This window comes from Meriones unguiculatus, chromosome 2 (genome assembly GCF_030254825.1).
Source record: "Meriones unguiculatus strain TT.TT164.6M chromosome 2, Bangor_MerUng_6.1, whole genome shotgun sequence".
Lineage (NCBI taxonomy): Eukaryota > Metazoa > Chordata > Mammalia > Rodentia > Muridae > Meriones > Meriones unguiculatus.
In genome coordinates, this window is record NC_083350.1 from 167,547,267 (window position 1) to 167,619,355 (window position 72,089).

The following is a 72,089-nucleotide window of genomic DNA, read 5'->3' on the forward strand; positions in this document are numbered from 1 at the left end:
AGGATGATATTCTCTAGTTCCATCCATCTGCCTGCAAATTTCATAATTTCCTTGTTTTTAATTGCTGAATAGTATTCCATTGTGTAAATGCACGACAATTTCTATATCCATTCATCTGTTGAGGGACATCTTGGTTGTTTCCAGATTTTGGCTATTGCAAATAAAGCTGCTACAAACATAGTTGTGCAAATGCCCTTGTTGTATAGTTGAGCATATTTTGGATATATGCCTAGGAGTGGTATAACTGGATCTTGAGGAGGCATTATTCCTAGTTGTCTGAGAAGGCACCAGATTGATTTCCAAAGTGATTGTACAAGTTTACATTCCCACCAGCAGTGGAGGAGGGTTCACTTTCTCCACATCCTCTCCAGCATCCTCTTGTCTCTTGAGTTTTTGATCTTAGCCATTCTGATGGGTATGAGGTGAAATCTCAGGGTCGTTTTTTATTTGCATTACCTGATGACTAAGGAAGATCACCAGAAGTGGAAGAAGACAGGGAACAGGACAGGAGCCCACCACAGAGGGCCTTTAAAAAGACTCTATTCATCAGGGTATCCAAGCAGATGCTGAGACTCATAGCCAAACTTTTGACAGTGCAGGGAATCTTATGGAAGAAGGGGGAAATAGAAAGACCTGGAGAGGACAGGAGCCCAACAAGGAGACCAACAGAGCCAAAAATATCTGGTCCCAGGGGCCCCTGAAGAGACTGATAGCCCAACCAAGGACCATGAATGGACAGGACCTAGACCTGCTGCTCAGAGGAAGTCCTTAGGCTGTTCACTCTTCAACTGGGTACCCTAGTAAGGGGAACAGGGGCTGTCTCTGACATGAACTCAGTGGCTAGCTTTTCGTCACCTCACCAAGAGGTAGAGCCTTGTCAGGCCACAGAGGAAGATGATGCAGCCAGCCCTGATGAGACCTGATAGGCTAGGGTCAGATAGAAGAGGAGGAGGTCCTCCCCTATCTGTGGACTAGGAGAGAGGTATAGGAGGAGAAGAGGGAGAGAGAGTGGGACTGGGAGGAGATGAGGGAGGGGGCTACAGCTGGGATACAAAGTGAATAAATTGTAATAAATAATAAATAAATGAAAGTTTGGAAAAAGAAAAATAAAACTTTAGCCTGATGATGCTCTGGAGGTATTGTCAAATTGTGTGTATGTGTGTGTGTGTGTGTGTGTGTGTGTGTGTGTGTGTGTGTGCTTGTGTGTGTGTGTTGTGTGTGTCTAGCTAAAAGAGAAATACTTTTCAAATTTTCACATCATTTCTTTAAATATATTAGCCTTAATACCCAAAGTTTCTCACAGATTAGGTTGGTGCTCTACAGTGAGCTATATTCACCCCAGCCCAACATCTATAAAACATCTGATATAAATGTGTGGGTTCATACAACAAATCATCTGTTAATTATCTGAGAAAGCAAACTTCGTGCTGTATGTAGTTTGACCTCGGGATTCACAAATCAACCTCTCATTTTAACAATTGCAAGCTGTGAATCCCCGGATTCCTTACACTGCTACAGACTTGGCTATATACCAAGGCTCCTAAGGTCCACTTCTCAGGCTGAGCAACTTGCTGTCGCCACTCACAAGACAAAAGGAAAGGCTTTACTTACTGCTGTCAGTTTTCTATGTTGATCCAAGTTGAACAGAGCAAAAGGAAGATAGGCATAGGTATGTGGAACAGACTTGTCTGCTGTGTGGGGAAACAGGGCATGGAACACCCCTACCTTCCCTAAATACGCTGCTCTCCTGCTCAGCATCCCATGTCTCAGCCAACCACGGAGTTCTCTAACTAATTTAAGTTCTCTAATTTAAGGTTTATAAGGCAGTCCCCTTGCAGTGCCATGAATTAAATCATAAGCCTTTGGTCATTGCTTCTTTCTTAGCTTTGTCTCAGTTTGTCTGCTATGACCAGAATGAAGGGCATATGGTGAGTTTCAACCCTTTAATCTCATGCGTGCTTCTTCTACATGCAAGTCTCATCCTTCAAGACTCATTGGCATAAACTCTGTTGTAGCTGAAAGGGATGAGTTATGAATTATAGACCATGTCCCTCCTGACATAGCATCGGGGTGGGGGGGGGGTTCAAATCTTCTGTGCCAGGAACTGAAGTCAGAAAGTAAACATATATTTACTACATCACCCTGGTATATAGACCCCATAAAAAATGTAGTGTCTGTTTTCTTATTGTTAATAAATCAGGGTTTCAAAATGCAAATTCATTATATGATAAACTGACCCTCAATTGTGTTGACCATCATACTGAAGCTGTAACAGCCTCTGAAATTCAGGATATGCTTATATTTGGACATAGAACATTTAAAGAGATGATAGTAAAATGAGTCTATTAGAGCACTCTTTGATCACATCTCACTGAATTTTCATAGAGGAAATTTAGCACCAGAGAGCCACCAGTAATGTACACACATAAAGGAAAGACTTACTGGGAACACAAGAAAACCAGGTGTCTTTCTTAGTTACTTTTCCCTTGTTTGAAAGAGACACCATGACCAAGACAACAGATAGAAGAAAGCATTTAATTGAAGGTTGAAAGCATTTAATCAGAGGGTTGATCCATGACCATCATGACAAGGAGAATGGTGGCAGACCACCATGTTTGGCACTGAGAGCTTACATCTTATCTACAAATTGAAAGTCCAAACCTAGTATCACACCTTCTCTAGCAAGGCTACCCCTCCTCCAACAAGGCCACACCTCCTAATCCTTCCAAAACAGTCTATTAACTGGGGACTAAGCATGCAAATATATTAAGCCTATACATCTCATTCAAACATTAGAGCACTGCAAGGCCAGGAGAAAGGATTCAGAGAAACCAGACTTGTGGATGCCTGCATCTTGCATTGCAGTCTCCCGAACTATAAGGAAAAATGAAGCTTTGGAGTTTAATACCTTGTCTGGTATTGTTATGACAGTACTGACAAAACTAAAAGAAAATATAAGTACAGTTATCCACATAGTGGTACTGACATTAATTTAACATCCTTAAACATTCCATTATCAAGGAACTCTAATATATAAGTTAATGAAAACAAATCCTCACCCCCCCAAGAACCCTTCTAAGTGACAAAATAACAAATGGGGTGCCTTTTACAGATCATAAATAAAGTATATATGGAACAGAGACAAATGAAAGTTGGCAGTGGATGAATTTATTTGTCAATTGTTCCTTCAGTGCCCAGCACAGGTAACACAAATTTAGTGCTTTTTCTACCCTTAAAGGACTCAAAGACAAACCATACATCATGTATTTCATAAAAATATTCATAGATGCCCAGAGTGGGGATGAGTTATGAGTTTTCTCATTTCCTGGAGGGCTGAGGAAATATAAACTGAAGAGTCTTCAAAAGCTGTTCTAGAAAGACACTGATCCCGTGAACCACTTCCTCCATCTAGAGATTTCTGAAAATGACTTAGCAAGCCAACACTTGCTAAAAGCTAGAGGATCTTTGCATGTCACGCGTGCCTCTGCTCTCGCAACTTCCAATTTTCTTTGAAAGAACATTCATTTTGCTCAGATTTACTCTGACCTCCTTGTCTGAGCCCTGCCATGTCCATTCCAGACAGCTTTGGCCTTCTGTCTCTTTCCTCTGTAATCCATCATTTTATTTTTATTTTTTATTTTTTTTAAATAAAAAACAGAACAGTAAAGTGATAACTTTTATTTATAAAACAGATTGTATCATTTGTGTGTTTAAAACACTTTATAGAGATCCTATTTTGAATAAAGAATACCTGTTTGGATCTCAAGGTCAGGCTCCTTGACTCCCCCCCCAGGGGAGGAGCAATCCTGTTAGGTCACAGAGGAGAACTCTACAGCCAGCCCTGAAGATATCTGATAAAACAGGGTCAAATGAAAGGGGAGGAGGTCCTTCCCTATCAGTGGACTTGGAAAGGGGCAGGGAGGAGACCAGGGAGGGAGTGTGGGGTTGGGGAGGGAATGAGGGAGCGGGATACAGTGGGGACACAGAGTTAACAAAATGTAACTTAAAAGAAAAATAAAATTAAAAAAATAAAAAAATAAAAAAACTACCTGTTTCTTTCCCCATTGCTGGCAGGATCTCGGTGACTAGCTCTCCACCACCATCTGTAATAACCATTTTCAGGACTGCTTTATACATAGGCAAAGAAGGCTTCTCCCCATTTTAGGCTGCTTTGCATCAGACAAGATCTTTCTGCAATACTCTTATCCTTTATATAGGTATATATATATATATACCTGCCTCTGTTGCAATTGCATTTCAGCTTCAACATAATCTCCTTGAAGACACCTCTTCTGAATACGCATACACTATCTAGTTTATCTGCCAGGCATTTTGTTTTCAGTCTGGTTCTTCTATTTAGCTGCTGTTTCCTATGGGTTTCTTCTCTTCCCACACCCAGACCCTCACAGAATGAAATCTCTCTGGAAGTCATGACTTTAATACAAATGAATGCTTAGGTGAAGAGACCCAAACTCAGCCTTAAGAAGAGAAGCCTGGAGTTCCCCAGGCACTGGTGACAATCATGGGGAAGTAAGCCTCACTTGGTTCATAAAATCTTCCAACCTGGTAGATTTCTATGTTGATATTAACTAGACAAAAATCTAAACATTTTGGAAACTATTCACACTTCAGGAATTTAATAGACTTGTCATGGAAGACTAACCCACTCTTTCAATGACACAACTTTGAGTTCACTATTGTCATAAATTCATTCTAATGAGTGAGGTCATTTAAAACAAATTTTCAAAATTCATATTAATTGGATAGCTGTCCCTTATAGTCTTAGAGGTTAAAAATGGCAATAAGCATAAATGACAATATCCCACAAATGTTATTTTCTAGATTCACATGTTTATAAAAAATTTTGTAATTTTCTACCATTTTTTTGTCTTTTGCTTTTAGACTATACCATACCTAAACTGTGCAGCTATCAAAGATCCTACAACAAATGTGACACTAACAATACAATAGTCCTTTTCATTAACTAATTAATTTGTTTTACATCTGATCATAACTCCAGTCCTTCCTCTCCTCCTACTCCCTCCCTCGCAACTCCTCCCTGCCTACCCCCTCACTTTCCCTCAGAGAAGGGGAGGCCTCCCGTGGATAGCAATCCACTTAAGGCCTGTCAAGTTGCAGTGATACTAGGAACATCTTCAACTGAGGCTCCATAAGGCAGCCCAGTTAGGGAAAAGGGATCCAAAGGCAGGCAACAGAGTCAGACACAGCCCTTCCTCCAGTTGTTAGAGGACACACATTTAGACCAAGCTACACATCTCTCACATGTGGGTAGAGGCCGTAGGTCCATCCCACACATGCTCTTTGGTTTGTTGTTCAGTCTCTATGAGCCCCAGCGGGCTCAGGTTAGTTTATTCTGGAGGTTTACTTGTGGTGTCCTTGGCCTCTCTGGCTCCTTCAATCCTCCCTCCCACTCTTCCACAAGACTCCCTGAGCTCTGTCTAAAGTTTGGCTGTTGAGTCTCTCCATCTGTTTCCATCAGCTGCTGGATGATGCCTTTCAGAGGACAGTTATGCTAGGCTCCTGTTTACAACCATAGCAGAGTATTGTTAACAGTCAGGGGTTGCCTTTCTCCCATGAGTTGGGCCAGTCATTGGTTGGCTATTCCCTCAATTTCTGGTCCATCTTTATCCCTGCATTTCTTGTAGGCAAGACAAATTTTGTGCTGAAGGTTTTGCGAAGATTTTGTGCTCTGATTCCTTTATTGAAAGGCTCACCCTGGTTGCAGGAGGTAGCCATTTCAGGTTCTGGATCCCCTATTGCTAGTGTCACCCTCATAGATTTGTGAGTGCTTCTCATGTCCTAGGTTTCTGGCTCAACCCAAAGATGTTCCCCCACAAATTTCCTTTCTCTCTCACAGTTCTCCTTCCATCCTCTCCACAACTGATCCCTCAAGTACTCCTCTCCATCCCATCTTCTACCCAGTTCCCTCCCTTCATCTACTTCTGAGGTCTATTCCATTTCTCCTTCTTAGTGAGGTTCAAGCATCTTCCCATGGGCCCTCCTTGTTACTGAGCTTCTTTGGGTCTATGGACCTTAGCACGGTTATTCTATACTTTTGGCTAATATCCATTTATAAGGGAGTACATACCATGAGTGTATTTCTGGGCCTGGGTTACCTTACTAAGGATGATATTTTCTAGTTTCATAGGTTTGTCTACAAATTTCATAATGCCCTTGTTTTTAATAGCTAAGTAGTATTCCATTATGTAAATAAACCACATTTTCTTTATTCATTCTTCCATTGAGGGACAGCTAGGCTGTTTCCAGTTTCTGGCCATTATGCATAAAGTTGCTATGAATATAGTTGAGCAAGTGCCCTTGTGGTATGGTGGAGCATCTTTTGGGTATATGCCCAAGAATGGTATAGGTGGGTCTTGAGGTAGTTATTACCAGTTTTAAGAGAAAACACCAGATTGATTTCCAAAGCGACTGTACAAGTTTGCACTCCCACCAGCAATAGAGGAGTGTTCCCCTTGCTCTACATCCTTGCCAGGACCTGCTGTCACTTGAGTTTCTTATTTTAGCCATTCTGATGGGTGTAAGATGAAATCTCAGGGTTGTTTTGATTTTATTTCCCTAATAACTAAGAACATTATGGATTTCATTGAGTGCTTCTTGGCCATCTGAAATTCCTCTGTTTAAAATTCTCTGTTTATCTCTGTACCCCATTTTTTAAATTAGTTCATTTGGTTTGTTGATGTCTATTTTCTTGAGTTCATTATGTATTTTGGATATTAACGCTGTTAGATATAGAGTTGGTGAAGATCTTTTCCCATTCTGTTGGCTACCATTTTGTCCTACTGACAGTCTCCCTTGCTTTACAGCTTTTTAGTTGCATGAGGTCTCATTTATTAATTTTTGATCTTAGTGCCTGAATTGTTAGTGTCCTCTTAAGGAAGTTGTCACCTTAATGGAGTTTTCCTTTGATAGATATGAAGTGTCCAATCTCTTTTGATTAATTTTGGTTGAAAGTCTATCTTATTATATATTAGAATGGCTATTCCAGCTTACCTATTGGGTCTGTTTGCTAGGAAAATAATTTCTGCCCTTTACTCTGAGGTAATGTCTACCTTTGTTACTGAGGTGTGTTTCTTGTATGCAGCAGAAGGATGCATCCTGTTTTTGCATCCATTCTGTTAAACTGTCTTTTTTATTGGGGAATTTGTTCCTTTGATATTGAGAGATATTAATGACCAATGATTGTTTATTCCTTTTACTTTGATGTTTTTGTTGTTGTTGTTGTTGGTGGTGGTGGTGGGTGGTGGTGGTGGGTGGTGGTGGTGGGTGGTGGTAGTGCTGTGTGTGTGTGTGTCAGGGCTGGGGTGCTTCCCTTTTTGGTTTTGCTGATGTAGAGTTATTTATTTCCTATGTTTTCTTGGGTGTAGTTAATGTGCTTGGGTTCGAGTTTTCTTGCTAGTTTCTTCTGTAGGGCTTAACTTGTGCATAGATAGATTTATTTTTAAATTTACTTGTGTCATAGAATATCTTGTTTTCACTATCTAAGTTTTGTTGGCTGACATCTGTGATCTCTCAGGGTCTGCAAGACATCTGCCCAGGCCCTTCTGGCTTTTAGAATCTGTTGAGAAGTTGGGTGTAGTTCTGATGGATCTGCCATTGTAAGTTACTTGGCCTTTTTCCCTTGCTGCTTTTAATATTCTTTCTTTGTTCTGCACATTGCATTTTGATTATTATGTAATGGGAGGAATTTTGTTTCTGGTCTAGTCTATGCGGTGTTCTGTAAGCTTCTTACATGTTTACAGGCATCTCTTTCTTTAGGTTGGGAAAATTTCTTTTATAATTTTGTTTAAAATATTTTCTGGACCTTGGAGCTATGAATCTTTTTCTTCTATCCCCATTATTTTTAGGTTTGGTCTTCTTAGAGTGTTCCAGATTTCTTAGATGTTTTGGGTCAGGAACTCTTTAGATTTAACATTTTCTTTGACCAGTGTATTGATTTCTTCAATTGTATCTTTTATACCTAAGATTCTCTCTTCTATGTCTTGTATTCTGTTGGTGACACTTGTGTCTGTAGTTCCTGTTCTTTTCATTAGGTTCCCCATCTCCAGGATTGCCTCACTTTGTGTTTTCTTTATTGCTTCTATTTCCATTTTCAGGTCTTGAACTGTTTTATATACTTCTTTCACTTGTTTGAATTTATTTTCCTGTATTTCTCTAAGGAATTTATTCACTTGCTCTTTAAAAGCCTCTATTATCTTTTGAAGATTGTATTTAAAGTCAGTTTCTTGTGCTTTGGCTGTGTTAGAATATCTGGGGCTTGTTGTGGTAGGATATCTGGGCTCTAGTGGTGCCATATTGTCCTGGCTCTTGTTGAATGTGTTTTCATGCTGGCTTTTAGTCATCTGGTTGTTCCTGGTGCTGGCTGGATCCTCCTTGAACCACCAGAACTTCTTGTGTATGCAGGCAGAGCCATGGGCTGGACAATGGAGCTCAGGAGACAGAGTGCAGCTGACTTCTGGCTGTGCCTCAGGTGGACCTGGCTGGGTGGGGTCTAACCTGGATATGCCCAGTAAGCCTCCTAGAGAAATATATGGAGTCTTAATTTAACATGCCTGCGTGAGTTACCATTAATCAATCTCTTCAATTACCTGAGCCTTTTGACTAAATAATTTTTAAACTTTTTTTGTTGGTTTGTCAAATATTTGCTTTGAATCCACTGTGCACATGACTTTATGCCACCCCTTAATTTACTCATTCACTAATTCACCCATAACCTCTTTAGACTCTTCTTTATTACAATCACATTTCTGGATATTAGAGATTGATGAATAAGGTGTGGCTGCCTTTAAGCCACAAGAAATGTTAAACAAAACATTTTCTTCTCTCCATTGTCTAGTTTTTTATTCCTTTGTTCAATGGAGAATTAGCATGAGATTTTAAAAGCATGATTTGTAGTTATATTTGTGATACTGAAGATTTTTTGGGTTTTAAGCCTGACTTTTTTATTTTCGTTCACCACCACACAGACACTTAAATATGGAAGTTCTAATATTATTAACACTGCTATTTATATATTGCTGTACCAAAATTCATTTTTGTTTTCGAACTAAGAATAGTTCTTTTCTGTGCATGACTACAGGCAATCCAAATTTATGAGAACTGTATTTTCAGAGCTGTTTAAGTCAGATCAGATTTCCCTGTGGGCGCTGCTGCATGCATTTGTTTGGCTCTTGTGCCACTTCCAAAGCCTGCTTAGCCCATAAGAAAGTTAAAATGTCTTAGCAAAAGCACAGGTATAAACCCTACATCCTAGAAGTGTGAAGCCTTTTGGTGCAGAAAGAGAATGTTGTGGCACCCCTAGCCCAGTCTACAGAGCCTGCACTTAGTGCTACTTTGAAATAAAAAATATGTTTTTCAAAGGAAGATTTCTCAAGTTTCAGTTAGTATAGAAGTCATCTGGGGGTTTTGTTAAAGTGCAGCTTCTGCTTCATTAGGCTTAAGATGCAGCCTCCAGCTGCAGTTTTAGTAAGCTCCCAGGAAAAGCCATGTGCTGGTCCTCAGACTGCAGTTTGCAGGGGAGATTAACTACTCATACAGTTTCAGTCCCCTATTCCCTAAATTTGCCATAATAACCTGTCTCTCCCCCTTTCATTTTAGTTTCCCATGCTCCAACTAATCATAAAGCCCATAGCTCTCCCCACTAAAGTTGTTTCCAGCTAGTTTAGTGGGAAAAAAGTGGTAACCTATTATTTCACCTTCATGTGAATAATCTCATATTACCCTTAAAAATTCTGTATTATTTTTTTTAATAGTTCTAAGGATCAAAACCAAATCTTCCTGCATGCTTGGCTAACACTCTACTGCTGGGGCTTTTTGGTGTGAAAAAGGCGTGCCTTAGTTAAATGGACTCTCCAGGGAAATCTGGAATGTTGTAAAAAAAATAAAGCCCAGCTCTGGCAGTGTGTGCCTGTGGTCCTGGCAACTTGGGAAGCTGAGGCAAGATCACTGGAGCTTAGGAATTCCAGGGAAACTGAGCGACACAGTGGCAGTGTACACGGAGTTCCTAGCCAGGGATGCTTTTGAGACAGTGTCTGCAACACTGTTGGAGGTGCATCAAGGAGCATCTTTCCAGTGATCCCCTATCCCCACTCCTGGACAAACAACATCTTTGGCATTGACAGAATTTGACTATTTTCTCTTGGCCAAATTGTGCCCTGAAACAACTTGTGTTCATCAGGAAACTGCTTTGCACAGACACTGTGATTAAGTTGATAGAGGCACAGAAACAAGCCTGAGCTCATGGCTGGAGTTCATGGCTTGATATGGATGTGTTTTTGCCAAATTCTTTCCTGGGAGTAAACTATATTTCACATGTGCTTTCACTTAATATATTTCAGAAAGCTGGCTGGGAGCTAGGGAAATTGCTTTTGGGGGAGCTTTTGTTTTGAACTCTGCATTAGTATTCCAGCTGAAAGCCTTGGGTCATCACTCTCACTTTTACCTGATCACTTCTGTCCCTCCACTTACCCATTCTGAGTTCCGTGAACCTTACCCAACAACATACCTCCTGCTTAATTATGAGATTTGCTGTGTGCTAAAATAGAGCTGTTATATAATATAAACTTATTACACTTCATGAAAAAAAAACTGCTGGCTTAATGTGGTCAACAGATCTGAATTATAACATTTAACTGGTTTGATTTATATAGTGTAACAATAAGAATGAAGAAAGCAGCTGCCACAGACCTCACTACTGTTACAGTTGTAGACCCTATACCTGCTGGATAAATTCATGAAGACCACACCCAGGACAGGATCCTGGAAGCCTGTTTTCTCCTCACTAATTGCTTCTAAGCTATGGAGCTGGTGAGTTTGTTTTTCCCTGTTCTTCTGCCATTGCCATTTGGCCTGCCACCAGCGGCCCAAAGCAACAGTTCTATCCATCTTTAACCCCAAAAAGTGCAAGAGAAATTCAACTTCCTCTCTTTGTAAATTAATTCATCTGATGGATTTAGCTGTTGTACTGGACTTCAGAAGAGCACAGACAGCAAGCAGAAGAGACACAGGTGAAAAGATAGATAAAGAGATTTCTTTGAAGGAGGCGGCTCACATGATGACAGAGCTGTCAAGTGTCACAGCTGTAGGTGCGCCAGCAGTCTAAACACAAGGGAATACCCGAGGCTGTAGCTAAAGCCTGGAGGTTATGTCTTGGTAGAACTCCTTCCTCGTAAGGAGGTCAGTTCTTTTCGGGCTTCCAACTGATTGCATGGGATCCAGTCACATAAGAAAAGGCAATTTTTCTTACTCTTCACATTTAAGCTTAGTGGTCAAAATGTTCATCTCATCAAAACTGTCCTCACAGAAGTATCAAAAGTAATGTCTATCTACTTATCTCATGACAAGCTAGGCAAGTTAACATACAAATTAACCACCGGCATGAAAGCAGGTGTCCACAAAGATCACATTGTATTTCAAAATAATATGGAACAGTACCTCATGCATGAGAATTATCTTTTTTTGCAAATAGACTTTATTTATTGTTAAAAAAAATAACTACATGCTCTAAGAACAGTTATGAAACAATCGGGAAAGCCATATATAAAAGTTACATTCAAAATGTTTAGCTCACACCCTTTGGCAGAAGGAGGGATAGAATGACTACCGTGGGGAGACAACACTAAACATAAGCAGTATATAAATAATGAGCACAAGAAATTCAAGATGGACACCAAAGTGCATTATACCCCGTGGTAGCGTGCTCTCTTAAACTATGACCCTCCTATCCTTTTATGTGTATGGGTGTTCTTCTAAATGTGTATCTGTGTGCCACATGTGTGCTTGGACCAGAAGATGATGTAAGATCCCCTGGAAATGGAGTTACAGACAGTTGAGAGCTGTCATACGGGTGCTAGGGATTGAACCCAGGTCCCCTAGAAAGTCAGCCAGTGTTCCCAATTACCGATCCATCTTTCTAGATTAGCCTGCCTATTCTAGTCCAACTTCTTGATAAATATTGACTATTTCTGGAGTGCAAGCACGGCTGCTGGGCCCCTATCGTTTATTCACCGACAGCTCCTCTGCCATTGACAGAGAGCAGATGAGTCAGCAGCACCTCAAACCAGGCTCCTCAGAAGGTGATCCGCAAGGATGCTGTGAGAGCTGATCCCTGAACCACTGCAAAATAGAAATTATACGAAAGTCCAGTAAATAAGATAAATTAGTTTATACTAACATTACATATAAAATGTAACTTAGAAGTGTTATTCAGTGAATATCATTCATTGTGTGGTATCAAACGTTTGTGGGTCTGTGAACTGTCTAGGCACCTATGGTTGCCTTTGGCAGCACACAAAAATTGGGTCTTTCTAGTTCACGTCTTCCAGTGATAGAAGCATGGTTCTCTTTGTCTGTCCTAAACTGTCTGAAAAGAAATCGACAAAAATTGAAGAATGGTGGACTAAGGGCTGGAGCTGCAAATCAGGGGTGTAGGGCTTGATTCCCCCACAGATTAACCCGGGGCTCATGTGTTAGAGCAGAGAAACTATTGCAAACTATTTGCAACTACAGAAATGAGATTGCTTCATACACACTAAAAGCTGATATTTTTTGTTCTTCTAGACAGAGTTTCACGTCAATATTTCAAAACAAGAATAATTCATATGTAACTTCATTATGTGAATATTTTTAAATATATTTAATTATAATCTCGAGGACTCCAAGAAGGCAGCACACAGAATACAATCTAGCCAAAGATCTGAGACTGTAGATTTGAAGCAGATTCTAAAACATCAACTTCTGTATTTCCCTGACAAGAGGAGGCATCCTGAGAGTTAGGGATGAACAGTTTCAGGCTCTCCTTTGACAGCTCCAGGGTCCAAAGTATACAAACAGTCCTAGGCTCCTGGCACCCAGTGCCACCAGTCTGTGATTCCATTCATCTCCTTATGAAGACAGGCCAGACAACAGGAGCATACAAGGCCCCATTCTAGATGGTTGCACCCAGTGGAGTCTGAGTACAAGAAGCACAGTGACAGTACAGTGAGAAATTTGTTGCTGCTGACTCTGAAACTGTCGTGTCTATTCATGTTTCTCCAGAGAGAGGAGAGGATCCCAGCAGCCAAACATGTGTGGTACCACTCTCAGACCTTCTGGCTACTACTGCCATACTGAGGACTACTCCAGAATCCAGAGACATGCAGAACATCTTAGAACCTTCAGGAATAAAGTGAAGTGGAAGTTCTGGTTTCTTTGGAAATTCAGTTGTGTCATGAGAATATGTTTTTTGTTTCGGTCCCAAGTGTGGCATGTTGGAACGTCCCATCCTACCCCCCAAAGAAAAGCAGCTCCCGTGAAAAGGCAGGTATTATTTGTCAGCTGACAATCACCTCCTGTGAGGAGTGTGGTTTTAAGAGCTGGAAAGCATCCTTGTGTGGGCTCTGAGAGGGGATAAATAGAAGCCTACTGACCATGAGACAAGACTTTTGCATTGGTATACTTTGTGGCTGTTTGGATCCTTCTCTGGTCGCTGCAGAATCACTCCAGAGCACTGCTCTTGCTGCGTTGGTGGAGTTTTGCCACTCAGGCAACTCCTGCCATTTGGGCCGTCTAGCAGCTTCTCTTAAAACATTCTGATTCTGCTGAGAAGTGAGCTGCTAGGCTGTTTCACTAAACTGCTGATATCCTCACGACTGAGTTTGGGAATCCCCAAAAGAACCCATTGACCCTTATCAGCAGAAAGTAGCTCAAAGAGATCTACAGCCCCTTTCCCTACTAATCTCCTACCTAAGGTGGGGGGGAGGGGTAGTGAGGAGGTAAATAAAGTAGAGATTTGAAAAATCTAAGCCGACAGTAGAGCTAATTGTACAAGCCTTGAATGCCAAAGTCTGGTCCATTGCAGTGATGAGAAACATAGTAACCAACTTTGCTGTTTTCAACTCACAGATCAAACTATAGCGGTAGGTCCACTAAGGCCTTTTTTGAGTAGTCTTCTTTGTGTCAAGGTTTCTGTGGCGAGCAAACTCAGTGAAGAGAAAGCTGAGCCAATCCCAGCCAACCTTTTGGTAACAGCCTCTGTGCTAACATTGATGCCCACTGGCCAGGAGGCAGTGCCAGCTTCCCTAGGTGCTTTGGCTATGTACTCAGGGAGCTTGTATATGGACTGTCTTGCTACTTGTAGAGAAAGGAAGCAGCTGAAGATGCAGTTTATGCTAGAGGGTGCGCTGTAGTTTGGGTGTAGTCTTAGTGTCCTCAGAGGTCAGAAACTTGGTTCTCAATTTAATGATGGAACTTTGAAAAAGTGGAAAGGCCTACTGAGAGCCAGTTGGCAGAGATTAGGGTAGTTGTGCGGCCTTCGTTAGTTGCTGCAATAATAAGATGCTTTGGGGTCTTTATTTTAAAGTATAGAACCGCCTCTGGCGGGAAGGAACAATTCCCTTTACCACGTTGTCTGTCTTTGTGGGCGTACGTGCGTGCGTGCGTGCGTGCGTGCGTGCGTGCGTGCGTGCGTGCGTGTGGGGGCGGGCGGGTCTTGATATGGCAGGGAAAGAATGTGGTCATTACCGACACTGCTGTTGGCATTGCTAAGAGCTTCTTCCCCAGAGCTGGTTCTCTGTGCCTGAGGTGCCTCTGGAGCTGGCTGCAGTTCATGTGTTCAAAAAAAAAAAAAAAAAAAAGCAACTTCCTCCTAGTTTTTGAAATCCAGAGGTCACTGCCAAAGCAACCACAGCGTGGGCTGCGTAGGAAAAAGGGAGCGCTTGGCAGTGAATTCCGGAGGAATTGGTCAGTGTGGCTTCCAGGCTTGGTAGTTCCTCTGTGCCCTTCCAGGCTCTCACACCAAGGAAACCACTTTCTTCTGGATCCCTTGTCCACTGTGAGTGTGTCAGCCCCGGGGAAACCGACAACAGAGAAAAAAAATCCAAAGAGTGGATAATGCAGCAAATAAAAGTCCTCATTTGTTTTATGAGGTACCAACTACCAGGAAACCTTGATTATTTTCCCAAATCACTCACAGATTGTGCAAACCTGTGCTGATACACACAGAATCCCGTGCAGCCTACAGGCTTTGAGGATAATGGGTGGAATCACTCTTCGGATGTCTGATACTCACATCATGTCAGAATGTGAAAGTGAGGGAATATTCACACGTCTGCGCCCAGCTAGGCTGCTTGCTTATGAGAAGGCAGGCTGGATCTCACTCAGCATTACTGGTGAGAAAGTGGCATTAGTACAGTGCCTGGCACACAAACTCTTTCTCTGTGGGAGCAACAGAAAGAAGCCTGGGAAAAGACTGTGCGTAATTATTGTAGAGTGTCCATTCAGACTGGAAACAAACTGCTTGCCACACCAGTCCCTTCTGAGTCTGTTCCCACTGAATAAAGTGTGAGAACTTCAAATACGGGTATCATTGTGCCTTCCTTAAAGCCCTCATCAGAAGGAACAGTAATTAATCAAATCTCAAAAGCAAAGAGGTAGAAGTTATAACTGACTTTATGCTGGTAACACATGCCTTCAAAGCGTCTTTCCTTCCTCAACTCTTCTTCCTCAAATAGACATCAGGTGCATTACATAAAAGCAGCCTGTATTAAAATGAGTGTGTTTTTATCTTCTGATAGATTTAAGTATTCTAATTTTTGCATAAATAAAGAAATAAAAAATAATTCGTGATGCCAGGGATTGAATCCAGGACATGCTAGGCAAGCACTCCATTAATTAGCTATGTCCTGAGCCCCAAAATATTTTTCATCCAGAATTTTGCCTGTCAGAAAGTACTTTTGTGCAACAATACTCGTTCCCTTCCATAATATTAGCTATAATTCCAAAGTCAATTATAACTTTCATTTTATAAGCAAAGCCTTTGTTCAAGAAAGCTATGAAGGAATGAAGGAGACTATCATGTTAAATTTAAAGTAAGGTCATATATATATATATATATATATATATATAACAGAACTTATCACATTCACTTTCAACAATAACACTTGTAAATTTAAAGTATGTATTTATGTACACATATATGAGAGTTTTGCCATTCAATGATAAGAATATATTAGGTTTTTGCTTGGTATTGTTCAGAGAATTAGTTTTATTTTGATTCTTTGAATCATTTTCTATTAATTATATTACTTTTAATTTACAAATTGCACTACTGTTGATATCTTAAGCTCAAAATTTTTAAATATATGATGTAAACATGGCAACTAATTTTTAAAATCTAATGCCTCACAGTTTTATATCTTAGCTGTTTCTTTTTAAAGACAGAGAATTAACTTTATAAGAGAAAGCCAGAGAAGTGAATTTCTGATTATTTAATTTTTCAAGACTTGTTATGCTCTGCTATGCTGAGATGATGGGTCCACAGTTTCATTTATTAGTTAAAAGTGGAAAATTAATTACATATAATTATAACTGCTTCAAGATAGAACCTTCATAGTATTCAGAGTACTGCTATGTAGCTAATTTTGCCAATGACATTCCAAGAAAGGTTTTGTGCTAATGTTTCTGATGATATTAACCTACTTCGACAAATTTGCCAACCAAAGTATCCAGATATTTAACTTAAAATAAATACTTCTATGGCTTTTTGTTTTTGTTTTGTTGTTGGTTGGAAAATATATGTGAGCTGGCTGGTGTCATGCTGACTTGTCACAAGCTAGACTCAGTTGAGAAGAGGAAATCTAAATTGGGAAATCGCCTCCACAAGATCAGGCTGTAGGTCAGCCTGTAGGGGATTCTCATAATTAGTTTTTTTATGGCAGAGGGCCCGGCCCATTGTGGGTGGTACCATTCCAGACATAGTGGTCCTCGGTTTTATACGAAAGCGGGCTGAATAAGCCATGAGAAACAAGCCAGTAAGTAGCACCCCTCCATGGCCTCTGCACCACTTCCTGCCTTCAGGATCTCGTCGTATTTGATTTCTTACCTTAACTGCCTTTGATAATTATGGTGGCTGTTCTTGTTTGTCGACTTGGCTACATCTGTAATGAACTACAATCCAGAAATGGAGGGCACACTGTGAGAGATTAGTTTTGCTTGGTTTGAAGTGGGTGAATCTGCTTCTAGTCTGGACTTTTGAGATAGGAATGACCTTGATAACATACGCAAAATTTCTCTTGCCTTTCTCCATTCCTTTCCCAAAGAGACCTACAGCCTTTTACAAGGGTAACTATACAGTGGGAAAAGGGAAACAGTCAGACATTCCAGGTGCCTAATAGATAATCATTCTGAATTGATGCCATGTAAGTGCTCATCAAAAGGTGACTTCATCTGAGGAGGAGTTCAGTAGCCAGGTAGATAGGAGATGCATTCTATTGATAGCCCATCTCCTTCCACAGCCACTGCTGTCATTGCCCAATGGACCTGTATACAAAGTGGCCATGGTGGCAGAGATGGGGGTTATGCATGGTCTCAACAACATGAACTTCCACTCACCAAGACTTACCTAGCTCTAACTGAAGCTGAGTGCCTGATCTGCCAAGAGCAGAAACCAACATTGTGTGCCAGATATGGCACCATCCCCCAGGGTGACCAGCCATCAAGCTGGCAGTAGGTTGACTACAATGGATCAGTTCCTCCTTGGAAAGGATAACACTTTGCCCTTACTGGAGGAGGTACTTACTTTGGTTTTGGATTTGCCTTTCCTACCCATAATGCTTCTGTCAAAAAACCCACCATCTCTGTACTTAAAGAATATCTTATCTATCCACCATCATGGTGCTCCACACAGAGTTGCTTCTGACCAAGGAACTCACTTCACAGGCAGAGAAGTACAACAGTGGGCCGATGATCATGGAATCCAAGGTCTTACCAAGTTCCCTACCTTCCTGAAGCAGCTGTCCTGATAGAAAGATGGAATGGCCTTTTGAAAATGAAACACCCAGATGGCGAGTCCTCAAATGACCAACAGGCTTTGAGTCCGATGTAAAACACAGGAGAGTCCTTTATTACAAACTCGAGCTGGGTGGCTGCCCTTTACAAGAACAAAGGGGCAAGCGACCCACAACTCTGGGGGAACAGGGTTTTTAAGGGGTCAAAACACAAGCAGGGAAGTGTAGGTCGTGGCGTTACAGGATTGGGTGAAAGGGTTTCTAGGGAAGCTGACCTTTAAAATGATTGATTTGTTTTTAGGCGCCAAAACTGCAAACGGTTACGTCTGGCTACCTGGAAGACACCTGACACCCCCACCCCACCCCCGTGGGTGCAGTTTAGGCTATAGCAAGGGGGAGGGGGAGTTAACACATTCCATGGGCTTTCTTAGGGCCTATGTGACCCTAGTCACACTCTAAGGTTAATCTGGGTAGGGGACTCCTGCTGGACCTCTGCTCTGAAAGGACTGTGATTTTGCCCCAGTACCAGGAATTAACTCTAAGTTTTTGAACCCCTCAAAAACACAATTATAACACCAATTAGGTGGCAGCAGTCTGAAGGGCTGGGCCAGGGTTCTCCAAAATACAGTACAGGCTTTGAATTGACATTCAATATATTTTATGGGTTTCCCATAGTCAGGATTCATGGGTCAAAGGGTCAAGGGATAGAAAGGGAATGGGTCACCCATAGTGACCCACTAGGAAACTTTTTGCTTCCTGTTTTCAAGACCTTAAGTTCTGCCGGCCTAGAAGTTTTGGTTCCAGAGAGCAGAGCACTCCTGCCAGGAGCCACAACAAACATCCTATTAACTGGAAACTCAGACTTCCCCTGGCCACTTTGAGTTTCTGTTGTCCTTAAGCCAATAGGCTGAGAAAGGAATGACAGTATGAGGAGGGTGATTTACCCAGACTACCATGGGACATTTTGATTGCTTCTCCACAATGGAGATAAGAAAGATCATATCTGCAGTGCAGGAGATCCTTTAGGGCAACTCTTGGTGCTACCATATCCTGTGATTAAAGTCAATGGGAAACTACAACAGCCTAATCCAGGAAGGATGAAGAAGGACATAGAAACGACAGGAATGAAGGTATGGGTCACTCCTCCAGGAAGAGAGCCAAGACCTGCTGAGGTTTTTGCTGAGAGAGGAAGAAATACAGAATAGGTATTAGAGAAAGATAGTTATGAATAGCAGCTTTAAGGCCACATGACCAGTTATGAAAACAAGGATTATAGTTGAAATGAGTATTTGTCCAATTCTTTCCCTATCTCCTGCCACTATTCTCTTCAATGCCACATGTTATCTCTTTAAAATAATAATAATATTAAACCACAAAGTCCACTTAGTACTGCCAATATGTGTATGAATATAGAGCATCTTCCAATAATTACTTTTCTCCCCCAGTAGGTACATGGCACCGTGAAACTTAGCCAATAGACAGTAATCTCTCAGATCAGTACCAGTTTGGTTTTTCTGTGTTATATGACTAAAGAATGTAATATCTTCAGCAATAGAGCCTTACCATCAAGTTCTAGAAAGTAACCAAGAGCAATGACATTTCAGGTCCTCTCTGAGCCAAAGTGTGTCTGAGCAGTCAATGTTGTAATGTAGCTACAACTTCACTTTTGACCCACTTGATTTTATTAGCAAGCTACTTTTCTATGTTACCAGTTCTACCAAATGAATATGAAATTTTATGTTTAATAAGACAACTTTGCAAACTAAGGTCAACCCAATACCTTTTCAACAAATACTTCAAGCATAAAAAGGCAAGAATCTTTAAAAATATATACAGACACCACAAATTAATACCTTCCCATAACATTAAACAAACTAGATTCTTAAAAGTAACTTTTAACAGTATTCCTTTTAATTATACTCATTGGCCACTACAGAGAAAATTAACATGTGTCTGTTTCTCTTTTTTATGCATCATTGCAACATTGTATTCCTGATAATTTAAGTATAACAAACTAGGAGTAAATGAATGATACATACCTAGAAAGTATCATAATTTGAACTATAGGTGGCCACTGGATTTGAGACTATAGTCTAAGAGCTTGACCTAGATTTTTACGTAGACCTAGACTGTGATCTTTATTGTGGTTTGGATCTAGGTGATTCTCTTTTCCTTGATTCCTTTTCATATCTTGAGCCAGACTCATAACATGTATTGGAGGTTCCTCTAGCTTTGGTATGAGATACAGACCTAGAACAAGATTTAGCCGTCATTTCTTTCGTGGGCTTGGACTTGGACCATGATCTTGAATTGAAATTAGATGTTGAAGATCAATTTTAGTATTTGAATCTATCATTGGCAGAATGACTTTGGCTATGCCATGGTCTTCCAGTTGGTCTATTTCTAAGACAATAGGATTTGAAAGCCTATCATTGTAATCAAAAGAACAACTCCTTGATCTCTTCCTGTCATAACTTTGGCTCTAAGAATATGTATACCAGTCATAATCATCATATTGTGAAGAGCTATATACATCCCTCTCTTTTTTGGCTTTCATTGACTTGGTGTCTTCAAATCCCCTTGTGTGAACTGTATTTCAGTTTGATACTCAAAAATTCATTTTCTGAGCAAATTATATAAAGCATCTTCAGTATGACAGTGGCAGGAGTCTGGGCCAGCACACTAATGGGTTCAGGAAACCTCTTACATCCAGTCCTAAACAGATACATTTTTAAAAGAAAAAATACAAATAACGAAAATATTTTTGAAAGTTGTTTTTTGTTGTTGTTGTTGTTATTGTTGTTGTTGTTTTATGTTTAACATCCCAGCACTCAAGAAGCAGCAATTTCATGTTTGTAAAAGCATTTAAGAGACACCACCATTTTGCAGAGGCTTTCTTACTGTGTGCTTAGAATCATAGAAATTATCACTATGGGCTTCTGGGGCACACAGTAAGACTATTCCAAGACTACACAACCACATTCAAAAGTTCTTGTGGGAAATTCATGAGTTAAGAACAGACAACCAGAAACACATTTTCTTCACTGAAACAAAGCAGTAGGGCAGCAAAGCCCTACCACTCCCAGTCTCGACACTCCTAAGTGTGCTCAGACCTTGGTGTTCCCACACTGGGTGCAGCCAATCGTTGTACTTGAGAGTGCTCTCTGCTCCCTCCTTCTTTTTGCTGCCTTCGTTTCTAGGTTTCTGAGTTTATTTTTGTACCCATTCCCATACTACCCTCATGGGATTTTTTGGCCTTGACTCTATGCTAATGACTTACAGGTTTCTCTTTCTTTGGATCAGATGTTTACATGTAAGTTATCTTCTTCCCCACCTGTCTACCTAAATCTAACCAGATTGAACTGACATATGAATATAACTCTGAACAGATCTGCAGGGAGATGGGGAGTGGGGTGACACGTGTGAAGAGTGTCAGACACTTAAGTCTGTCTACGGGGCAGTTAGGGAAGAGAGGGGTAAGATATGGTTGGAGGGTAATGGGGCCACATAATTTCAGGGCTGGTAAGCCATAGACTTTATTAGATTTTATGCTCACTATGGTGTTTGTTGAGTGTTGAAGCCATGGGCATGACAAGCATTTTTAAATAACCACTCTGGTGACTGAAAGGCAAGGAAAAGAAGGAAGAAGAGCTCTGGTGGAGAGAACAGTAGGCTGCCCTTCAGGCAGGTTAGGAGTGGACACTGCCACCTAACACCCACCCAAACTATAATATGACTGAAATGCTCTCCTTAAAATGAGGAAGAAGGAAATGTTATACTATAGAAATCACTAAATAAAAAAGAAAGACAATAACACTTGATATGGTTTCTCCTTGATCCTTAGCCTTTGTGTTGCTTTGAAACTTATCTTGCTTTCTTGCACAAGTTGGCCTTGAATTGCAGGACTCTGGTGATCCTCCCGCCTCATCCTCTAGGGAAGCTGAGGCTACAAGCATGTACAGCCACTTTTGGCTGTCTATCCACTGTCTTCATGCTGATATTTGAAGGAAAGCTGGTTTTTCTTAAAGAGATATTTAGAGTTAGGCAGAGATTTTTTAAAAAGTAGCTAGTGAGAACTTTTTAAGAGTTTAGAAACAAACCAGACCATTCCCTATTTTGTATTTAGCCTTGCTCCAAAGCTTATCATTCAAGATTAACATGATTTACCCTGTAGATTACAAAGTAAAAGAAACATGAGAAAAAAAAATAAGGGAACTTTTCTTTTGAGATGAGAAAGAAAGACTTGGGGTAAAAATGAGGAAAAATGGAAGTAAGTGGGATAATGAGTCCTAAAGCAAATATCAGCTAAAATGAAATTAATGAACTGAGCTAAGAAAGATGGTTTTTAAAAAATGGTAGATGCACTGGACAGATGGCTCAGTCAGTAGAATGCTTGCTTTATAAGCAGGAAGAGAGAAGTTCAGTCCCCACCAACACCATAGAAAAAATGCTGATAAGAACAGAGATGGGAGAGTACATGTGCTGGTCAGACAGTCCAACTGAATCTCTCACAGGAGAGCCTGTCTCCAACGTAAGTGAAATGCAGAAGAGGAAAACACCCAGTGTCAACCTCTAGCCTCCACATTCACAGGAATATGCATGACTTACATACACACCCACACATACATGCGTGCACACACACACACCAAAAATAATGGAAGGCTACAACTTATGCATGACCATCCTGGAGAGTGGTAGGAATCTTGTCATAAGCAAGTCATGTGAGAGGAGGGAACCTCAGCTGGGAAAATACCTCCACAAGACTGGTCTGTAGGAAGGCCTGTAGGGCATTTTCTTAATGATTGATGGGCAAAAGCCCGGCCCACTGTGGGTGGGGCCACCTCAGGCTGATTATCTTGAGTTCTCTAAAGGAAAACAGGCTGAGCAAACCCAAGGGAGCAACCAGGAAGCAGCCCTCCTTTATGGCATCAGTTCCTGCACTGTTTTGAGTTCCTGATCTGACTTCCTTTGAAGATGGACAGCGACATGGAAGAATAAGACAAATAAATGCTTCCCTCCCTAACTTGCTTTCGGTGCTTTATCACAGCAATAGTAACCCTAACTAAGACCTTGCAACTTAATCAGAAGAAAAAAAACTGCATTAAAAAGAAAAAGGATTAATAATTATGTGGTGAAGAATGTTTCTCAGCCTTGGAGAAGATGTCTGGAAAACTACTCCACTGAAGAAAACAAATGATGAGTGAGAATATAAGTTACTTATATCTGAATTAACTCATTCCCAAATAGTTCCTTTTTTGTCTGGTGACTGGAAAGTACTAAAAGTTCCTATGATTGTTTAAGGATCAAAATCACTAACATACCTTACAGCATTCAAATGGATTCGATAAATTTTCCACTGCAGAATGTATTGGGATAGTAAGAACAGGCATTTTAACGAAGAATGGTGACTTGAGATCCAATGGGAAAACAGGCTCATGCTTTATTCTGTGAATGGTTTCAATCTTTATGAAATGGGAAATGGGGAGACATACAATTCCTACTTCCATGTTCACTGCATATTTCTATTACTATTGAACATATCACAAGATGGTACATATGTGGATATGTGCAGAATGGAGTGGATGGGTTACATCGTTCTGGATAATGGTATTATAACGTGAGCAAGCACCGTTCATGATTTCACAAAAATTGCACTGAAGCACTCTATATATAAAACAGAGAATGACAAGCTCAGATATATTGAGTCAAGACAATATTAAAATATCATATAACACTTAAAATGTTACTACTTCATATTCTTTTCAACTTAATTCTTTCGAAACAAAGAGGAAAATGTCTGCTAACCACAACAGCATCTACAGCAGTAAGAAAGTTCATAAGTTTTAAAAATAATTGCCAAGAAAACTGTCTTATATTTATATCTTTTCTGGCCAGAGAAATTATGCTAACAGCAGGTTAGCAAGAATCATCCCTAATTCTCATGAACATGATTCTAACTGCAGTGTAGGCAGGGCCTTAAATACATTTCTCACTACTGTGTCTATTTTTAATTTCTAATTCAACATGGAATTCTTAACTCACTGGCTCTGACTTGGAGGCTCTTTGCAAAGTCTTAGGTGAAACACTGAGCCTTTACTGAGTGCTTCAGTTTCAGCATTTCCCAAGCAATGACAACAACAACAAAGTAGATTTCTTAAAAACCTTCTGAGTATTCCTCAATATTCGAAATAAGTTAACAGACCAGCAATGGCAGTGCTCTTTTAGCCCAGTGAGCATCAATGAGGTATGGTCTAAACAAAAGCATGCAGTCGGTTAACTGCATGAGAAGGTGAGAAGGTGCCATGAAGTAGAACCATTTCAAAACAGCAAACATTTCTTAATAGTAGGTAGGTGGGTTTGTTGTTGTTGTTCTAAGACAAATAATGCTTTGGTCCTGGTAAGATTTCATGTCAGAGTATGAGATATGCTCTTGTTATAAAGTAAAGGCATTGTCACTTGGAATTGTGCAGGCCAGTTCTAGGCTTATTTTTACTCGGCATAATTTTGAACAATGAATAAAGTCTACATGTAAGGTTCAAATACACAAGCAAGGCAGACATTCTTCTAAAGTTCCTAACCTGTGCATTTAAATAACTATTGCTATAGACAGATATGAGTATGGAGTCTTAATCAACTCCATTGCTTCCTCATATACTCAGCACACAAAGCCACATTCTATAACAGAGAAATTACTCACAAATGTTCTTACATAAACCTGATAAACCTGATGACAGGACCATTCTCAATCTGGAGAAGCCAAAAAGCAAAAAATAAATTATTTGAGAGATTTTATTTATTTATTTATTGAAACAGGGTTACACTATTCATTCTTGGCTGACCTTGAACTTATAGTGTACTCCAGGCTGGCTTTGTTCAAGATCTTCCTCTCTTGACCTCCCAAGTGATTACAGGCATAAGCCAGCACATTAAGCACACTCAGCTATGTCTTTCCTCCTGGAAGTACCCATGAAAAAAACTTCAATTTGGTGCTAAAAGCATACAGTTACTTTTGGGTTTCAGGTGGCTTTTTTCAGGTTGGAAGAGTCCCCGGGGAGCTATCTACTGTGTCCCATTGCAGTAGTTCATAGCTCCACCACGTGAATGTTTCTTCTAGCTGTAAGCCTACATTTAGTTCCTTCTAATATTAATACGCTACAGATTTCAAGCCAGTATGTATACTTACATGCATAGCAGAGCATGTATTTATATATGTGTGAAAATATATGCAACAGAATTAACGTAGATCTAGTATCCCAGTTTGCTTTCTATTGCTACAGTAAAGATCATGACTAAAAGCAACTTGGAGAGTAAAGAGTTTATCTCATCTTACAGTCCCAGTCACAACCAATCACTGAGGGAAGCCAAGGCAGAAACCCAAGCAGAGAAGGAACCTGAAAACAGGAACTGAAGCAGAGACCACGGAAGAATGGAGTTTACTAGTTTGCTTTCTGTGACTTACTTAGCTTGCTATTTTCACATAACTCAGAACTACCTGCTACCTTCCCACATCAATGCCAATGCCCACCAGACTTGCCTTCATGCCAATATTATGGAGAAATTTTCTTAGTTGAAGTTTCCTCCTCCCAGATGACCCAAACTTATATCAAACTCACAAAATAAATAAGCATATCTAGCAATCTCACTTCTGGTATGTGTCTGAAAAAATTCAAATCAGCATGCCCATACCTCTATGTTCATTTCATTATTACTCATAGTTTTCAATAGATCTAATCATCTGACAACAGAGGAATAACTGAATAAAGAAACTATACACCTAGCAGACTGTTATAGAGACTTTCAAAAGGTTATTTAATTTGTGACAATATGGATTCAACAGTAAGTAAATTAAGTCAGATGGAGAAGGAAAAACACTATGATACTACTTTTATGTGGAATCTGAAAGACTTGATCTCACAGATTCAAGGCAAAATATAGGTCATCATAGACTGAAGTGGGAAAAGAGAGAGGAATATTGAACTGGGGACCAGCATATTCTGTGTCAGACACTGTCCTTGTTGCTATGGCTATCTGACAAGAAGCAATTGAAGGGAGGGATAGATTAATTGGATCATATTTGAAGCATGCAGTGATCTGAATAAAAATTACCCCTATAGGCTCATATATATTAATTCTTAGTCACCAGAAAGTGGCACTATTTGAGAAGGGTTAGAAGGTATGGCATTGTTGGAGCAGGTGTGGCCTTGTTGAAGGAAGTGTGTCACTGAGGATGGGCTTTAAAGTTTCAAAAGCCCATGCTAGGCCCAGTCTGTCTCTCATGTTCTCTGCCTCTCTTCCTCCACCTCCCTGCCCCTGCCTGTCTTTTTCTCTGTCTCTATTTCTCTTTTTTTTTCTGCTGACGATCAGGATGTAGATTTCAACTACTTTGCCAGCCTCATGCTTGCTTGCATACCCCAATGTTCACTGCCATAATGATCATACACTAAGCCTCAGACAAAGCAAGCCCCAATTAAATGATTTCTCTTGTAAGAGTCGCCTTGGTTATGGCAACTCTTCAGATGCTTTGGTCATAGTTCTCTTCATAGCAATAGAATAGAGATGGAAAAAAAAAGAGGGGGAGGACATCCTCCATCATGGTGGGGAAGCATAGCAGTATGAACTGAGGCAGCTGGTCCCATTGCATTCTCAAACAGGAAGCAGAGATAGCCGAGTGCTGGTTCTTAGCTTGTCTTCTCCCTTTTTAAAGTCTGGGATTTCAGATCACAGGAAAGTTCTTCCCACATTCAGGTTAGATCTTCATTTTTCATTTAAAACTTCCTGGATAGACCCTCACAGACACATTCTGACATGTGTATCCATGGTGGTTCTACATCCAATCAAATTGACAAAGGTTCAGAGTTTCAGTTAGGGACATAGGTTAAAATGATCTGTTCTATGGCATCAGTAATTAATAAGCACTGCATGCTTCAAAACTGCTAGAATAAATGTTTAAAGCTCTTTCCATAATCTCACTGGTAATTTGAAGTGACCAACGTGTTAATAAGCTTGATGCAATCTTTTTCTAGTATATGTTCATACATGAAACCCTTACATTGCACAGATACGTACATAAATAGTGTATATCAATAAAAAAATGTTTTCCCTTTGAAACATTAGCCAAAAAATAAGCTTTTTTGGTGGGGAGGGTTTGAGACAGGGTTTCTCTGTATGGCCTTGGCTGTCCTGGAACTTGCTATGTTGGATAGGCTGGCCTCAGACTTGTAGAGATCTGAATGCCTCTGCCTCCCAAGTACTGGGGCTAAAGGCTTGTGCTACCACTACCCTGCCAAGAGAAGCTATTGTTAATGAAAATACAATAAGAATTATAGGGAGATAGTGTTGCAATTCTATATGTGCTTGAGGGATAGAGTAATTGCTTAATGTATTTGAGGCCTGAGATTTGACTCACCATCCTGAAAACCAAAAGTCAATTCTTATTTAATATTAACAAATAACATCTGGCTAAAAGTCAGTGTTATATTTTTACAGAAATTTATGAGCCAAACATAAAGCAATTTCTACTCAAGTGATTTCTCTCTCTCTCTCTCTCTCTCTCTCTCTCTCTCTCTCTTTCCTTCAGATTTCATTTGGATAAGAGTTAGACATGTGAGCTGCATGGCCTCATCTCCCACACTGCCCACCCCGGAGTCAACCTCTCCTTTCCACACTCGCTCTTTGGTAACAGGAAAATCACTCTGTTCCCCATGTTGGGAGCAGCCATGAGTCTGTTCCTAAAAATGACAGACTTGGAGTTGAACCTAGAACAATCTGCTATATTGTTCGTGTGTGTTCGTGAAGAGCACCAGGAGCTATGAGCAACTGTCAGGTACCATGAATCCTTAGGCATAGTCAATATAACATCTTGGATTGGGAAGTTTTGTTTTCAGTGCAGAAAACAGAATAGGCACCATGGTGAGAAAAGTAAATGAATGAACCTATGAGGAAGCTTTAGAACTCCCTGAGAAAAGAATCATCTTAAACCCTCTTTAATTATTTCTAGCTTAAAAACCTTGTTTGCCTCCTGTTTTGTTTACCGATACCATTCTTTTTACCATGTGTAATTTGTGCTGGAGGCACAGAGGTCCTTGTGCTCACAGATAAGCACCAGAGAAACCAAGAATGTTAAACACACAGAGTTACTCTTCAAAGAAAGGGATGTATAAGCTGTTTTCCACTCCGAAGGCTGGGAATTGAGATGACTAATAGCCTAGGTGACTTCTGTACTGTCTTTAGAGCCAGGCCACACCTGCCTCCTGCTCCCTTACTAATAAGACCGGAGGTGGTTAATAGCCTAGTGACCTTTGTTCTATCTGTATGACTGAGACAATAACAGACTCTCCCTCAGGCCCTTAAGATAATGCATGTAGTATATTTACAGAACCCATTTTCTTGGAATAAATGGCATGTACGTTGAAAAGATTTTTGATACAGTTATGCCTTCAGCTTTATTGTGCACCAGGAAACTTTTTTTTTCAAAATTGTAAAGTACTTAAATATACCCAAAAGTAAACTTTAGTGTCAGACTCTAGATGTTTGAACCAACATCAGTTACTGAGTCCTGTTGAACTGGACTTCCTTCTTGCCTCTGGGGGATCATTACCTCTGCTGGCCATGATGTGGTTTGCAGAGACAACCCCCCCCCCATACACACATATGTTTGGGCATCTTTTCATCTATGAGAAGTGTTGAGCATTTTTCATGAATTTAAAGAACTTTACCCCATATAAAAATGAATTTTGCAATCTGAGAAAGGTAGCTCATACCTATAAGGCCAGTACTTGAGAGGCTGAAGCAAGAGAAATGCCAGGAGTTCAAGACCACCTTATAAAAAAAAAATAGAGAACTTGTCTCAAAAGGGGGAAAAAAATCAAAACAAGCAAACCTACGAAAAAGCATTTTGTCTCAACTTCTCATCTGAAGAAGTTCAGAAACAAAGCCCTTGTTCACTTGTTTGGGGCAGAGTTTACTCTGTAGCTGAGTCTGACCTAGTTTCCTCTGTAGCCCAGGTTATCCACCCAAGAATGCATTCTTTAAAGGAAAACAAAGCTCTATGTATCTTGAATACTCATGACCCCAGGAAGTGAACACTGGTCTAGATCCTCACAAATGGAACAAGGCTGGCCACGCAACCCTGGAGAAGGCCCAGCCAATGGGTGGAGGTGTGCTTACCTCGCCACACAGCTCAGAGGATCAGCTGTAACTTACTACACAGTTGGTAGTAACTGCCAACCCAAAACCTTCACATGTGGTCGGTGATTCTAGCTTCATGTGCAGATTGTGACTGACTGAGCCTTAGCACAAACCTTTTGTTGGTAGGCTGGGCTGTAGCAGGCAGCTTGTGAGGTTAACCATCTTTTACTGCTTTTAGTCTTCCCTCTGAAAGAATGAGGTTTTGTTAATCACTACTTGCCTGGTGAAAAATAAAGGGGAAAAGGCCATCTTTTTGATAATTCTCTGGAGGAATCTAGGCCCAATAGTTTTATCTAATGCATCTGTTTCTTATAGGTCTGTCTCTGGAGAGTTCTTATCAGTTAAGTAATTGATCCTCTTCCTATCCTCCTCAGGGAGAAACTGGTAAGAGAAAAAAACAATAAAAAAAAAAGGTAAGTTGAAGAAGTTCCATAGTAATGACTTCATTATAACGTGATCAATAATTTACTGATCTGTAATACTTTGTGGATACACATAGGCATGAACTGCATTTTGAAAGAATATACCAACCTGCCATTTTAGCTGCTTTCGTCCTCAAATTATGGTTGAAAAATACTCTCTAAATTGAGTACAAAGGTTAAAATATGCATTTTTCAATGTTCTGCTGAACCTATTTCTGTGTAACAAATTACTTTTAGAACCAAGAAGCTTAAAACAATAAAAATGAATTACGTTGAATAGGGCCCAGAATTCAGGATGGCTTAGAGGAACAGTTCAGCTCAATTTCCCATAGGGTTTCTATGTGATGTGGCTCTGATAACAGTCACCTGAAGTCTGCTAACATGGTGGCAAATTAATGCTGCCTGAGGTTGGGGCTCAATTCTTTCAGTATGGACCCACAGAGTTTCCTAAGTGTCCTCAGGATGCAACGACACAACAGTTGCTTTCCCCTAAGGAAAATAATGCGACAGAAAACAGAAGGAAACTTTTGAGTGTTGGTCTGTCATGTGCACAGGATCCTGTTGACTGTAGACCTCCGTCCGTGATATGCAGTGTGACAGCTCACCAATGAATGACAAGGGTCGAGTCAGAGAATCACACCAGGAGCCCGAGCACCACCACATTCCCATGTCTCTAATTATCCAGAACAGTCAGCTCACAGCCTCATCATAGAAGTCAGGGGCATGTGCCAATGAGGCTCTATCAGTGTAATTCCTTGGGTATGGCTCTTCAACCATTAGCCTTCCCCATCTAAAGGCCTAGAGTTAAGCTCCATGCCCAGGCTCCACTAGCATATCCACTCGTCACACAATGGTAGTGCATGATACACAGGGCAACTGTAGAAGGATTTAAATCCAGCAACATGGCTGCTCTGGCAAGGGATCACATCCAAAAAACCTTCTCAGTCTATGTAATATGACTGGAATGCAGACACGTCCTGGATTACAGCATTATCTGGTGGGAATACCGACTTGCCCTTAGTACACACCTTTAATTCCAAACAAGAAAGTAAGATTAGTTAATAAAAGTAAGCATGCATGCTTGAAAGTAATGTCTAATTGAGGGGCAGCAAAGTCAATCAGAGAAAGATTTGACTGAATAGAATATGCCAACTCTCAAGAGGATTGCACAGGAAAGAGAAGCTATTTAAGAGATGTGAGGTAACTATTTAAGGACTGGGCGTGGTGGTGCACACCTTTAGTCTCACCACTCAGGAGGCAGAGGCAGGAGGGTCTCTGTGACTTCAAGGCCATCCTGGTCTACAGAGTGAGTTCCAGGACAACAGAGGCTACACAGCACAGAGAAACCCTATCTCAGAAAGAGAGAGGCACAGAGAGAGAGGTGAGGCAGTTCCGTGGAATTCAGTTCAGTCAGTAGTGGGGAGTCAGTTGAAGAACAGTGCAGTAGAGTTGAGTCCATGGCAGTTCAGTTCATGGAATTCAAATGCAATTTATACTAGGGCAGTTTTACTGTGACAGGTTGTAGGGAGAACAAGCTAGACACAGGTGAAGACAGAACTGTCACAGAATAAGAATGAGCCAGGAGATTAGAACAAATTGCCAATGCTAGTTTTAGGCCAAGCACAACAATTCAGTAAGAAGCCAAGGGAAGCCAGATCAAATCAGTGAGTGAAGAATTTAAGTTAGCCTGGGTATAGTTTGCCTAAGTAAAGAGCCATCTTGACTGGGAGCTGAATTCAGGTACCAGGAAATATCACAGAATGTAAGCTTGGCAGAGAACAAAGTTAACTTTCCTAGCAACAGCCTTCAGGAAATAATACAGAATAAATGCTTTATAGAAATAGAGACAAACTCCCTGGCAATAATCAATGGGACTTGATTGGAAATCAGGTGGGAAAATTCTCCCCAATGTTTCAGATGTAGTTTAGAAAAATAGCCATTGTGATTATCTGCCTGAGCCATTGTGATTGTGTGTCTCAGAAAAGGTAACCTTGCCCTGCTAAACTTCACCCAATTCTTGTGCCCCCTTCTTGCTGCCATGGAAACCCCCCTGCTCATAGACTTTCCCTTTAAAAATCCTGTTCACTCAGAGCTTGGGGTCCCTCTTCTCTCCTGCTGTGTCAGTGAGACTTGGGTCCTGAGTTCGATCGCTCTCATAATAAAGCTCTCTTGCTATTGTATCGAGTAGCCTCCTGGTGGTCTCTGAGGGTTCCGTGAATCTGGCATTATATGAGCATGGAGAAGAGTTTGAGCCAGAACAGCTGAATTGAACCATCCATCCAGAGTTCAGAAAGAACTAGAGGGGCGAGTTGATTCAGCAATAAGCCTCTGAGATGACAATTAAATGAGATGGCTAAAAGTTGCATTTACAATTAACTCTTATGGATATTCTCATGAACCTAAGACACAAGGTGGTCACATCTACAGTACTTCTGAAAACCCTCCAGGCAAAGGCAAATGTTGACACTGTAAATTCCAACATACACTGATTTTCAAATGAAGTCATACTTTATTATGTCCACAATGTGCTGTTGCCACAGAGGCTAGATCTATTCAGTGTATAGTGTTAGGGATCATACCTGCCCATGGAAAAGCATGAGAATCTATTTGACTATTAGAGTGTTTCCATTTCCAATGCTTTATATTTTATGTTAGTTATAGATTGAAAATAGGTAAAATAGCGCTATTTATACAGCACAGCATCTGTTAAAGATATTAACAGAAGGCAAACCAAAGGTATGAGGTTCATTTAGCAGCAAAGTCTTCAGGTGTCAGACATTTTGTAGGGACTTGCAGTTCTGCTTTCTACCTGTTGGTGAGGCACCTTCTTCCAGATCAAAGACAGAATGAAGGTTTGGTTTTTTGTTTTGTTTTTGTTTTAATTCATATTAGTCATCCAAGGTGGTTCCCTGCATAAGTTTTGGCATTGGAACTCCTTCAGTGGAAGTCAAAAACTTACTCTTTACTAAGTAGTGTGGCCCTGGGTGGTTATTTTCTCATCCTCTTCTTCTTCTAATGGAGACACTGAAAAGATTAATTGTGATAATGGATGTGAAACATCAGTACACTCAGCCCAGAGTAAGATCTACAATTATTATCATTATCTAAAATTATGGGAATTATCTGATCATTTCAGTATTCTTTACAGAAAGTTTTCCCATCTGCAAGATTAGAGGCTGCTCTTGATTTCTCAGGTTCCATACAGATCGTTAAACCTACAGTTTTCCAGCCGAGTTGCTTCCTTTTCACAGTAATCATTGCATTTGCCCAGCACTTTTTCCTTCAAAATATATTCACAGCTATTATCTCTTTAGGTTCTTCTTGTCTTTCTGTAAAGCGAGACAAACAATATCATCTTCATTTGACTAATAGGGAAATAAGATGATGAACAGTTGTAATTTGCCCGAAGGAGCTGATTGCAAAGTTAAAACTAGAGGAATGTGACTCTTAGAGGGAATACACACATACCACAGACTCAGACTCACAAACACACACACACACACCAGCTCCTTCCTCCAGGCAACAAGTGCTTTGCTTACTATTCAATCAACTTTTGTTTTTAAGCTCAGAAAATATAAGAAGTAATCTTAAAAAGTTTCCAGGAAAGGTTAAAGACATTAGTTATAAATAAAGTTTTGACCAGGATCAAATGGCAGACAGGAAGTAGAGTCTATCTCACCTGTCTACACCCAGCTGAAAAGGAACATCCACCTTGACCTTGCCATGACACACTCTGACGTCATATCTATTGGTACTTTGCTGCTCTGTCCCTGAGCTGTGCCTTCCTTTTCCACAGCAGGATGTGAGTAAGTGTTTACTTCATCAGTTTCTCCCTTGGCTGTTGTTTCCAGTTTTAGCCAAGAGCGTGCCTGGGTTATTTCCTCTCACTCCATAGTCCTGTGTAGAAATCAATGACTAGAAAACCTGTCTGGAGAAAATTCAGGGTGTGTTTGCTGAGATCAGGTTAGTCACTAAGGTGTGGAAGCCAGGACAAAGAGGCTCAGAATATGCCTGCAGCTCCATTCTATAGTTCTCCTCCCATGAATGACACTCCTGCTTTGCTAAGAGCACAGTGCCAAAACGTTGGTCACATATTGACTTTTCATTGGTAGCAATTATCTGTCCTCATCCTAGTTCAGCATGACACAAATTTTCTAAAATAAGTGGCACCAACTCAATTCCCCTTTGTTTAGCCAAGGCACTTGCTGTTATTTTAGTTCCCGAGGATGATGGCTGTCCCTTCCCTGCTTTCAGTGTTTACTGGGAAAGGTCTGTGCTTATTGAATTCTTGTGGATGATGAAACAGCTTTCTTTCTCATTTTAAAAATATGGTAAAGACCATGTCATCTGGAAAATCCTGCTGTCTGGAAGAAGGTGTGCCAGACTCTAAATGACAGTGTAAAAGCTCAACTATGCCTTTACCAAGTCATGTGCTCTTGTGTTTTCATCTTGGTCTAAAAAAATTTTACTTATTTATAGAACATTGCAGGCATGCTCTTTGAAAATTATAGATGCTATATGTATTTAAGTAATAACTGTTGACTGTAGAATAATGTTCTTTTTGAGGATCTTATGTCAGGAAATGATATGTTGAGAGATAAGACATTTTTAAAACTTTTATTGAAGTGTCTTGATTTAAAATGTATTTCAGAGTCTGTGGACTGTAGTGTGATTTTCCTTTACTTAACAGATAGTATCCATTTAAAATGAGTACATGTCATGTATGTCTTTCTGTGTCTGTGTTGCCTCACTCAGGATAATTTTTTTCTACTTCCATCCATTTGCATGCAAATTTCATGTTGTCATTTTTTTTCTAGTTGTATTTTATTTTAATTATTTTATTCTTCTCTCATATATTATATCCTGACCACAGTTGACCCTCCCTCCTCTCTTCCTAGTCCATCCTCCCATTTCCTCTTCCTCTAGATCCATTCCTCCTCTATTTTCCTAAAAGAAAAAAAGAAAAAGAAAAAGAAAAAGAACAGACGCTATGTAATACACCACATTTTCTTTCTTCAATTGAGAGATATCTAGGTTGTTTCTAGTTTCTGGCTATTATGAATAAAGTAGCTATGACCCACAGATGCAGAGAGTAGGTAATAAGGAGGAAGATGCATGGATTATTCTGAGAAAGGGAAATAGAGTAGAATCTGAGGGTGGACTGGAGACAGACAGGTAAGGACATGGACATAGGGAATCAGGTGGGAAAGGAGGAACGAGTATGGAAAGAGATGACTGAAATCGCATTTGCGGAGCGATGTGGAAACCTACTACAGAGGAAACTTCCTGAAACCTATGAGGGTGGCCTTCATAAAGGCCCCTAATAATGGAGATTATGAAGCCTGATCAGCAGTCTTCTGCAACCAGAAAGACTTTAGTGGTGGAACTGGGACACTCACTCAGCCACAAAACCTTCAACCCACAACTTGTTCTGCCTGTAACGATGTGCTGGGGCAAAGGTGGCTCAGACTTTGTGGGAGCAGCCAACCAACAACTGGTCTAAGTTGAGGCCCAAGCCATGAGAAGGTGCCTGTGTCAGACACTACCTAGATAGCCAGGAACTGGAAGCTGAATGGCCCAGAGACCTAGAGTAGAACCAAACACAACTGTAAAAAAAAAAAAAAAAAAAAAAAAGTCAATTAGATGATTTCTAATGATGTTCTGTTATATTCCTAACAGGTGCCTAGACCTGTCGTTACCCTCTGGGAGTTTGTGGAAGCAGATGCAGAGACCCACAGTAAAACATTCGGCAGAGCTAGAGAGGGGGAAGGATTGTAGAAGCCTGAGGACATCAGGAGAACACAGCCCACAGAACCAACTAAGCAGGGCTTACGGGGCTCCTATGGAACCTGCATGGCTCTGTCCTAGCTCCTCTGCAGACATGTTGCGGTTATTTAGTTTGTATTTTTTTGTGGGACTCTAAAGAGTGGGATTGGAGGTGTCTCTGACCTTTTGCCTGCTCTTGGGACCCTTTCCTCCTACTGGGTTTCTTCATCCAGCCTTGAAATAACGTTTTGTGACTAGTCTTACTGAAACTTGATCTGCCTTGTTTGGTTGATGACTCTGGGAAGCCTGTTCTTGGCTGAAATGAAATGCAGGAGGAATGCATCTGGGGCAAGGGTTCAGTGGAGAGAGGAAAGGCTCCACTGCATTTAAAAAATACATTTAAAAGTATATTTCAGGTAATACATGTTCTTTTTTATTTCAATAATATTAAAATGCTATTTTTACAAAGTTAGGTTCAGATAAAAACAACTCTCAAACACTATCTACTTTTAAAAATCTTAAATCAGTATACCTTAGGCACAGCATACACAGTAAATTCATATTGAGGGTAAAGTTTTATTTCCTGAGGAAATGTTTGTACTATTTCATTATTTATAAAAATTCTACTGTTAGAAACAAACAAACAAACATGTGAGTGGCGAGTTTTCTTTCACCTTGATTGCTGGTGATTTTCAACCTTTTCCACAGATCTCTATATCCATGTCAGTGAGAGTGTTGTGTAGAGAAAGGCTGGGCAATATTCTGCCACACTGATAAAGAACAAGGAGGCACATCAGCATAAAGACTTCTCAAAAGCGTTGGATGCGTGTGCCAATATTCATCATGAGAAGATAAAGAGGTAATGCTTCTTTTGCAAGAACATTTACATTTCACACTGAGTTCTCTGCCTCATCTATGAGCTGAATAAGCTGCTAATTCATATTGTTCTTTACTCTTCTTATACAATTCCTATTACATGGTCTTAAAGGCCATAGAATTGCAGTGGTGTATGTTTATAAACATAAATTACCTCACTAGGATGAGAAAACACTGAAAGAGACAGAGGGAAGATAGAAAAAAGGGAGGGATGGAGGAAGGGAGGGAGAGAGGGAGAGAAGGAAAGAGATAGAGAGAGAGAGAGAGTGTGTGCATGCTAGCTCTCCATTAGACTCCATAGAGTCTAATCTTATCTGGAAGACCTCAGCTCAGGCCCACCCTCACCACCCTGTGGCATCACTGGTTAAATTCTGTAATCACCAAGCTGTTAGACATCTGATGGTTCAGAGTCTGATTACAGTTCTGTTTAGGCTCGAGGTTTCCCGTGTTGGAAGCAGCACTGACGTCTCTTCAGCACGCATTCTGTCCCACGTGGAACTTTCTGCTGTTACATGACAGCAGAGATGTCTGTACTATAAGAGCTTCAGAGAGCTAATGGTCCCAACTAAATAAAATTATGATGACTTTTTGTTTCTATTTTTGTACTTGAGCAGCAATATATTACATATAGGTTCCTTTTGATTAGCTTCTTACATACTTTTCAGAGTGTCTTCCCGTAAAAGAGTTTTAAAGGTTATTTAAATGACTAGTCTCTGTTTCAAAAATAACTGTGGCTTCTCCAGAGGGCATGAAATTTGAGACAATTATTCTCACAAACGTCCATCACCTTTTTATATGTAAATGACTCTGTATCTCCCATTTTAGGCACATCTTGCAGTAACCTTCAGAAATGTATTTACCTGCAGCCAGTCAGCAAATATGTCTGGAATGACTACATATATACCATTACCTACCAAGTAAATGACGAGGACATTTTCACGCTATTGTCTACAAACGATGAGGTCTGTGCTGGCAATAAAATAAAATACGTTGGGGCTGCTTTATGAAGCTCAAGCACAAGGGACTTTAAATATTGCTGTTGCTAGTAAGAAGCACACATTTCCAGTACAGCAAAAAATAAAACAATAAAACATCAGTATGAGAAAGAATATAAATGTGCATTGCTCTACCTGTGTTCACTGGTCTCCCCCACAGTGGTTTGAAGAAAAACATTATGGGAACTTTTACATCCCTCTCTGTGGAGACTTGACTTCTCAGAAACTTGAGGTGTACTCATATCAGGTTTATTTTCTGAGACCTTCAATTGGCAATTTCTTATTTTGTTTTCATTTGTTGTTGTTGTTCTTGCTCTATGTTATGTAGGTACGTATTTTAAACATATTTTCAAATAAATATATATTAAAAGAAAATATATTCATTTTAAATATGAATCCTCTAAATGAGGTAGCTAGAGAAAATCAATAAGAGGCAATTACAAACACATATTAAATGCACTCACAGTCCTTTAAAAGATGGTGTTTGTTGATGTCTTTTAAAAATATCACCTTATAACCATTGCATTTTAAACATTTTGAAATAGGGTCCATTTACACCTATCTTCAGGTCTTGCTTCTGTATTCCTTTTAATGGGCAACACGAACTCATGAAATGTTAAGCAGTAAGTGTTTTTGAAGCATGTCTAGTGTCTGTATCTGTAGCAATATTGCTTTAGAAAGGCAAGAATGGGGATATGAAGAGTTATAATAGCAATGTAAGGCCCTATCCTAGAGTGATGGATAGATGGGCTCTGCGTCTAGTTCCAACCTACCTTATTCTTCACAGTTCCTCCTAAGAATGTCTACTTTCAGCACTTACCATAAGATGTCTGACAGGACACTGGGGCCCTTAGGCGTGTGGGGATATTATAGGCTCAGGAACTTTATAATTAGCCCAGCTACCTGACATCTTTGATGACTGCCTAATAAAGTGGGAAGCTGACTCAGAAAAACTGGTTTGATGAATCCATTCTGGCTGTAAAGAGATGTATCTACCAGAACTCTAATTTATGAATTTAGAATGGGACAGAATGCTACAAGTGCATCTAAGTAACATCCCTGGACAAAGGTGTCTGCTGTCCTCTCCCTCTCTACTGCTGGCAATCACTGGTCATCACTACACCACAGAATTGCTAGAAAGTGGTGCCAACCAGCTGGTCTCCAGCTTTGTTATTGGTCTCAGACTCTGTTTTTCCTAGTTTAAGGGTTCTCTTCTGCTAGTGGCATCATTATTGCACAGCAACCATTGCTTGTCCAGAGGAAATTTTGATCAACAGCTCTTTGCATGTTTACATTCTTATTTGCTGTTTATTGTGATACAGCTTCTTGTGGTGGAGGACTGGATCGTATATGGAAAGCTTCGTGGATTTTACCTGTGTGCACACTTACGTAAGCATATACATGTCCAACACTTAGAAGTTCTGTTTCCCGTGCTTCTTCTAGGCAATCAATACAGTGTCTGAAAGAGAACCTCTTCTAAACTCCATCTCCCTAGATGACTTGATTATACTTTAGCCTGCTCATCCTAATCTTATTAAAAATGGCCTTTAATCTCATTTTATTAAACATCATGGTATAATAATAATAATAATAATATACATCCTTGTATAATGCATCTGTGAAAATGTGCATTCAACATACACCAGAAAACTGATATTTGTTGGGCATAGTAGCTTCAGCCTATCATCTTAGCCTGGGAAAGAAAGGCAGAAGGGTTACGAGTCCAAGGCCAAGTTATTGATATCAGCACTCCACAAGCAGAGGCAGACAGATCTGTGAGTATGGGACCAGCCTGGTCTACAGATGACTACCAGAACAGTGGAGGCTACACAGAAAAACTCTTTTCTCAAAAAACAAGCAAATCAAACAAACAAACAAACAAACAAACAAACAAAAATGTCCAAAGCCAGGCCACTCTGGGCTACATAGTCAGGCCCCAAACAAACAAACCAAATGAAATACATTAAGATTGCCCACTGTGCTCCTCACAGGCTAGGTCCTGGGACTCTGACTAAGCATTGCATGGGGAAAAATAACCACAGACACATTATACAGAAAAGCTGAGGACTGTTAGAGTGGCCCCTACTACTGCTTCAATGGGGAACCTCAAGCATTTTTACTATGTACAGCATAGGGGAAAGGCCTAGCTAGTCTCAATAGTCTCAGTAGGCCTGTAAGTGAGCAGCTGTAGGCTGGAAGGATGCTGCAGCAGCAAGATTTGGAGACTAGTCACTCACTTGCACCAAGCACCCCGCCCCCCAAAAAAAATTGTCATCCGTCTGAGCATCATCCAGGAAAGACTTTGCTAGTCCTATGGGGCTGAGGGCATTGGTGTCCTCGACATGGCAATAGCCACGCCCATGTCAACAATACATACTCACAATACCTACTCATTCTCTGCTCCCTACGGTTACCCTAAGGCTTTGTCTTGCTCCTTCTAATCTCAGCGGCAATCACCTGCTGTCTTCTTACCTTATACCCATTGTCTCACACGGATGGTATTAAAATAAAATGTCAAGGGAAAAGAATTGTGGTTTATGACAAGAGAGGGCAAATGTAGGAAGGGCTGAAAATCAAGGAGGGCTGAAGAGTACATGGAAAGAATGTCTACAGGCAATCAGCATGTTCTTACAGGTTAACTAGGGAGGGAGAGAAGTTGAAGGCCCCTTGTACTGGACGACCATCAGTGAAAAGGAGGAGCACCGTGGGAAAACATGAGTTAGGAGAAAGGTCACTCATTGGACCTCACCCTTTCAAACAAACAAACAACAAACATGGTTGCTGAGGTCCTTTCAGTACCAGCGTCTGGAGTGGGAGCTGAGGTGTGCATTGGTGCAGAGAACCCTAAACAAGTTCTCTTTTCCAACCTGGCTTTCTGCACCAGTGGTCTCTCCAAGCTCGTCCTATCAGCTTAGAGCCTGCTGCCAGCAAGCACTATAGACACTATGCTGGGACAGAAACCATCAGTGCCAGGAACTATCCTGAAACCCTGTGGACCAAGGCCTCCTAACAAGGAGTGCTTTTTTTCTTCTAAACAAACACAAGCAACAGGATGTCCAGCATTCCACGGAAGACTTTACATTATTTCCAGATTGTTTACTTATGAAATAGAATATTTCATGAGGCTATCGACGTCCTTCTGCAATCATTAAAGAGGAATAGGTTTTATAAATAAATCCCCTAAGTATATTTTTGGTTCTTTTCTCCCCTGTGTGTTGTTGATTTCTTGTAGCATAATATTTCTGCTAAGCTCCAATTTTTAGTAGAGAATTTAATCCCTAAATTAAAACAAAATTAGTAAAAAAAAAAAAAAAAAAGATTCTTTTTCACTATTTAACACTTGGCCCCCCAAACTTTAGACCTTATTCTTGCAATGTTCTAGCAATACTGCAGGTAAAACTGATAATAGAGAGTAGTTGTAATATCTAAAAGCGGAGTTTAAAATAAGCCATAAGTCTCCCAAGGCAATTTTTTACATTTGCTTATTTTTACGTGTATGTGTGTGTCTGAGTATGTTTATGTATCATGTGCATGAACAAAGATAATTAAAATATCTGTCTCTATATTATGTGTGTGACTGTCTAGCCAACATGCATACATGTGCACCAGGTACATTCCTTTATGCACAGAGACCAAGAGAGAGTATCAGACCCCCTAGAACTAGTTATAGATGGTTCTGTGTTGTCATGTGAGTGCTCGTTACCAAACCCAGATCCTCATCAAGGACAGAAAGTGACCTTAATTAATGAGATACTTACAAAGCCAGACAATTTTGTTTTTTGAGACAGGGTCTCATGGAACCCAAACCTCAAATCTGTGACGTGGTCAAGGATGACCTTGAATTTCTGATCTTCCTATCTCAAGCCCCTGAATATTGAGATTACAGATACGTGTCACATCTGCTTTATCCCATGTGGGATATCAAAGTTAAGGCTTCATTTCATGATAGACAAGCACCCTAACAAATGAGCTATATCCCTAGCCTCAAAATGCAATTTTAAGACTAAGAGATTATAAGAAAACCAGCATGGTAATTTCCCATTTTAAAATGTCAGTGCCCAAGAACAATCTTGAAAAAAAGAAAAATGTCACAAAAATTTCACAAGGCCATTTTGAGAAACCTGTAAGGGAAAGAAATTAATCAATGTGTTTTACTTGTAATTAATATCACCAAGCTCCACTGAGCTACTTCTCTCTCAGAGACAAGTTTTGTTAAATATTTACTGCCCAGCAGTTTACCTAACAGCTCACAAAGTAACCATAACTCCAGTTCTAGGAGGTCTGATACCTTCTCCTGGCCTCTCTGAGTACCAGAAATACACATGGTGCTTATGTATTCATGTAGGCAAGACACTGATACACATAGAACAAAGATAAGTGTTTTATTTGCCTCCGTTCATGTACATGGTATGTATGTATACACTCAGACATACATGCATACACATAAAATAAACAAGTGTATAAAAAAGTAAATAAGAAAATTCTCACATTCTATCTCCCATAGCAAGAAGTAAAAGGTATGTCATATGCAAAAAAGGAGATCATTTGGAAGTTTACAGATACCCCGGGGAGAGCAGGAGAGTAGGCCCTGCACCTCGCCTGGGTCACACAATAGAGCTGGCCCTGGCGGAGGGGACACAGATGAGCCACCCGAAGGCGAGAGCTGGTGAGAGCTGGCTTGGAGGGCATGAGAGTGGGAGAGCTAATCCTGCCTCCTCATTGGCAGTAGCAGGAGCTGACCCTGCACCTTCTTTGGGAAACAGCAGTGGAGCTGGCCCTGATGGTGAAGGCCAGAGGTGAAGGCCAGAGGGAGGACAAGGGCATGTACATGGGAGAGCCCTTAGCAGGCCGCAGCACGTGGGAGAGTGGCTCCCACACCTTGGGTGTGCAGCAGAGCTGCCACTGGAGGCGCAGACGTGGGTGGGTCAGCCCCAAGGGCATGACAGCCAGAGCTGACCCTGCTCCCTGCCAATGGCAGCATTTGAGTGGCCTACCCAAATCAGGGCTGGAGGGCTCGCACTGGCCGTGTGGATAAAGAAGAGCCAGCACACTGAGTAGCTCAGCTACTACCCAGGTGCAGATAGGGGCTCTGTGTTGGCCTACCCCAAAATTTATATCATCTACGAACAGTTGAGGCTCGTGAAAGAACCAGTCCTGTTGATCCAAAGCTGCAGTATCTCCATGACACAGGGCAACAACAGGATAACTGGGAGGGTTCCCGATGAGGATCCGATATTGATGGCGTCACAGAGGAATGACTCATTGCAATGAACATATAAGTGAAGATGTGTGGACAGAGGGATAGACTGTTGGTGGTTTTTGTTTTGTTTTGATTTGGGTTTTGTTTGTGTGTGTATCTTATTTTGAGTGGAAGGTTGCAAGGGAGACAGGTGGACATAGGAGGGAATGAGCGGGCCTGGGGTGCATGATGTAAAACTCACAAAGAATCAATAAAAAGTTTTGTTTTGTTTTGTTTTTTTTTTTTAAAGGAAGTTTCCAGATACAAGAAATATACTCTAAGGCGTATTTTTTTTCAAGGATCAGATCCTAAAGCAAAAAAGAAACAAAAATAAATTAATTAGAAAAGAGATATCTTTGAAAAGACCTCTGTGGCCTTAACGCCTAATTGTAAATGCCAGTCACGGTGGGATATGAGGAGACATGGTGAATGGAAGCCATTGTTCCAGTTTCCTCTCACCAAGCATGCCGCCTTTGCTGAGGCAGCACGTAACCCTTGAGCACCTCCAGTACTCCTCTGAAGGCTCTTGAACCTCCTCTCTGTAAAGGCTACATTTCCATCTGGGGCCAGAACAATCCCCTTGTCCTTGAAGTTGCAGGAGGGGAGTGCTGATGGTTGAAAGTGAGCAGGTTATCACAGTTTTGGATACCGTTTGATTCCTGTCATACTTCCTAAGAATGTTGCCCAAGGACACAGTGGCAATGACTCGTTAAAGGAAGCTGCTGTAAAGAAGCAGGGTGAGACTGTCCTGCCCATTACTCTGGCACAAAGCTCAGGGAGCTAGACAAACCAAAGGTTAGGGAAAGATGATTTGGCATGACTCAGGTGGAAGGAAGCTGACAGAAAGGAAATCCCCTAGCTTGTTTGGCTAGGTCAGCAGTCTAGATCTAGGCTGGAAGCAAGAAAGAGTGCAATGGGTTGGGGTAACCCTCCTCTGACTCAGTCTTTTATCACCCCCTCAGCATTTTCTTGAATCTCCCCTTGAGCAAATAAAAGAGTTTTGCAATGACACTATATTTAAATTTTATGTTTCTACTGATCAAATTCTCTCCTTATCTGTTTTTTGTTTTCTTTCCATTCTTGAAATGCCTCTAGTCACAATACAAAATGCCAGGATGTAAAACAAAGGAACAACTGCTGCAGTCTATCCCTCTTTAAATCCCAGGTATTCATCCATGTGAGACAGCTTCTAAGTGATTAGCTACTTAGGAAAGTTGGATGAAGGGGAACAGACAAAGCTTTCCAAAGCATGAGGAACCTGAAAATCATTGTCATCAATTCCTCACATTTATAGATTCGTAGATGACAATGAAGGCCTAAAGAGGAATCATTATTTGCAAGAGGAGGGTTGTAATTAGATTTTAGTGGTCTGATTGCTAATCTTAGTGTTTAAATTTTTTTTAATCTAATCTCGAAGATGCTACAGAAATTGTGGGGCACAGACTTTTCCAACTGTTCACATTGTGATGCAAAAGCTCATATTTTTGGAATTCAAACCAGTTAAAATGTATCTGTCCCCGAGTTTAAATGGAAGAAAAAGACCATGCCATTCACCTCAGGTTGAAACTACAACATTTAGCCTCGTGTTTCTTCCTCAGAGTCTCATGGAGCTTTGCTCTAAAACAATTTACAAGCCACCGATGTTTCCTGGTGTTCTCATTTAATTAATGAGAATGCTGGGGCCCATTGAGGTGAAGTGAGGGTCTACTCTTGAGGACACAGGAAATTAGAAGCCAGATAAGTCACTCCATGTGCCTTGATAATTTAAAACTTCAGAACCAAGAGGAGTTCTGTATTCAAAGCCTGGAGCTCAAAGAAATGGGGGAGGGGCAGGGGCTATGATTTGTGTGTTTCCTCAAGGAGAAGCATACAGACAGCACCTTAGGGGAGGTAGCAGGACACAGTATCCCAGGGCTCTAAGTGCTAAACTCAAACTCAAAGTCCTCAGATCAGATTTCTCACAGAGTGTGCATGCAGTTGAAGCATGAACCTCTGAGCTGGGGCTATAGACACCGCCCCACCCCACCCCCCTTTTACGTCATTTTATGAGTTTTAAATTGTATACTGTAAAGGCCATGAAATACATATGAGCTCTAAGTAGTTCATCATTCGAAAATGGCCAGACTTCATTTATAGAACCTGGAGACTGTGTTTGTGATGATCTGGTTTTCATTATATGCATATCTGAAATTCACTTTCCAGGTTATTGGAGAGGGCAGCCGTAACTCCACTGAACACTGGAGACAGAGACACTTTGTGTTAAAATACTGCCATACAGGAAAAACAACTACCATTCTACAGCATGCAGGGAAGCTCAGTAGAAGCAATAAGGGTTCATTTATCAAAGAACAGCAGTGAGCGATCTAAGGGCACCAGGTAGACCAGCTGATGCTCCAGATGTTCTGACAAATTTAAATAATCATAGGCTGGTGACGCTCCCTTTTTCCTTTGGCACATCTTGTTCTACAGCGCTGCTCCAGATCAAAGGATACAACCCTTTAGTCAGACCTCACCGGAATGGAGCAAGCTTCTTATTCACCTCAGAGCTGGAATGAGAACAGCAGCTTTTCTGTGAGCTGTGATACTCAAATGCAGTTCTGCCATCTCAGAACAGTGACTTTCCTTTATATTAAGGTCAGGTCACCGTTGTCTCTGGAGTTCAACAAGGGCCAAGTCAGTGTGTAGCTCCCATGGGCATGTGTGACAATACATCATCACCCAAAACTGGAGTCTCTGGAGACATGAGCCTCTCTTGGGTATCTCTAGCATACCCCCCACTCCACCCCCCAAAACTAGAGATCTCTGTTGAGGAAGCAACTTTATGAGGAGGGTGTGGGCAATAGCCAGAGAGACTATTGTGTCAACTTACCTTTTGGGTTAGAAATGCACATAGATCCCATGGACGACAGCTGTTCTGAATTGATTGTTACTGAGTAAGAACTAAACATTTCTGATTTTGTTATGAAAGGCCCTGGAACGGTACTTAGTTGTGACCCTCCCAGCCCCAGGGGATCGTTGCCAAAATCAGTCTAGGGGGGCAAATGGAACAGGGAGAGAGAGAGAGAGAGTTAGGAAGTCCCACAAGTATGGAGGGAAATGATGACACTCTGGGCTCAGCTTCAGAGAGTCGGATCAATTTTATTTGGAGTGAAGGAGGGTTATAGAACTTTGGGAAAGTGATAGGAATATCCAGGGTGGACAGAGCTCATTTCAAGTACTGGGATACCTTATTAACACTGAGAGGTATTTCAGGAACCCCAGGTGCTTGCTGAAGGGGTTCTTATAAGGAAGAAAGGGGTTGGACCTGTAATTTCCCTAGGGGCTATGTGACTTTCCCCAAGGTAGAGGGTGTGGGATCTGGACTACGGCAAGCCAAGAAGAGGAAGTCTAGCAGACAAAGGGAGCCCTCCATTTTGCACCTAGCTCAGGGATTTCAGGTAATGGTGGACTTCAGCCTTAGCAGCAGGGTTTCCAGACACAGTTGATCTAGCAGAGATGTAAGCAGGCAAAGTAAGTAAATAAAATAAATAAATAAATAAATTTTGTGAGTATGGTAATACAAAGTCAATTACCTCTAAATAAATTGGAGAAATGTGTGAACAAAAGAGAAGAAGGTGTAAGGAGTGAATGGCTCGACAAAAGGGGAAGTCATGGTATTGGGAAGGAAACCTGAGGTCTATTTCCTCCTCCCTGGATGCCTGCCTCTGACTCACAAGGGAAACCACAGTGAAATGAGCCCTTTTCTGAATGGGCCTGATATCATTAGACTGAGAAGGTCAGACCAAGCCCTTCCATTTTGCTCTCATTGTGTGTGTGTGTGTGTGTGTGTGTGTGTGTGTGTAGGACTGGGTGCTGTGTGTGTGATTTGCAATCTTGTTACTGCTATAATGCATTGAGCTTTAATAAGAAATGGGCTTCTCCAAAGACTCATGACCAAACCTTTGGCAGAGTACAGGGAATCATAAGAAAGAAGGGGAGTTAGTCTGATGGGGAAAGGATAGGAGCTCCACAAGGACCAAATATATCTGGGCACAGGGTCTTTTCTGAGACTGACATTCAACCAAGGACCATGTATGGATATAACCTAGAACCTCCACTCAGATGTAGCCTGTGGTAGCTCAGTAACCAATTGGTTTCCCAAAGTGAGGGGAACAAGGACTATTTCTAACAGGAACTCAATGACTGGCTCTTTGGTCTCCCCACCCCCGAAGGGAGGAGCAGTCCTGTTAGGCCACAGAGGAGGGCTTTGCAGCCAGTCCTGAAGATACCTGATAAAACAGGATCAGATGAATGGGGAGGAGGTCCCCCCCATCAGTGGACTTGGAAAGGGGTATGGTGGAGATGAGGGAAGGAGGGAGGGACTGGGAGGGAATGAGGGATCGGGACACGGCTGGGATACAGTTAATAAAATGTAACTGATAAAAAAAAATAATAATAAAATAAAAAAAAGGTAAAGAAGAAATGGGCTTCTCTCATTTTCCATAACTATAAAGATGGATATATAATTAAGAAGTTTTAATCTGAAATTATAATCAATTTACTTATTCTATACTTATTCAGAAAACATTTATTAATCTTTTCTTAGTTTAACCAGGTCCTTAGAGATCTGACATAAATGTAAGTTGCCAATTAAGTAAGTAAAAAGTATGGATTTCATGAGTTCTGATCATACAAAGTAGATGTGCGAAAAAGCCTCCATTATGGGTGTCCTAGATAGCCTCATGTCTGTTGCTGTGACAAAATAAGCTAACAAAAAGCTCGTAAGGGAGAAAGGGCTTACTTTAACTCATGATTTAGGCTCATCATTACAGGAAAGTGATGGTGGCGGTAACTTGAAATAGTCACAGTGTATCCACAGTTAAGAGCAGAGAGAAATGAATGCAATCAGTCTCCTCTCTACACTGAACCCAAACACAGAAGAAGGTAGCATTCATAATGGGAAGGCTGCCCCACCTCAATTAGAGCAACCGAGACAGTGCCTCACAGACATGTTCACAGGCTAACGTGATCTACACAGTCCTTCACTGAGACTTGCTTCCCAGGTGGTTATAGACTGCAGGAAGGTGACAATTGAAACTATATATCACAAGGAACTACGTCTTTCCTATGGAGAGTCACATTGACCATATGTGGGCAAATCCTTTTTGAAATGATTCGATCTAACTCTTCTATCCTAAGAACAGCCACAGATGGCCATACATACCTGTCATTTCAGAACTGGGGAGGTGAGACAGGGAGATCCTGAGTCCTAGCCCCACAGGAACTACAAATAGAGTCTTATTAAGAAATAATTTAATGGACTGCAGAGATGGCTCAGCAGTTAAGAACACTGGATGTTCTTGCAAAGGTCCTGAGTTCAATTCCTGGCAACCACATGGTGGCTCACAACCATCTATAACATGATTTGATGCCCTCTTCTGGCATGCAGGTGTATATGCAGATAGAGCACTCATATACATGAAATAAACAAATTTGTTTTTTAAAAAGAAGTAATTTAAGCCACTAGATGTTAATACTTATGTTAGTAAACTTTAAATGTCTAATAATTTAAACTTTAAATGTCTAATAATTTTTACATCATCCTTAAATATTCCTCATCTATTTTAACTTATACAAAATTTTAAAACCATTCCTACCTTGTGGACTATACAACGTAGCTGGCAGTAATATCTGGACTATAATTGTCTCTTCAGTCAACTCCTGGCTCTGTGGCTCAGGGACAAACCCTTGCAGGTTATTTGAAGACAGTTTGTCACTGCATTTCTGCTTGGCCCAAACATCTGGGTTAGGGGGTATAGCTCAGTGGTAGAGCATATGGTTTGATCTGTTAAGGTTCTGGGTTTAATCCCTAGCACACACATACACACAAAAGATGAAAGATTCATGAATGAGGAATTCAATTTATATTAAGTACTAAGAAAAAGGGACAGAAAGAGAGAGAGGGAGAGAGAGAAGCCTCAGGACTCCATGGCACATATGGTTTTCTATAAAGGTTTGCCAAGAAATAAAATATTTACTTTGGAAACCTGCAAAATACATGAATTATTGTACATGTGGGCATTGATGTCTGGCCATTAGGTGAAAAGGAAAGAATGGCACAAATGGGACATAAATAATCTTTTAGCAAAATGTCAGATTCTCTCACAGTCATTGTCTCTGTAGAATAAGTTGATTTTCCTCCTTCTGTACAGTGACTTGGCAGAATAAAAAGAGAATCATGTAACGTCTTTCTGTTGATTAAAATGAATTATCCTGTGGAAATGGTAGCATTATTCACTGAATGATTTAACCATATGTCTGTGTCATTGAGAATGTTACCATATGTTTGCCAACCAAATGTCATAATTCATTTGGGTGGGATTCGAGCAGTGAAGTCATAAGTAAAGATGAATAAAACATTTTTATTTATATATACATTTAAAGTCTATTCTTTTAGCTTTTTCCTTACATTTGCAATGGGGTTGCTTTTGCTGCCACAGACTTGTAAAGTGGCCATCTGGGCAGTGTGATTGGAGAGCATCCATAAAAATGACTGATGAAAAGAAATATCCAAATACTGCTTTGTATACTGGCTTTTGTGAACTCCTGCTTCATGATCTCAAAGCTTGAAATGAAAAAAAAAATAGAAGAAAGAAAAAACGAAAGAAAGAAAGAAAGAAAGAAAGAAAGAAAGAAAGAAAGAAAGAAAGAAAAGGATTACCTGCAGAGTCACCTCATGTGGCAAAAACGATTACTTCTGCCTGTGTTTCAGAGCTGTGACAGAACTCCACATTTTACCCAGATGCTGTGAAAAGGAACATTTTCTTCATGCTAAAAAGATACTCGGAGAACACACCCATCTGTCTGCTGCAAGAACACGTACAAGCCCTTTGTTTATCAGAGGAATCTGAAGTGTTGGTGAGAACTAAAATATGCCAAGAAAAAAAAAATCAAAGAAAATTATGACAAATAGAGTTTTAAGAGGTGTTTCTGATGCAAACTGAAAGTTGAGTTGTTTGACACGTAAAAGGCAACTCCCAGTATATTATACCAACACGTTAAAACAACCTGCTGGGAGGTGGCTAGGATGTTCCTCTTGTGTGGAAAGGAGAATGGTGAATATCATAAAACATTTGCTGTCTGCTTCACATTTTCCCTCATTAGGTAACATCTCAGGTTGCAGAGCAACTCACCGCTGGGGCCTTACACCAATGCATAGTTCAGTTTCGAGTGTCTCAGGTTTTATGATGTATTATTATCATTTTTAGATTCAATTAAATAATCATCTACATAAGACCAACAGGTAAAATAAATGACCAAAGTGTTTGCCCCAAATTTCACTTTTGTTAAAAATAACTTCAAAGAACTCTGTCATAATTGGAGAAGTTGAAAAGCTGTTATAAAGGGAGTCATTGCGATAGGAGATCTCTAAGAGGGAAGAGAATGGTTAATTTTTGTAAAAGAAATCTGCGTTGGCTCACTGGAGCCACAGCTGAGGGTACAGTAAATAGCATTTTAATAAAAAGGAATGCAATGTTTGAGACAGGAATGATTATTCTGATTCATTTCTCTAATTCATATTTTAAATAGTAAAATAACAGACTTGCAAAGAAATGCAATCACTATAAACACTCAACTTCAGAATTTTCCTGAAGCAGATATTTGTATGACTTCCCTCTTCCTGAGGAACAAGATAAAGCATGAGAAACACTCCCAAAGTCACCTGTCAGAGCTGAGATGGGTGCTGGCTTGAGTCCTCCTCTCAGTTCATGCTCTGTCTTTTCATTCGTGATCATTTTAAAAGAGTTTTTTTTTTTTTATGCACACAGGTGCTTTGCCTGCATGCATGTCTGTGTCCCATGTGCCTACAGTGCCCCCAAAGGACAGGTGATGGCATTAGATATATCTGGGCCCAGGGGGCTTTTATGAGACTGTTCCTCCAACCAAGGACCATGCATGGAGATAACCTAGAATCCCTGCTCGGATGTAGCCCATGGCAGCTCAGTATCCAAGTGGGTACCCTAGTAAGGGGAACAGGAACTATTTCTGACATGAACTCAATGGCTAGCTCTTTGACCTCCCCCCACCCTACCTGAGGGAGGAACAGCCTTGCTAGGCCACAGAGGAGGACTTTGCAGCCAGGCCTAAAGATACATGATAAAACAGGGTCATATGGACGTGGAGGAGGTCCTCCCCTATCAGTGGACTTGGAAAGGGGTAGGGGGAAGATGAGGGAGAGAGGGTTCGATTGGGTGGAAATGAGGGAGTGGGATACAAAGTTAATAAACTGTAACTAATATTAAAAAATTTTAATTAAAAAATTTCTTGGACATAGAGTTACAGACTGCTGTGAACCCGCTTGTGCGTACTGGGAATCCAATCCCAGTCTTCTGAAAGAATACCTAATGCTCTTAATTGCTGCATCATCTCATCATCCTCCACAGTCCTTTTTTTTAGCAGAGGGCCTCCATTTCATTTAGCTTGACCCACAGTGACTTACAGGCGCTAAGTCCAGACCTTTTTTTCCTCTTCATAAATAGCACTTAGAGTCTATAGGCTTGTCATGCTGGCCCTTTTCTTAGACAGCCTTTCCTGGCTGCTTAGTGGGCTATCTGTATTTTTGCACTATCTCTCTCTCTCTCTTTCTCTCTCTCAAGAGATAGATTTATCTATCTATTTATATCTATCTGTCTATCTTTCTATCTATCTATCTATCTATCTATCTATCTATCTATCTATCTATCTTTCTTCCTGCAGGTGTCAACATCCAAAATGACTGTCACTTTCGCTAGTATTTGTTTGCCGCTGTCTAGCTGCTATAGCTACATGTAGTGCAAACATGGCACCAAGTGTTGGGGAATCCATATCCTCAGCACCTCTGGTATCTTGGAAGCTTGTCCCTCCAAAGTCATTGATTTCTTCTCCCTGTGGGAACTGTGACAATTTCAAGATATTTTCTCTGAAATAAACCCTGCATTTAACTGACATCTCCCTTTGAGGATTTCTGCTGTCCTTTGATCGCTCTTCTAAGCCTGAGTCACGTTTTCCCAAAGGTGACTTGGACCTTTATAGAACTGTGCAGGGCTTCTTAAACTTTGCTACATTTTCAAACCTTTTTGTCTGGGAAATTTCTATGCAATTTGGGATATATAAGGAATATAAAATGGATATGCAAATCAAACATTTACTGATAATCAAAACATAAATTTATCTTAAAATAGTTTTGCTATACATATAATTTACCATTTGTTCAAGATGAAAGAAAAATTCCATACTAATAAGATGAATGTGCTGGGTTTATTTTTTACATAAAGAATTAAATCTTGGCAGAACTGCAGTATCTTTGATACTGCAGGACACAGAGTGTCTTCAATGTTTTATTGAGTTGATTCATATTTATTTTATGATCATCAATGCTGAGAACACAGTTTTAAAAAAAAGTACATCTTACAAAATGGCAGGAATATGTTTAGTTAAGTTGCTGGAACTTCCATGCTAATCCCAAGCCAAAATTCATTTAACAATATTTTATGAATCTCAATTCAGCAACTCAGACAGCAGTTTTGAAAATCAAGCATTCTGATGCAATACAACCCCAAACTACATAAATTCCTACTTACGTGCAGAAGAATGGTGGTCGGGAAATACCAGAAACATTTCTTCCATACTTTAACTGTAATGTTTCTATAGGAAGGGAAATTTTTGAATGTTCAGAAAAAGCTCTGGAACTCATACGATCATCTTGCCCCGAGCAGAGGTGTTTCTGTCTGTGTCTATTTGCATCATTTAACTCGAAGAAGGCCTGCAGAAGGCAAAAGGCGCCGCTCTTCACAAGCAAGTTTGGAGTGAAGCTGTGGAATACAACAGAGAGGCTCCAAGAACACTTTAAGGAAAAAATGCTGGTCTGAGATCCTATCGGCAAAAATAACCCTGTTTTTCCCATAACTTGCAGAGTTGAGAATAAGACCTGTCCCAGATATACTGGGACACAACTTGGGGAAAGTGAGCGGCAGATTTCTTTTAAGCCTGTTAGAGAAAACAGACAGAAGCCTGGGTGCGTTCTGACAAAGAGAGCAGAAATGTGTGGGGAATGCAGAAGTCATGACCAGCGCTTTGAATGGTGCTGACATATCAAAGAGCACAGTTAACCACAAAGAGGGACATCATTTCTGGAGAGCGACAGGACCGTTGGGAAGAATTCGCCTAAAGCTCTTGACAACTAGCTGATTATACAAGTGGGCAGCCATGTTCAGCTGCCCAAAGGTCATGAACTTGAATGTGCAGACAGTTAACAATCTCAAACAGGCTGGGCCAAGGACTTTTTCAATGAGGCAACTTCTGGGCAATTTTTGATTCTCATAACAACAGAAAAATAGATAAGAAATTCCCATGAAGACATAATTAAGTAAGAAGGAAAGTACTCACCAAGCCGGTAGTTAGGGCTCTTAAATTAATCCTTTTTTTGTAGAATAGTTAAGAGTCTAAATTGAGCTTTAAGTTAAGGCAGTCATGAGCTACCTAGCCTTGTACAAAATAAATCTACAAAGACAATAAACTATCAACCAAAATATTAAGGAATATTTTAAGCGATTTGTTCTATTTTTTCCACTTTTTAAGTACCTTGAACATTTTTACGACAAGGATACACTACTTACATAGTGAAAGAGTATATAAATGATGTTCTTACTGTGACAATACCTCAGATATCATTAACACTTTGTAGACAATAACAAAAAATGCTACCAAAAATGATTGAAAGTTTAGTCAGACTTCATTGAAATTTAGCATCCATTTGACAGAAAGAAATCAAAAGATCACATAGTGACAACTTTCTTGAACTCATTTAATTTTCTATTTGTGTTGGGATTTTGATTACAGGGCCACAAATGTACTTCTACTAAGGGTGCAGACACATAGGAGATGTGAAGTTTATTGTATACTTACGTGTTTGTTCGTGTTGCAAACAAACCTCCAGAAATTTCAGTTGGTTTTTGATCTGACTTACTTGAAAGGAATTAGCAACATCTAAAATTTTTGAGACAGCGAATTGGCACCTTCAAAAATCCGTGCGCTCAGACTTAGTAACTGAGCATCTTTGCACCATGTGCTTCAGACTGCGGCAAGCAGCTTTGTTTCTTGTGGGACGCCGCACCCGCACCTGGCTGTGTCCCTTTCCATCGGGTGCACCGCCCTTTTTTACCAAAGCTGTGGTTGTCTGCATTGCTGCAGCTTTGGGGGTTTTCAACTCATCTTCCGGTCACTTGGCTTTTCCCTCTCATTCCAGAGGAAGGAAGCTTTCTCCTGTGATCCTCCTTTGTTGATTCCTCTCTCCATCTCAGAAGCTGTAGTTCCGTGGACATTCTATTACTCAGGTTTCCATTTCACCAACTTTCATCTGCATTTGAATAGCAAGGCTACACATAACCATAAACACACTAGAAGAAAACACCAGTTCATAAAAATGAGAGGTGGCTTCCAACCTGTGGCATAAAGTCCACAGGAAATCCATTAGGGAAGAGTCAAATTAAGAAAGGGAATATTTTTTAAAATTTGTAATTTAAAAGCCATTTAAAATCAAGAGCTAATCACAAATTAAAGAAATTATTTTTAAGGTATACATATATAAATGACAGTAAGGTATGTATATGACATTTAATATATGTATTATATATAAGATACATGCAATATACATATATGTATTACACGGCAAACATAATCTGTAATTAACAATTAAAAATAAATGTGAAAGAGGTAAAAAAATATAATAAGGCCTGGCTAATGCCTTTGACATTTGTCTAAGAATAGCAATATGAGCATTTATGAATTATATAAATTGAGTTCCATCTGTTGATATATACTCACTATTTGACTGGCATTTTCCCATTGACTATAGCCAAAAGTGTTACTACATCTATTGACAGGCTAATAGTTCGTTTTTATTTAAAGTCAGTCTGGCAACAAATAAGGGTTTTTCTCCCACTCCCTTCAATTCATGGTTTAGAAATCGAGAAATCATGGGCTTGCAAGCCAAATGCAGTCCACCACCTGTTTTCACAAAGGAAGTATTATTGGCAGTCCACCATGACCATTTATTTGCATACTGTGTAAAGAGGCTTGTATGCTAGATGAAACTTAGAAGTAGTAAAGAGATGGTATGGCCTGCAAAACCTGATATATTTATGATCTAGCCCTTTACAGAAAATGTTTGAAGCATTCACTTAGAATATGCAGCTTGCACAAAACCCACAGATATTTGCTCAGTTTTTCAGGGTTACTCCTTTTTCATTCCATAAAATTGTTTCTATACAATAATAAGATTTTTAGGGATAGACATCTCTTAACGGAAAAGTACTTGAAAAACATATTTTGTAGTCATATGACCTTATTAGAAATGTTGACTAAAATAACAGTGCTCATTTGGTACATAAGGCTATAAATATATTTTCTTATAAGCATCACTGACAAACCTTAAAACAACAGCTACCAGACCATTCCCTGCTTTCAAGTACAGACTTCCTAAGCTATGGCTCACAGATCTTTCATACAACCTCATGATTAGAAAATTATGTAATTCGTAGGAAAACAGAGTCCCCATTAGGCAGATTCTTTAAAGCAGACCCCATTGCTGGTGATAATTTACAAGTGAAACTTCCTTTCCCTAGCACAGGCCCTCATTGTCTGCCTCAGAACCACAGGCTGAAAGACTTGCTGGAGCCACTGCTGTGGAGGGCTGATAGGCTTCAATAGTGTCAGGGGAAGTGGTGTGCTCTCATCCCTGCAGGGGGAAGGGGGGGGCTCCTTTCATGTAGTGGTTTGTGAGGAAAAAGAAAGGGAGGAAAATTCTTTGTAATAGAGCTAAGCAATTTCTCCTATTTCTATATTTGGTTCTCTGGAACAGAACATTCTGAGGAGAGGAATCTTAAACAGACGGGGGTTTGAGATGGCTCTTTCAACCAAGAAAACCTAGATCAACTAAATTTCTCTAAAACCTTTCTTCCTCAAGCTTACTTTGTGCCTTCATCACCATCACAGGAAGTTGTGCTTGAGGAGGAACACAGGTCTGGCCCAGAGAAGAGGGTCTCTGGTGAACCTGAGAAGTGAGAAAAAAGGTCAGAACATTTACCTTTAGGAGAAAGGATTTTGACCTTGTTTTCTGAAATTGGCTAAAGAATTAACATATGCCAAGCCATTCAAAACGGGCGTATGATGGGATTGTTGCAAACCTACAGGGTCATTGTGCTGAATCAGCCTAGTCTCTAGGGGTATCTCAGCACAAGACAACTTGTTTATTGAGATGAGTGGATTTTATTCTCGATATTAACAAGTGTTATTTGTTGAGCTTACTATGCAATGCCAAAATGATAAAAAGAGACAAATGAGATAACAGCTGATTTGATTCTCCCTAATACATATATATTTATAGATTTGGTGGAGTTTGTATGATTGTCAGAGGTTGTTTCATTAAAAATTTTTCCTTGCACATTATTTTGGAGAATAATTGAAATAATCAAAAAGAGATCAGAGCACAAGTGACCCAGACAGGCATGCTCACTGCAGTAATAAAACCTAGCAGGACTCTGACTCACCTTAGTTATAAGTCTAAGATGTTCCTGATGGTCTTAAGATAACAGAGTTTCAAGATCTCATCAAGACTGGTCAAGAATTTGTTCTTACAAGATGACTGCTCATCTTACAAGATGAGGCAACATGAAATGTGTTGGCAAACCTAAGGGTTACACAAACAGTATGAAGCCATGACTGCCCAAGTTAGAACATATTTTCAGATGACCTTATTGTTGGTTATTTTTAAAGTATCTTTAATAAAACCCTAAACCAGCTAGGTGGTTCTATTTTCATAAATTCATTTATTTGACATGTATCTTTTGAGAACTCTGTAAAGTCATTAATCTTCCACTTTAAAATTATGATACAGTCATTACCAACTCTAAGCATTTTCAAAATGAGAATTTATCTAAAATGACTCGCTTACCTGCAGTTAGCTCTGGGAAATCTGTGAACATCATGGAATCAGCTCCTTTGTATGAATGGGCTGTGCAACTGCACAGTTTTCTGTTTGAGGTGCTTGAAATTAGACACTAGGCATAGAGGCAGGAGGCTACAGCCACAACGTTGTGGGCAGAGAGGCCTACTGTATTTGTCAGGGTTCTCTAGAGTAACAGAACTTACAGAACGAATAGCTTTCTCTCTCTAAAGATCTACCCTGTAACATTCATGCTATCCTTGCAGGCCTAGAACCACATTCCATAAAGTACTTAGCAACTGCTCTTTGAGTGGGAAGGTCAAGGATGGGCCTCTGTTAAACCAGCATATCAAAGGTTAAGCTGCCCTTATCTGGTTTCCCTCAGACTGTTTTCAAAACAATAACAACAACAACAACAACAACAACAAAACAACAACAAAGCCTTCTAATGTTGTCAGAAGATAATGTCTTCTTCAAAGGTGTTTGCTCTTTGGAGCTTGAATGTCATGCCTTGGGCAGCATTGTTTTAGTGTGGCTAATCAAGACAATGTGGGTTCTTGATTCTCATGCCAGCATCTTCAAGACTCACAGGCTTACACATTAGGATATAGATTTCTTTGAATCAAGAAGGTGTTGTGGCTTATCAAGGTTTGCCATAATCTTTTACCACAGAGAGGGCTCAGAAAACCAATAACTTACATATCCAGTGCATATTTATTGAGGGTCTCTTATGATAATAAATACCATGAAGGCTCTAAAAATAAAGCAGATGTGGGTGATGCCCTCTAACAATTCACGTGATGCTTAAGGTAATCAGACTTAGTTCTGTAAGCAATTATACATGGGGCAGGTAATGACTCCTGCAAAATCAAAACAAAACTTACAAGAGGAAGTGATCACCTTTAAAATGTGTACCTTTTAAGCCAAGCTGAGCAACCCAGGCCTGTTACACTAGCTACTCAGGAGGTTGAGGTGGGAGCTACCGGATCAAGTTCAAAACTGGCCTAGGCAAAGGAGCAATACCTTGTCTGTCTAGACATGTGTGTATAGGCATATGTGCACGTATATATGTATGTATACACACACACACATACACACACACACATTGTTAGGTATGTAGTTCCATGGTGTACCACATAACTACCATGGGAAACAAGTTGTGTTCAATCTTTAGCATCCCTCCCTCCTAATTTTTTTTTTTAATCCTTGACTTCATATTGAATCATAATACCCCATGTATATCTTATCTGTGTGAAACAATTGGGATGTGATTAAAAAAAATGCTATGGAAAAATGACAAATAGCCGTCAAGCTGTAGCATTTTTCTGTTACTGAAAAAGCTGTCAAGTTTCAGTAACACCATCCGTGTTACTGGGTATCCCTTTTCGACGGGGCTGTCCAGTTGCTTCGAACAGGGTAGTAACTGATGTCTGGTGGGCAGCAGCTTCAGCCAGTTTTACTATCTACTGCCTTTTCATTATTGATTCCATGGAATGCATCAAACTCCTGCAGAAGGCAGCCTGGGCGAGAGCACTGGCACTCTGTTCAGCTCTGCTGTCCAGATTCTCTTCAAGGTATGTGTACAGCCCTGTGGGTGGGGCCAATTTCATTACCACTAGTTCATAGAGAGGCAAACTAAGCTTAGGAAGACCAACAGACTTGCCCAAGGCCCCAGGTAGTAACTGAGTGAGGTTGATCGCTTGAAATTATACACTAGGCATATAAACTGGAAGAGTTTTCTTTCACGTTACTAAAACCACACCTCTGTGGGCAAAGAAGCCTACTGTATTAGTCAGGGTTCTCTAGAATAACAGAACTTACAGAATGAATATCTTTCTTTCTCTCTCTATAATCTACCTATGTATGTATTTAAAGGGGACGTATGGGAATTGCTTAGAGGGTGCAGTCCAGCTAATCCCAAAATGGCTGGTTATAAATGGAAATTTCCAGAACCCAGTAGTTGCTCAGTGTGGACTCAGTGCTAGGTGTCTCCTCTGGTCTTCAGTATATGCTGGAATCCCAAAGCAGTAGGCTCCAAAGTCAGTGAAAGAATGGACGTGATAGTAATGCAACAGCAAGCAGATAAAGAGCAAAAGCTTCCTTTTTCTGTGTCCTTGTATAAACTTCTGGCATAAAGTGTGGTCCAGATTAGAGGTGTGTCTTCCTACCTCAAAGGTCTGGACCAGAAGTAGATTCACCCACTTCAAACAAAGCAAACATTCTTCCACACTTGTGCCCTCCATTTCTGGATGGTAGCTCATTCCAGATGTAGTCAAGCCGACAACCAATAACAGACATCACACATACTTAGATTAAATAGCATTAACAATATTTAAGTTATCAACCCATATAAATAAACTGGTTAAGTGAGACTGGTCTTCACACTTGAACAAATACATCTTTACCAGATCCCGTACAGCCAGGTGCTGAGAATTCTTGGACTCCCTCAAGGGCTAGGCTAGAAGAATCAGAACACCGGGGACCCCAACTGTCCCGTCTCCTAGCATTCAAGAGAGCTCACAGCACCGTAATAAAGTGCACAGCCCAATAAAGAATAATTCTTTGTGGATATGGGTGAGTTGGGACTCCTCAGAATATCCTGGAGATGGGTTTGGCACCACACCGGAAGGCACTTCAGAGTCCCAAACCATTGGAGCAGGAGTCTAGAAGGGAAAGCAAAGCCCGGTCACATAGAGGCTCCTCCTGCTTTGCCTTAGAAGTTCATCTGATTTCATTGTCACCAAACTCCCCTTGAGAAGAAAAGCTGGGGGTTATCTTGTGGGAAAGTCCTGCTAGCGTTTTGACTGCTCTACAATCAAACGCCTAGGTTGTAATCCTGGCTTTGCCACTCTTAGCCAAGCTACTGAACACCTGGGAGCCTTAGTTTCTTCATCTTTAAAATGGGCGTAAAAGCAATTATTGTTGTGAGGGGTAATTGAGATAATGCATGCAAAATACTTGGCAGACATCAAACACTGGCAGAATGTTGGCAGGTTCCTACCCAGCTGTATTAAAGTTTGTTTCAGTGATAATTCTCTGAGGAATTATATAAGCATAATTATATCGAAGCAGTCGGTAGTCGACCATGTAAACCCTTTCTCCACTAAATGGCAGAGCCAAGGCAGAGCGAGCACCAGCACCTCACCAAGATACAGGGTTATACTGAGGTCCTGCCTGACTCTGCTGGCTGGAACTTTACCCATGCGGACACCCACCTAGCGCCTGCAGCCGGGGGTCTGGAGCAGGTTCACTTGCAAACTGCCGTGACTTGGAACCAAAAGCAAGCATCTACACACCACCCGGTTCTCCCCGCAGTGAGGACGATTAAAGCAGAGGATAGTGGCAGCAGATAGGAAGGCTGGCCACTGAGCGCGGGTTTACTTGACACAAATCCCATCTCCACCCCTCTGCACCCCCAGGCTCCCGCTGTCAGGGCAGTGCGCTAACAGGTCTCGACGTCTCTCTAAGCAAGGAACTAGAAAGATTCCGGACAAGTCCAGGCGTCACCTCGCATCCCAGTGCAACTGAGCGGAGCGGAGCCAAGTCCCGCGACTGGCCGCCCCACTAAGCAGAGCTTGGGAAGAGGCGAGCCTGGGCAGCCCCACCTCATCCGCTGCCAAGAGTTCCTGGTAGCTCATGGCTCATTCAGCCCTCTCCCTGCAAAGATCAAGTTAGAAACTTTAGGGTTTCTTGCAGACGGTGGGGAGCAGCAATGATCCCCAACTGCTCCCTTTAAGGGACGGTCGTGACTGGGCTTGAAGAAGACAGGCTCCCTCCAGAACACCAACAAAGGACTATATTTAGTTTGAAGCACTCCGCCTAAATTCCTTCTTTTCCCTTCTCAGCTTCAGAGCCACAGGCCCCGGCAGTGGGTGGAAGGGGGCGGGGAGCAGTGCAGAAGGAACAGCTGGGCCTCCGCCTCTCCACTAGATCTCTATAAATAACCAATCCTGAGCGGAGGCGACTTTCCAGCCAATGAAGCTGTCTAAAGTGACAAAACCTCGGCAACAGCCAATGGGGAGACATTTGGGGGTGTGAGACTCGCGTCCTGGGGCCAATGAGTTGGGAGTCTGGGAGAGGTAATTTGAGCTGGCGTGTGGGTGTGCGGTGCGAAACCTTCCTACTTGCAAGCCCCAAAACCTGCTTACCCGACTGAGCATGCCCTGACTAGGTGCGGGAGCCGGGGGGCCTTCCGTGGGGCTGGATCCACTAGCCAGGTTTTGGCTCCAGCCAATGGGGGAGGTCGGACGACCCGGCGAATCCTGCCCCGAAGGCTGCGGCGCCCCACTAATTCCCCGTTGTGGGTACCAGTCCCTACTGGGACTCAGGCCGAGTTCTTCGGCGGGAAGTGGCGCGGAGACACCATGCCAAGCGAGGGGCGCGCAGCTCTGCTACCTTCCCCGGCCTGGAAAATGCCCTGCAGGTGTACGGCCCTGAGCTGCGCCCACCGGTGCGGGCTCGGGGACAGGTGTCTATCCTCTTCTAACAGCGCAAACCGACGGCAAGGTCACAGCCAGCTGCTGCCCCCGATGCGCCCACAAGAGGCCCGCAGAGGCACGACGTGGGTAGCCTCGGTTTGGAGCTTTCCACCTACAGGACCATCGCGTTCCAAGCTTCGCGCCGCCCCGCCCCGCCCCCTCCCCGTTGGCCACACCCTCCGCCACGCCTTCTCCCGGCGCTGCGGAAAAGCAGGAGCGGAACTCGGGCGGGGTGCCGCGGGCGGCGCACTGGGCATGCTCGGCTGGGCGGAGGGCCGGGCTGCGCGCGGCGAGTAGGAAGCCCTCGCCCAGCGGAGGCTGCGGGAGAGCGAGAGGGAGAGTGATGGGCCGCGGAGCTGGGCGCACGTTCTGCGGGGACTCATGCCACGCGTGTCCCGGCCGGACGCGCAATTAGCAGCCGCCTCTGCAAGCAGCCGCCGCCGCCTCCCGGCCCCCCCGGGCTGCCGTGGCGAGGAGCTCCAGCCGTTGTCTCGCTCCGGCTGCGCGCATTGTCCTCAGGGTCCTCCACCAGGGCTGCTGCGGGGCCCGGGACCCGCGCCTCCGGGACGCGCTCCCGCCGCCGGTCGGCCGGGCGGGGGCCTCTGCTAGCCCTTCGCTGAGCCCGTGCGCCTGGGCCACTCCCGCCGGGGTTGTTCCTGAGGAGTTGAGGAAGGGGAGAAGTCCACCCGCCCATCCCAGCCTCCCCCGGCGCACAGCCCCGACGGGGCCGCTGCAAGCGCGACGAGGGCGCCGACGGAGCCATGAGAGAGTACAAAGTGGTGGTGCTGGGCTCGGGCGGCGTGGGCAAGTCCGCGCTCACCGTGCAGTTCGTGACAGGTTCCTTCATCGAGAAGTACGACCCGACCATCGAGGACTTTTACCGCAAGGAGATCGAGGTAGACTCGTCGCCGTCGGTGCTGGAGATTCTGGACACCGCGGGCACCGAGCAGTTCGCGTCCATGCGGGACCTGTACATCAAGAATGGCCAGGGCTTCATCCTCGTCTACAGCCTGGTCAACCAGCAGAGCTTCCAGGACATCAAGCCCATGCGGGACCAGATCATCCGAGTGAAGCGGTACGAGCGCGTACCGATGATCCTGGTGGGCAACAAGGTGGACTTGGAGGGCGAGCGTGAGGTCTCCTACGGCGAGGGCAAGGCCCTAGCCGAGGAGTGGAACTGCCCCTTCATGGAGACATCGGCCAAAAACAAAGCCTCAGTGGATGAGCTGTTCGCAGAGATCGTGAGGCAGATGAACTACGCGGCACAGCCCAACGGCGACGAGGGCTGCTGCTCGGCCTGCGTGATCCTGTGAGGCGCCGGCGGCAGCCGGGCGCTGGCCACGCTCTGTGCACAAAGCCAAACGCACCCGATTCTCTTAATGTGATTGTCTTCTTGCTTTGAGATTGGAGACGACTTTGTATTGGCCGGGATGTCCGAGCAACCTGGCTGACTTGTGTGGCCAGCATCCCAGCCTTCAGCCGGGGTCCGAGGGGGTGTTCGTTGCTGACCATCCGAGACCCTGATGGAAATGTGGCTCTATACAGCGTGTACGTTCCTCATTGATTTCGGTTCATGCATATTTCCCCGTTTAAGTAGCCATTAAGGCGCTGTATTGGCTGCTTGACACCGGCAAGCAAAAGTTTCAAGCCTGAAAAAAAAAAAAATGGGGGTGGGGAGGTGGAGGAAGTGGAGAGGAAGGAGGAGGCAGTGGGGGAGGGTTCCCCTCAAACAACTGTTCATAGTTCCAAGTTCTAAATACCAGGAAAGAGGTCCAAGAAAACCATATGAAGGAGCCAGAGGAGGGGAAGAAACTTGTTTCCTTTTTCCCCCTTGTTTTCCAGGATTATTTGGAAATTAAGACCAGGGGTTCCTTTTCTGCCAGCTTGGAAGGGCAACCCAGGGACTGATTAGGATTCTGAGGATGTCTATGCAAAGTTGGGTTCTTGTTACAGTGTATCCAATCTGAAGTATTGCACATGTGAACTGGGACTGTTAACACTGATGCCAATACAGTGTGGGGTGCCAGGAAGTGTCTGCTGATATTTGTGGGAAAAAAAATCTATTTTGATTACCTACTGTATCAAAGGGGAGTCTGGGGGAGAATGGTAGTATTTTTTTTTAAATCAGCTGTGAAAAAAATGTTACAGATCTGCACATTTTTGTGTGTGCTGTTGTGTGTGTGTGTGTGTGCGTGTGTATGTGTGTGTGTGTTCAAGTATAGCTTTTTTTTTTTGTGGTTGGCAGTGACAGATTTTGCTGACTAGCTTTTAAAAACACAATACAAAGACTTTGTAAATGTGATTCAGGGCCCCCAGCACCCCTGTGTCTGCAGAGTGCCTTCAAACTCAGCTGTTCCAGCCGGTGCCAACCTGTGAATTCCCACCATATCCCAGAATCTGCTGTCCTGCTGTCTCCAAAACCACTTTAAGTATCTTCCTGAAAGAGCCAGGACAATAGGACCTGTTATTCCATGAATTGCTTCATTGATTTTTAGCTTTTTAAATATTAAGCCCGTGTCTTGAATTTTTTCCCCTTTCTGCATTTTGTTCAAATTTCAGGATTTAGCCTCTCTCTCTCTGTTGTTTTCAAAGTGTCTCTGGTTATCTGTTACAGGGTGTTCCTCCAAAAGCAAAAGAGCAAAATTTTATTGTTGTGATGTACCAAGAAAATTCTAACAAGTTGTAACTTTTAATTCCACTCATTTAGTCACTGTCTCTTCATTTTAAGACTTTTAATACAAATGTCATTTTTAAAGAAACCCCAAACTATTTGTGTTTTTGTGTTTCATATTCAGTTATTCATACTATCCGTGATAATGGTGCCAGGCGGAAGTAGATAGGGCCAGATACATGTTGCCTTCTGGAGTTATTTGTCAAATTTTGAAGATAGAATTATTTCTGTGACAAATTGGATGACAATGTTTTTTCAAGTTTTCAAAAACAAAAAAGTGTCAAAGCCTAAGGGTGTATTCGCATACCTTTTGATTCCCAGGATGAGGAAGTGTATTGATTCTGCTCTGCTGAAGAAGAGTGGTGAACTTCTGTTGGCAGCAAAGGGTCACAGCCCACGTTGCCAACACCCTCTTAGGTCTGAGAAAGTAACATGGACCTGGCAGAATAGGGGGTACTTTCTACCTGTCTTTGTTTTGTCTGTTTATGTCACATGCTGAGTAAGAAGTGTTCTTAACTTTGATCTTACACGCGGTGTACTTGGCAGTGTATGCATTATCCCAGCCATTATTTCAGCCCTTCCAAAGTTTTTATTTGGAACCAAATTATTAGTTTGAAAAGAAAAAAAAAAAACAACAACTATATAAAGAGGGTTTCCTTGCTCTCCTTAGTTTGTGGTCCATATTTGACCACAAAAGTTGTTTATTTAAAAATTAGGAGACAGTGTGTGTTGTTACTTTTTATTTGTATTTTTCTTGGGCCCGCTGGTACAATAATCTTTACAGAATAACAAAGTATAAGATATTGTACCATAGGTTCATGAGGCAAAGCTAAAGTCTGAAGAGTTTTAACTACGGAATTTACTCCTTTCACAAAGCCAAAAGAAATCACAGGTTTCTTTAAAGCTTATTAATATATCTTGCCTTAAATTTTTTTTTGTCTCCAACCAGGTTTCATCTCACCATTCCAATGGGGAGGAAGAACAGTTTTTGCCTGTACTAGCCCTTTTTTTTTTCCAGTTCTCCATTAGTATCAGTCACAATTGGCGTTTCTAAGTATAAAAATGAAAACTGCTCAAAATAATATTTTTAAAAGAATTCATTCCTACATTTGAATAAATGTAGTTGCTTAAGCATATTCTAGGGTTGCACATTCTGAAGATGTGTCAAGCACTGCTGGAAGGTTTTTAAATGTGTTTAGTGACCCTCTTTAGTCATTATTTGGAAGGCTTTGAACAAAAGTGTTGCCAACTCTAAAGCTCATAAGAATTGTATGTACTCCTTATAGAAAATGTTTGACAGTGGAGAGTGAAATAGGTTGCTGGTGCATTAATCACCTCCACGGAAGGGTTCCAAGACGCCATGAAAGGCAGGACAGGTATTTAAAACATGTTTCTACTGAGTACTGTAAAATAAATGCTTTTGGATTGTAAAATTAAAGCTGCTGCAGGAAAATGGAGCTCTGAGTTGTTTGGCTTTCGCCTGTTATTTTCATGGCAAAATAGAAATTTGCAGGTCTTTTTATTTGTTCTTTCCTTAAGAAGATAATGTTTTTAAGAATGATAGTTTATTTGGCTAGGAAGAATCTCATTTAGTGTCCTGGTGTGAAGTGATAAAAGCATTTGTTTCAGTGAAAAAGTTGGGCTGGTTTAACTGCTTTAGGAAGTGAGTCAGGGAGGGTGGAGTTTGTTGTAAGGTAATTTCACCTGAAAAACAGAAGTCAGGAGGGAGAGGTGTTTCCTGAGGGGGTGAGAACTGACTGTTAAACTTGACCCCTGCTCTCTGTCTGTCTATCTTTTTTTTTAACAATTTTTCCTTTTGGTCCCTGACAGCCAGTCCAGTTTTCTGTCACTTCAAAGCATTATTTTTCTTCATTTGTAAATGCCTCAGGAAAGCTAAAGGTGTCTGCTCCAGTCTCACACTTTGATCTTCAGGTCAAACAGTTTCCATCCTCACTGTTAAGGTAGACTTCAGTCAGTCATATTGAGAAACCAGATTTATTTGAAGTTAGTCGTTAGATGCCAAAGGCTTGCTACACCCTGAGTACTGCATATTTCCACAGGGTGAGGATCCCAAAGGCTTCCTTTGCTTGAACTGTTTGGGTAGCTTTGTTATCACTCTCCCTTAAGGATGATGGAAAGTGAGAGAAAGCTATTTGAAGCAGGAGTTTGGGAAAAATAGATGTGAAATGCCTGTGCTGTTATCTGTCATAAAAATATTCTGCTCTATAAATTCAAACAAGGTTGAATTTGGAGATGTCCAGTGTTTATTAAAATAATGCTTGTCAGTGCCTGCTTAATGGGGGAAAGCTTTCTAATATAAAATTTTTCTAGGATATGTTACAGGTCTAATCAAGAATGTTTTGTTCTTGATTATGGTATTTTATTCAAGCTACAAGAATGATTGAATGCCTTTATTTGACATGGCACCAGTAAGTGAAGCATTTGATTTCTTCATGGTAGCATTGTGGTGTTTGAGTCAATAGGGTCAGCCATTGCTGAGGTTCTCAAACTAAACTTCATATCAGAATCACCTGCAGGTTAAAACAATACGTAATGCTGCCTCCTAATTTTTCTTTTTCAGTGAATCTGGGGTGGTTTCTCAGATTTCAGGAGATAGTAATGTTGCTGGTCCAGGGACTATCCTTTGAGGCTCAAAGATCAACTCCCAGCTCTAAATTCACTTCAAACTAAGATCTTCCTAGAAATGTAGAGACTGCAACCCAGGAGCTGTGTTTTCATTTCTGCTGTGATGATAAATGGTTTCCACAGACATTTGCTGAAGAGGACATACACCATTGAAAATGGCGGTCAGGTTGCCATGTGCGGGCAGAGCCTTGGTAAACTTCACACAATTATGCGAACAATGTTGGCTGTGGTCTTCGGTGTTAAATCAGAAGCAGACTTTGAGAAAAGGATTTCATCAGAGTCAACTTCCTATCCCTACTCTTACAAAAGAAAAAAAACCACAAATACCTTTAGCTAAGAGCACTTTAAAATATTTACGTCCTCTTTATTAGAAGGCAAAGGCTATAGTTTTTCATGTTTCCAAGCAAGAACTCTGAAAATAAAGTGAGAGAATTTCAATATTCAGGTCACAGTGTGCACAGGTGTGTCTTCTTAGACTCCCAGGCGTTAGCTAACTCTGTCTGAAGTTGCACTGCTTTCCATTCTGGGTAAACACACACCACAGCACTGTCATGCACTGTGTTCTTATGCATCTTCATGTTGAAGGCTGTTTCCAACACCCTGCTTTAATGCCACGTCTCCACTTGTGGTGAAGTCCAATGGCAACCAGAGAAGTTGCTTTTTCACCGTTGTCATTTACAAAGTGGAGAGGGTAAGTGCAGCTGTTAGAAGACTGAAGTTGGATGAGGAGAAGGGACCTTAGCAAATCTGCTTTACTCACTTTTAATGTGTTCTGAGCTTGGGTTATTTCCTTGCTTTTGCCATAATTAATAATAATAACAAGAAATATTTTGATGAAAATGTTTTGCCCTACCCCTTATTGCTGTTACTGTCATTTTCATGCACATCACTCATCCAGGCAAATTAGAAACTATCTGCATAGAAGCTAAAAAATGACTGAAACATTGACTTCTGTTCCAGCTACCCATTAGAGATCCATCAGGAGTCTCTAGAACAGCATCTCCTATTCCAATTACACACCCAATGAAAGGTTATTTTAAAGTTTAATCTATCTGATAAATACTCTTTTATTTTGTTCCCAGTCTAAATGTCATTTCAAGCAGTTGCAAACATTCATATGTTCTGTTTAGGTATCTGTAACAGTTGTAGAAGGCTCCATAGTCAAAAACCTACTGCTACTGACAGCAATGGAAGGATGAATAAAGCGCTGGGGTATTTTTATATGGGCCTTCACTTTATGCTTCTTTGCATTAGCGTTAATTTGGAATATTAATATTTGACTGTTGAACTGTTTAAAATTGGAGGCTGTATTTATTTTAGAATGATATATTTTTAAAGTATACCGCACCACAGAGATATTTTATCTTGTCTAAGAAAATCCAAACTAGTCTAGTGTCACAGGTTAGTACTCGTTAGAGGAGAACTTTGTTATTTTGAGGAAAAGAATGAATAGTGGAGTGACAAGTGCTAAAACCTTAATTAATGAAATATTTTGTCCTGTAAAACAGAGATGGCTAACTAGTAGAGAAAGGTAAAACACAAATGACCTTACTGTATTTGGAATGCTATCGATCTGCTCTGTAAATTGGAGGGAACAGCTCTATTTTTCTCATTTAGTTAATGAAACTTAATCTTTCTAAGATGAATTATCTTGTAAGATTATGTGAGGTTAAAATTTTCAGAGGCTTAAAATGCACGATCCTTTTATTTGTGGTAACAGAAAAATTTCATAGGCAGAATATTTTTTTAATAGAAAAGAGAAAGATTATTGTTGCTTTGGAAATGCAAGTACCCAACAAAAGTTTAGAGATTGTTATTTGGTTCCTGAGAATAGATTTGCAGTGGAGTTGGTAAACATTGCTAATACAAATTCATCCATTATTCAAGAAACATTTACTGAGCATCTAGTATTCACTGCCACGGCAGAACCAATGCTTATTGGGTAAGCTTTTAACCTAAACAAAAACAGATTTTACCTCCCTTTACTACCAGCTGCAAAATAGCAGCTACCAAACAAGTGTATAGAAAAGTGCATCTACGTGTACCAACAGTTAAAATGTTGTATGTCCATGTGGTAGGCAAACATGATAAATTTGCAGAAAAGTGGACCTTTCTTTCAGAAAGACAAGTGAAAATGTAAATAAAAATGGGTCCCATGAAGCTTAAGCAATGGCTAGTTTTTGTTTTATGTAATGCTGTGTGATATGACTGTCAGCACTTCATGTCTTTTCTTTTTTATGTGTGCATTTCCTTTTTTGTGAGATGATTAGCTAAAATTGAGTACTTGGAAATAGGACATTATTTTGCTTTTATGTGTTCATGTCAGAGGGAAGAGAGAAAATGCAAAACTAAGATGAAAATAGGAAAGGACAATTTTGTACCCTCAAAGAAAGGCAGAGACTCCTAGGATTCTTCATGTAAAGAAGACATAGGCCTGGGTGCTTCTTTGAAACAGGCAGTCTAATAAACATGAATGCACACAGAGTCACTGATATTTTTAAAGATGCTAAGCTAATAGTTATTTTGTGCAGAGACCCTTGTTCTCATGGTGCTAGTGCTGTCAGGAAGAAGACAATCATCTCAGAGAAAGGGATCTTGGGAATAGCACCTATCATGTGAAGGGAAGGGCAGGATTGTGTTTATTAGCCTACTGTGGCTCCCAAAAATATTTCCACTATCTGCAGAATTAGACAGCATACTCTTTAAATGTAAAGTTACAGAGGTAGCTAGATAGATCAAGAGAAGTATTTTTTTATTTTAAGAAAGAATTGCCAGAATAATTAATTGCTATAAGGTGGAATTACAAGATTACTCTAGGTTTAAGTCTGATTCTTTCCCCTTAGAAAAATCTTGAGTTGAAGTTTATTCTGCATTCATAAAATTCAAAATTATTATAGTTACATAGATTCAATAAGGGCTTGAGTATTTTCTATGCTTTCTGACCACTGCTAAAAGTTTTGAAATTTTTATATAAATCATAAACTCAGCATCTATTAATATTATTATTATATATGTTAATAAATAGATCAGTGGTTCTCAACCTGTGGGTCAGAGCCCCTTTGGAGGGGTCAAAGGACTTTTTCATGGGGGTTACCTAAGATTATCTTGCATATGAGATATTTACATTATGATTCCCAACAGTAGCAGAATTACAGTTATGAACTATTTTTTTGTTTGGGGGTTTCCACAGCATGAACTGTATTAAAGGCTCTCAACATTAGGAAGGTTGAGAACCACTGATATAAATATTGACATATACACTGAGGACATATAACTAAGATACATATAAATACTAACATTTAAACATCCTCCTTAGAAGCTAACGTTTATTGGATTATATACCATTCATGAAAAGAACGTCTACAGAAATCTTTACTGACTAAATTCTCTAAGCATACATGTAAACACATTGCATGTACTTTATGTAGATTGACACTAGGTTTTGTTCTCGTTTTAAATTTTACCTTTTTGGTGGAATGGCAAGACTACTTCTAGGTTTAATTTAAGTATTATGCTTTTACCCCTCCCTAGAAAACTCTTGAAGTGTGAGTTCTTTATTCTGCACTCAGTTAGTTCAGTGTGTTTAGGCCTAACGCCTGTTGCTTTCCCTTTTGTGTGGTGTCTGGTCAGCCCTGTATACGTCATGCAATTAGCTTTTCTGTCACTAATATATATCAACTGGTAAAAAGATGTAAGAGCTGTTACAGTATAAATGTAGCTATAATGTAGCACTGTAAAGAGAAGATGATTTTGAAGATCTTTGAAGGTCTTTGAAGATCTACACCTAAACCCTGTACCGGAAGGTGAACAGATGGCAACCTAATTCCTGTACTTTATGGTTTAGAGTGATTTTTTTTTTTTTTTTTTGTGAATTAGCTTGAAGACTTATTCAGTTAGATACACTTAACAACTGCTGAATGATATTTAGAGCCCAGCTCTGTGTCCCTGCTAATCTAGTACTGTGGTTAAAAAAGAAGAAGAAAAAAAAAAAAACAGTCATGTTACATATGACTCGTGGGTTGGCTATAGCCCTGGGGTACCACTATCCCAGGAAAGTGGGGAGTGAAGGTGCTACTGCGGTGAGTGGGTGCAGAATAATGCTTTAGGGGTATGTGTGCATGTATGCATACATGTGTGCACTGGGACATCCTGTGCTCTTTCGGATGCTGGGAACAGCCTGTTCTTTCATCACTGAATGCTATTATTTTCCTGCCTGCCCAGTTTGTGACAGTCAAAAGTGTCAGGACGCATTGCTCCCGGGTGCAAAGTTGCTCCTGGTTGTGAACCGCTGCTGAAAACTAGACCTTGTGGCAATGGGGCAGCCATAGAAGAGAGGAGAGGCAACTGAACTGATAAAGCAGGAGCAGTTAAGACCACAACAGGCAGTGTGTGCTTTTAAGATACTGGCACGCGCTCTCATGCTTCGGTAAAGATCACTTGGACCAACCCATTACATCTACTCTAAGAGTAGTCAAAGTATGGCTTTTCTTAGGGTTTTCTTTTCCTGGAACAGGGGCAGCTGGTGGGCGTGGGGGTTGAAGGTGATGAACCTTGGTGGGCAGAGCACCGCCTGAGGACTAAGTAGCTGGACTTAGAATCCTTAAAGGAAAATGAAGGGCCACTAAAATGAAGTCTCCAGCAACCGGCAGCCTCTATGTGGCTCAGGCTGTGCCTGCCAAGCCCTGGAACTCAAGGTTGAGGATCCTGTCAGCAAGTTCATTAATGTGGAATTAGCGCAATAACCATGGATCTTTAATTTACTCTGAACCAGACACGATTGTTCTAGTCTTACACTTTAATGAAATCCAGGCAGTAAACCCATAAAAATTTAAGCAGTCAAACTCCTGGGCACCCGTAACCTATCAGGAAAACTGCGAGTCTACGTTTCAAAAAGTTCAGATTTGTAAGTCAGGCACAGCTAGTATACCGGGAATGCTAACATTTTACAAATGAGCAGAAATAATCTCTTTAGATCACCAACTGGCTTTTCCCTGCTAGAAGGGTCTCTAAAAGCCATGCATGCAGTTAACAAGATAATCCTTTACAATTAGCAGAAATCACTGTTTGGTGGAGACTAATTTGTATAGCTGAATTTTACACCCAAATTTGGTAATGCTCTTATATTAAAGTGGATAGTGTTGGTGAAAAGTATTTTGCTTTCTAGTGTCTTTGTGTTAAATTGTACACAAATACATCAGATTTAGTTGATAATGTGATCATAAGCTTATTAAAGAATTTTTTTGTTTCTAAATTTCTTATTTTTCTTACACTGTCTCTGTCTAGTCATCTGTGCTGTTTTAATTTTTTTTGTCCCTAATCTCTAGGTTTTATTGACTTCCTGAAATGTTTGTGTTTTGTCTGTAATTTAAAAGTCTAAAAAAGTGAAACTATTCTAGATGCCAAGAATATATATTATATATTTATTAAAAAATACATTAATGGGACAGGATGTTGCAGTGTCATGATTGGCATTTATGTTTTGAAGCATGATAATACTTTTCAGTGGAAACGAAATTTGTCTTTTGAGGATTGAGAATTTGCTTATTGATCTTAAAAATTATTATATTTATTCATTTAGTGTTGTGGTTCTTTGAGACGGATCTCTGTATGTACCCCTGGCTGTCTTGGAACTCTATGTAGGCCAGGCTGACCTCAGACACAGAGAGATGCACCTGGCTCCTCCTCCCAGGTGCTAGCTTAAAGGGATGTGCTCCCACGATCATGGAACTACTATACAATCATAAATTCTCTCATTTATATTTTACATCAAGATTAATATTTTGCTATTTAAACTTATTTTATTAAGAAGTGTAGCACTTTATATGAGAGAGAAAGCATGTGTGTTAATTACCCAAAGATGTAGATCTCTTATTCAGGTATAGCACAGCAGTGGAGAGCAGCCAAGTTACGCACTCTCCTAATTACAGGGAATAAAATAGGTTTTTCCTAGGCAGAATGCACGCAGAGGGGAACTAAAGTGACATTTTGGTGTTAGCAGTTTTAAATAATGAATAAAGTAGATAATGTGACAGAAATAAATGACCTTCC

General features: G+C 41.0%; 1 protein-coding gene and 1 pseudogene across 1 annotated transcript in view; one reads left to right on the forward strand and one right to left on the reverse strand.

Annotated features, from left to right (window-relative positions):
• Positions 1-19,894: 19,894 nt before the first annotated feature.
• On the reverse strand, positions 19,895-56,286 carry LOC110560307 (serine/arginine-rich splicing factor 10-like; annotated as a pseudogene).
• A 4,701-nt stretch (positions 56,287-60,987) lies between these two features.
• The window catches only part of Rap2b (RAP2B, member of RAS oncogene family), a 13,970-nt gene continuing 2,868 nt past the window's right edge, over positions 60,988-72,089 (forward strand). The window contains exon 1 of the mRNA XM_021656135.2: positions 60,988-72,089. This exon is cut by the window's right edge and continues 2,868 nt beyond it. Coding sequence (XP_021511810.1) covers positions 61,486-62,037 — 552 coding nt within the window. The 5' untranslated portion in view covers positions 60,988-61,485 and the 3' untranslated portion in view covers positions 62,038-72,089.